Raw genomic sequence first — 70,667 nt, 5'->3', positions numbered from 1 at the left:
AATCTGGAGCCTCTTAACCTGAGACTTTCCCCCCGGGTTCAGGTCTTTATTACCCACTCATCCTTCTCATCCTTCAGCCTGACCTATTGGTCCAAGAATACAGTCTCCCAACCCAAGCTCTTCTGTGCCCTGGGATTTTGACTCTGAGATTCCAGGTGTCTGGACCTAAGACCCTATGCTAGCAGGGGCCTCAGGGGACAGACCATGAGCTCCTGCAAGGGGACCTGTCCTGTTTCCTGTCCTTCCTGAAATGTGCAGGTTTGGGGGCTTCTTTCCATTCTCTTACCTGCTCCGGTTCCCTCCAGTGGGCTCTCTTCTGTGCTCACTTAGTCATACTTGGTGTCTGTTGCTCAGAACCACATGGATCTCACCTGAGACAGGGGTTACCATGAAATGGGAGCCTGTTTGGTGCTCACATGCTCCACATGGAAACACAGAGAGTTGGTGCCCTATGGAGCAGGCCCATGGGGGTGAGAGCAACACCCAGATGCTCCCTTTTCCTCCCTGGAGTGGATAAGCCTGAGGTCGTTCCATGAAGTTTCCTCAAAAGGTCATGGCAGGTGCAATCCCAGATGGGTGACCGGGTCAGAACATGGCCTTGAACGGACCTTCCCTCCTTCCTGCCCACTTTCCCCAGCCCCTCAGTCCTGCCTCCATGGATGGAGTGAGCCTGGCGTCCACCTCTGCCTTCAAGGGACCTGAAGCTCCAGCAGAATACTTTGGGCTGCCTGTTTTACTGAATGCAAGTCCATGTTCCCAACACACAGTGAGGCCAAACAATACCAAAATGTTGGAGTTTGGAACCAAAGAAGGTTCATCGCAGGGCCATACAAAGAGACGGGTGACTCATGCCTTAAAAATCCCAAACTCCCCAAAGCTCTCAGCAAAGCCTGAGAAAGGTAAGCAAGGGGCCTGGTTCGTTGTTGCAACCTTCTTGGTGTCAGAACCTTTTTTCTTGATGTCAGGTCATGATATTCCTGTGAACCTCCAGCAAACAAATTATTCTCTTTTATGATAAGAAAGAGCAAGGTCCGAAAGCTCAACCTTCACCCTGTGAGGTCCAAGCTCTGGCCAAGCTTCTGCAGGAGTCCTGGTGAAACATGAAGGCAGCCTGGATGAGGGATGTGCTGTCTCCCTCTGCCCCTCTGTTTACGGCTGGCCCTCTGTCACACCTGCACACAAGCCCTCTGCTCTCAATCACCCTTGGATGCCCTGTGTCCATCCTGGTCCCCGGGGCTGGAGGAGGAGTATCCCCGTGTTCAGCCCAAGTCAGATGACACGGGCTCCCCAGGGTGTCCCATGGGGCCCGGGGTCTCCAGGGTCTGAGGGAAACGACTGGATGGGAGCCCAGTGGGCAGGAAGGAGGAGCCATGGAGGACGTGCTCCCTGAGATCCTGGGAGACAGGCTCATGGGGAAGGAGGTCAGGCATCCGGAGCCCAGTTGAACCAATCAATCAATGCAAGGAAGCCTCAGTGAATCAGCTCATATTTATTGAACCAGAGTCTGGAGAACAAAAGGTGGGGAGAGACAAAGGAACCTGAGTGTCTTGTCCAGCGCCCCCCATCACTGAAGTGGAAACCAAGGGTCTGAGAGGCGGAATTTCCTCACCGCAGTCTGGTGATCTCCTTGACACACCACACAGTTCCTTGGTCAGCTGTTGCCTTCTGGTGTCATTTCTTCCTTCTTTTGTGATTTTTTTTTTTTTTTTGAAATCAACCTCTGTTTCACACAGTATTTGGAATTTCATAGGATCTTCATTAGTCACTCAGTGATCCTGGTCCCAAATATCACCTGCATCTCGACAAATGTTCTACCCACTAAGTAGTCATCACTGCCACCACCACCATCATCATCAAGAAGTCGCTGCCTAATTAAGGTAAACCTGCTGGGATCAAAGGTGAGCTGATGCTGGAGAAGGAGGGCTGGAGACCATCATCAGGGGGAGACTCTTCTTGCTGGGACAGCAAACCCTGGGGAGTGCGATAGAGGAGCGCGGGCTGCTTCTCTTGGATCCCAGCTATCGCTCCTCTTTGACTTTCTCCCATTTTAAATGGTTTCATATTCCTGGCCTCTTCTTGCTAGTTCCCCTGCCTCTCTGTTTTGACCCCAGTGTGTTCTTTAGTCCAAAATAACTGGTTTCTCCCCTCCCCTCACTCTCTAGTCCCCCTCCTCCTTTAGTCCAGGCTCCAGGCCCTTCCTTCTCTCTCCCAATCTTCCACCTGCATGCATTCCTCCCCTGCTGTGCTCAGCTACTGAAATGCCAGATTCCTAACACGCAGCCCCATCAGTGTTGTCTCCCCCTCCTTTCCCCTCCAACAAGGTGTTCTGATCCTTGGTCTCACATGTGTCCCTGGTTCCTGCACTGCTCTGGGGGTGGGGGAGTCAGGCCTTCCTTCAGCCTCTCATAGGTCTGTATGACCTGCTTCAACTTCTTCTCCAGCTCCCTGGTCTGCTGCCTCAGCTTCTCAGCCAACTCTGTCTTTGCCCCCTCACGCAAGTGCATTGACTCTTTACCAGGAAGCCCACACCTGCTAGAAGGGAGATTCCTACAAAGCCTCCAGCAATGATCCGGGCCTTTTTGGTCATTGCCAGAGTGGTGCCTTTGAAAGCTTTATTCACCTCCTTGCTGGTTTGGACAGAGACTTGCCCAGTGCTCGTGAAGCTTTTAGCATGGGCTGCTAACTGAGAGTTGTCTTTCACCAGCTTTGCAGCATGGACAGTTTTCCTAACCCCTTGCATGGATTTGTAGACTTTCGCTGTAGAAAAAGCCATCCCAAGTGTACACAGACATTGAGCTCCCACAGACACCTTTTCCTTGATGCTAGTTGACAAGAGGCCACTGGCTTCCGTTTTTGCTGATGATCTACTAAAGTGTTCCACGATGCTGGTGGACATAGTGGTCACAGCAGCTGCTGCTCCCAGCCCTAACCCAGTGGTCCAGACCACCAAACTGGCCCCTGCTGTCACAGGTGCCAGAGCCAGGCCAAGGATGTTCAGAACACAAGACAGAGTGCCGGTAGAGTTGGCCACCACCCTGAAGAGGGTACAGTCCCTGTGCAACTTGTCAACCCTGTCTGCAAGTGCATAGAGCTTTCTTATGCTCTCTTCTGGTTCTTTTTTCACCTGAGGAAACTCCTTTAAAAACCTCTCCGTGTCTAGCAGGTCCTGTTGGAATCTCTCTTGGTCTTCCATAGCCAAGTCTGTCTTCAACTCATTCAGAAATTCACGTAATGCCTCCACTTCTTTCCTGTAATAAGGAACATCAAGGGATTAAGAAAGACAATTTGCTTGTCCGTAAAATAAGCTCAATGGATTTATTCTGCATAAGCCACAGAGATTTTATTATAAATCACAAGGGAAGAGTTTTGCAAATGTAAATTATTTTCAACATTAAACACATGTTTGTACCTCATGGATACTCCATTATTCAATCATGAAATAAATAAGCAAAAGCCATTTTAAGATAGTCTTAAGAGAGGTATTTGATAAAGATGCCTCCGAGGCAGGTCAACACCATCACTTCCAAAGGACTGGTAGGGTGGAAAGTCCACAGAGAAACTAACAGAAGTGGGATTTGGGAAGAAAACCTTCATTCAAGGGCTTTAGTTTGTAGTGAGGAGTCAACCTGCTCTTTGCCCTTGGCAACTGGGAAGTGGTCCCTAAGCTTTTGGAATATTCTGGCTGATAGGAGTGTTCTTGTCTGCCTGGGCCTTTGGCCACTGGACAGTCTGACAAAGTGACACATGATGGTGCCTTTGGGTCAAGTAATATCTGCACTGACCTCCAGAGGAGCTGGACACTAGGGCATTAGTCTGACCTCTGGGAGTAGTCAGAGAAAACAGGTCAGGGTATTAATAATTTGTTTTTAATTTTTTAGCTTGGAAATAATAATAGTAATAGAGAAATAAAACATCACCATAATAAATAAAAGATTGAAGCCTGGTCCTATTCTCATTCAACCTCACAAAAGTGTTTTTGTTGTCATGCATTTAAAATTCTTTAACACCGAGTTAACTTGCTGGCAACTAACAAAAAAGAAAGACTATCACAATACAAAGAGAGACACAAATTGAGGACTGTAGACATTACACAAATAAGCAAAATACATAGTAAACATATCCAGAGATTTCTAGAAATCTCATCCTATGATAACTCACCAATTTATTTGATGTTATATTTCAGGCAAAATGAACATTTTAAAAAACATTATAATTTGTTTTTAAGCAGGGTGAACATCCCTGGGGGCCGGGCTCTGTGTGTCCTGCCACACACTGAATCCAGGACAGTAAGTCATCCTGAGGACAATGGAAGCTTCGCGTGTGAAACCTGCCCAGACTGTCCTGGAGCTGCTGGGAACCTGAAGTCCGCTCTGCAATAAACTGTAACTGGAATCCTGACATCTTTCAGTGCCCAGCATCCCTGACCTCTCGGGGGTCACCAGCCTAACTCACAACTTACCTGGCGACAGCTTCACATACCTGCACCCTAAGGCCATATGAAACTTTATGGAACCTCTAAAGATTCAAGAGAGTTGAGGAAACACCCATCTGAACGGCTGAGCCTGAAGAGACTGGCACTTGCACAGCTGGTGGAGGAAGCGTTTTCCTCTTGGGTGGGGATGCACAAGGCTCCTCAGAATCCCTCAAATGACACATAATCACAGCCACTCATTGTGACCCTGGAAGGCCCCCTGAGCCACATGGCCTTCCACTGTCAGGGCGGCTCCATGCAGACCAGAAGAGGGTGTCAGATGGAGGGAGAGGCCAGGTCCCAGGCAGGTTGTGGAGGACACGGTCACCCAGGCCTGCCTAGCACAGCTTGAGGGGATCCCATCAGGGAGGGAAGAAATGTCCCCCCTCCCACTCAGGGGACCTCTGCTAGGGTCACAGACCCTTTAGTTCTGTGTCCTTAAGGCCCACTCTCCTCACTCTAGTCCTGGTCCTGCTGCCCAAATCTGCCTTCTAGTCCTCCAGCCTGGACCCTCTGCTCCACCCTGACCCCTGGAGGAGGCCTGCCAGGAGGAAGTTAGCCTGAGGTGTGGGGATGTGGGTAACATTCCCGATGCACTGGTGTAGGTTACCTGGACAAACCACCCTCAGTCACAAAATTCTCCCGGGTTTTGCCTTCAGTGAGCAGGTTTTGCCTTCAGTGAGGAGGTTTTGCAGCTATTGGTTGCTTACTCTCTTCTGGATATACTCAATGATATCCTCAAAAAAAGTTTTTACCCTAGATGGATAAAAGACTAAGATGAGAAGAAATTATGATAAATGGTAAATGATAATGAGTATGAACTGGTTAAAGTTAATCTTCCTGAGCAGCAGTCATCTGGAGGTACTGTTGATGGATTCACCTGGGGTTATGGGTGGACTGTGTCCCAATCATATGTTGAAGCCATAGCCTCACCCCCACCTCACTGAGTCTATTTGAAGATAGAGCCTTTAAGGTGGAAATTACAGTGAAATGAGGTCATAAGTGTGGGGCCCTAATCCAAGTAGATTTGTGTCCTTATTTGAAGAGGAAGAGATACCAGCTCACTCGCTCTCTGTCTATCCTGCAGCATGAAGGGTTGTTAATTTTGTTTCTTTTTCCTGTTTTAGTAAGAGTGAAAGGAACCCAGGTCTCATATGGAGGGAACCCAGAGCACTAAATCTGTGTATTTATTGATTGGGGTGTGGGTGGGTGGGGGAAATAACAGAGCACTTGGGTGTCTGCAGTGGTGTTTGAGATCACTAGAGGCAGTACCTGCTTGAGGTATCAGACATGGTAAGCACATGCTTATATATGAGATCCCTGGGCAGGTATGGTAACACAGTATGGAGGCAGAGCTGATTCTCGGGGGAGCGGGAGTTTTCCACCTGGATCTAACACATTCTAGGTAGAGGGGACAGCACCATACTTGGCAGGACCTGCTGTGTGGCCCAGGCCACAGAGCACATTACATTTCATCCTCATAACAATACAGGGAAGTATTCTTCTCATTTTATAGGTGACCTGTGCTCCAGGTCACACAAGGGGGTGGTGACAAAGGCCAGACTGGGGTTCAGTTCAGGGTCTGCTGTTCTTTGCAGAGCAGCTGGGCAGGCGGCAGGACGAGATTTGGAGGAAACAGCCTCTGTGATGATGCCCCAGGGTTTGGCAGCAGGAGGATGCTTGGACAAGAGAGAGTGCAGGAGAAGCTTCAGGGATGCTGAGGGATCTCCTCTCCCTGCCCTGTCTGATCTTGGGGACTCCCTCTGCTGTCCCCTCTGTCCTTGGGCTATTCTGGCCTCACTCCTGAGTCATCAGCTAGGATCTGGGGGACCGGGAGGGAGAAACTGACCACCTTGGCCATGGCTTCCAGAGAAGAGGGCCAAAAAGGAGGGGATGGGGACAGACCGCAGGGTAGGGGAAGTCCCCTTGGACTCCATGGGACTCGAGGATGCTTATCTATTCCCTTCTTGACTCTTCTCTAGGTTAATTCAGATAGTTGGCAGCATCTCAGTTCTGGGTCACAAGTAGGAACCATCCAAACAAGAGACAGCTGACTACCTGAGCAGTCCCAGAGGTCCTTGGGTTCATGGCAGCAGCACGATTTCAGAGATCTCCTTTCAGCTCCTTATCTGCATCAGGTTGGAAGGAGGTGTGGCTTCACCCTTGGGAAGGAAAAACAGACTGTGGGCTCCATCATGAGTGAGCAGTGACTACAGGAAGTAGTGAGGGGTTTGGTCTCCAGGGGTTTCCACTAGGATGGCCACCAGTGCCACCATGGACTTAATCCAGCATGATTCTCTGTCCCCTGGGCTCTGCTGGCCACTAGTTAAGGAAAGTCACTCATCCTCCCACTGCTCTCTGCACCCTGAATTAGAGTCCTGCTCTCCTTTTTGGGCCCAAGGAGAAGGTAATCAGACAGGAGGCAGCCATCTTTGAAGTTATAGGAGCAATAAAACCAGAGACAGAAGAACAGATAGGAAGGATACTCTGGAAATTACGTGAGGGAATACTTGTGTGTACTAATTGGTAATAACTAATATTGATTCATTGTCTATGACATGCAGACTCCTGAAACTCACTTAAAATTAGGTCAGCCCAAGTTTTCATGCTGGTGCCAGAGCCTGGTCTTTTCAATCTACATCCCAAATTTGTGATGACTATGCCCTATGCTTTTTTTAATATAAAAATATTGGTTCATAGATATGTTTATTAACAAACGAGTGTTTTCGTTCTGAAATGATGTCTTGCTCCCTGTGCTCCAGTCTCTGCTTTGATAAATTTCCTGATGATGTAGCTCCTACAGCCCACAGCCCCCTAGCTTCCTTTATCCCACAAGGGCCTGAAGTCCCTCCGACCCCGCCCAATCCCTGAAGCTCTGCCCTGGGTGGCTGAGGACCACTGATGGTGCCCAGTTCTCTCTGCTGTTGTCCCCTGAATGTTGAACTTTTAGGCTGTTTCTAATTATTTATGTAAATAATAGTGCAAAGAACAGCTTCCTTGAAGAAATATTTGCCTTCATTTGATAATATTTCTTTAAGCTATTTCTGGAAGTAGAATGACTGGGTCTGAGGGTATCAACACCTTAAAATTTTTTATACCTAGAGCCACACTGTTATCCAAAGAAACTACCAATTTATATTCATCCTCATGAAATAGGAGAGTGCCATCTTTCAATCTTGTCAGCTCTCAGTTGTGTGTTTTTTTTTTTTTGTGTGTGTGTGTGTGTATGTGTGTGTGTTTTTTTTTAAGGAGATCTTTACATTGAGAGGTTTTCTTTTGATTCTGGATGTGACTATCATGTGCTGGGAGGTAAAGAAAGAAAGCAAATGTTGATTATGTTTAACCCCGTTTTAGAAGGCAAAAGAGCATTTATCAACTACCCCTCTTGAGATCTGACTGAAATGATAGTAAAGATCCTTATTGATATAGCAACAGCTATTGATGAGAGCCTCAAGTGTTTCTGATTTTGCTCTACACTTCAGTTGCTGTAAGATTTTATAAATTATAATGTATATTATTCCAATAACCCTGAGGTGTGTACTATTGTATTCCTGTTTGAAGATAAGGAAACTGAAGCATAGATGTTATGTGATTTACCCAAGGTCAGAAATCTTGTTCATGGTAGACTGGGTTCCAGTTCACTCTATGGGCTCAAGATCCCATACCTGGCCTCTCCTCAGTTCAGTTCAGTCCTTCAGTCCTGTCTGACTCTTTGCAACCCCATGGACTGCAGCATTCCAGGCTTCCCTGTTCATCACTAACTTCCAGAGCTTGCTCAAACTCATGTCCATCGAGTTGGTGATACCACCAACCAGCTCATCCTCTGTTGTCCCCTTCACCTCCTGCCTTCAATCTTTCCTAGCATCAGGGTCTTTTCCAATGAGTCAGTTCTTTGCATCAGGTGGTCAAAGTGTTAGAGCTTCAGCTTCAGCATAAGTCCTTCCAATAAATATTCAGGACTGATTACCTTTAGGATTGACTGGTGTGAACTCCTTGCAGTCCCAGGGATTCTCAAGAGTCTTTTCCAGCACCATAGTTTGAAAGAATCAATTCTTCAGTGCTCAGCCTGCTGTATGGTCCAAGTCTCACATTCATTTATCACTACTGGAAAAACCATAGCTTTGACTTGACGGACATTTGTTGATGAAGTAATTTCTCTGTCTTTTAATATGCTGTCTATGTTGGTAATAGCTTTTCTTCCAAGGAGCAAATGCCTTTTAATTTCATGGCTGCAGTCACCATCTGCAGTGATTTTGGAGCCCAGGAAAATAAAGTCTGTCACCATTTCCATTGTTTCCCCATCTATTTACCATGAAGTGATGAAACCGGTTGCCACGATTTTAGTTTTTTGAACGTTGAGTTTTAAGCCAGCTTTTTCACTCTCCTCTTTCACTTTCATCAAGAGGTTCTTTAGTTCTTCGCTTTCTACCACAGGGTGGAGTTATCTGCATATTTAAGGTTGTTGATATTTCTCCCGGCAATCTTGATTCCATCTTTTGCTTCATCCAGTCCAGCATTTCTCAAGATGTACTCTGCATACAAGTTAAATAAGCAGGATGACAATATACAGCCTTGATGTACTCCTTTCCAAATTTGGAGGCAGTCTGTTGTTCCACATCCAGATCTAGCTGTTGCTTCCTTACCTGCATACAGATTTCTCAGGAGGCAGGTCAGGTGGTCTGGTATTCCCATCTCTTTTTAACTTTTTTTCCACTGAGTTTTATTAGTTGGAGGGTAATTACAATATTGTAGTGGTGTTTGCCATACATTGATATGAATCAGCCATGGATTTACATGTGTTCCCCTTCCTGAACCTTGCTCCCACCTCCCTCCCCATCCCATCCCTCTGGGTCATCCCAGTGCCCCAGCCCTGAGCACTTGTCTCAATGAATCCAACCTGGACTGGCAATCTGTTTCACACTTGATAATATACATGTTTCAATGCTGTTCTCTCAGATCATCCCACCCTCGCCTTCTCCCATAGAGTTCAAAAGTCTGTTCTATACATCTGTGTCTCTTTTTCTGTCTTGCATATAGGGTTTTCATTACCATCTTTCTAAATTCCATATATATGCATTAGTATACTATACTGGTGTTTTTCTTTCTGGCTTACTTCACTCTGTATAATGGGTTCCAGTTTTATGCATCTCATTAGAACTGATTCAAATGTATTCTTTTTAATGGTTGAATAATATTCCATTGTGTATATGTACCACAGCTTTCTTATCCATTCGTCTGCTGATGGGCATCTAGATTGTTTCCATGTCCTGGCTATTATAAACAGTGTTGTGATGAACACTGGGGTACACGTGTCCCTTTCAGATCTGGTTTCCTCGGTGTGTATGCCCAGGAGTGGGATTGCTGGGTCATATGGCAGTTCTATTTCCAGTTTTTTTAAGGAATCTCCATACTGTCCTCCATAGTGGCTGTACTAGTTTGCATTCCCACCAAGAGTGTAAGAGGGTTCCCTTTTCTCCACACTCTCTCCAGCATTTATTGGTTGTAGACTTTTGGATAGCAGCCATCCTGATTGGCGTGAAATGGTACCTCGTTGTGGTTTTGATTTGCATTTCTCTGATAATGAGGGATGTTGAGCATCTTTTCATGTGTTTGTTAGCCATCTGTATGTCTTCTTTGGAGAAATGTGTGTTTAGATCTTTGCCCATTTTTTGATTGGGTCATTTAATTTTCCAGAATTGAGGTGCAGGATTTGCTTGTGTATGTTTGAGATTAATCCTTTGTCTGTTTCTTCATTTGATATTATTTTCTCCCATTCTGAAGGCTGTCTTTTCACCTTGCTTATAGTTTCCTTTGTTGTGCAAAAGCTTTTAGCTTTAATTAGGTCCCATTTGTTTGGTTTTGCTTTTATTTCCAATATTCTGGGAGGTGGGTCATAGAGGATCTTGCTGTGATTTATGTCAGAGAGTGTTTTGCCTATGTTCTCCTCTAGGAGTTTTATAGTTTCCAGTCTTACATTTAGATCTTTAATCCATTTTGAATTTATTTTTGTGTATGGTGTTAGAAAGTGTTCTCGTTTCATTCTTTTACAAGTGGTTGACCAGTTTTCCCAGCACCACTTGTTAAACAGGTTGTCTTTTTTCCATTGTATAATCTTGTCTCCTTTGTCAAAGATAAGATGTCCATAGGTAGGTGGATTAATCTCTGGGCTTTATATTTTGTTCCATTGATGTATATTTCTGTCTTTGTGCCAGTCCCATACTATCGTGATGACTGTGGCTTTGTAGTAGAGTGTGAAGTCAGGCAGGTTGATTCCTCCAGTTCCATTCTTCTTTCTCAAGCTTGCTTTGGTTATTCGAGGTTTTTTGTATTTCCATACAAATTGTGAAATTATTTGTTCTAGTCCTGTGAAAAATACCGTTGATAGCTTGATAGGGATTGCATTGAATCTATAGTTTGCTTTGGGTAGTATACTCATTTTCACAGTATTGATTCTTCCATTCCATGAACCTGGTATATTTCTCTATCTACTTGTGTCCTCTTTGATTTCCTTCATCAGTGTTTTATGGTTTTCTATGTATAGGTCTTCTGTTTCTTTAGGTAAATATACTCCTAAACATTATATTCTTTTTGTTGCAATAGTGAATAGTATTGTTTCCTTAATTTCTCTTTCTGTTTTCTCATTGTCAGTGTATAGGAATGCAAGGGATTTCTGTGTGTTAATTTTATATCCTGCACCTTTACTATATTCATTGATTAGATCTAGTAATTTGCTGGAAGAGTCTTTAGGGTTTTCTCTGTAGAGGATCATGTCATCTGCAAACAGAGAGAGTTTCACTTCTTCTTTTCCTATCTGGATTCCTTTTATTTCTTTTTCTGCTCTGATTGCTGTGGCCAAAACTTACAAAACTATGTTGCATAGTAGTGGTGAGAGTGGGCACCCTTCTCTTGTTCCTGATTTTAGGGGAAATGCTTTCAATTTTTCGCCATTGAGGATGATGTTTGCTGTGGGTTTGTCATATATAGCTTTTACTATGTTGAAGTATGTTCCTTCTATTCTTGCTTTCTGGAGAGTTTTTTTTTTTTTTTTTTTTTTTTTTTTACCATAAATGGATGTTGAATTTTGTCAAAGGCATTTTCTGCATTTATTGAGATAATCTTATGGTTTTTATCTTTCAATTTGTTAATGTGGTGTATTACATTGATTGATTTGTGGATATTAAACAATCCTTGCATTCCTGGGATAAAGCCCACTTGGTCATATTGCTATTAAAAGCCCACTTTTAAATATATTGCTGGATTCTGTTTGCTAGAATTTTGTTAAGGATTTTTGCGTCTATGTTCATCAGTGATATTGGCCTGTAGTTTTCTTTTTCGTGGCATCTTTGTCTGGTTTTGGATTTAGGGTGATGGTGACCTCATAGAATGAGTTTGGAAGTTTACCTTCTTCTGCAATTTTCTGGAAGAGTTTGAGTAAGATAGGTTTTAACTCTTCTCTAAACTTTTGGTAGAATTCAGCTGTGAAGCCATCTGGTCCTGGGCTTTTGTTTGCTGGAAGATTTCTGATTACAGTTTCGATTTCCTTGCTTGTGATGGGTCTGTTAAGATCTTCTGTTTCTTTCTGGTTCAGTTTTGGCAAGTTATACTTTTCTAAGAATTTTCCCATTACTTCCATATTGTCAATTTTATTGTCATAGAGCTGCTGGTAGTAGTCTCTTATGATCCTTTGTATTTCAGTGTTGTCTGTTGTGATCTCTCCATTTTCATTTCTAATTTTGTTGATTTGGTTCTTCTCCCTTTGTTTCTTAATGAGTCTTGCTAACAGTTTGTCAATTTTGTTTATCTTTTCAAAAAACCAGCCTTTAGCTATGTTGATTTTTGCTATGGTCTCTTTTGTTTCTTTTGCATTTATTTCTGCCCTAATTTGTAAGATTTCTTTCCTTCTACTAACCCTGGGGTTCTTCATTTCTGCCTTCTCTAGTTGCTTTAGGTGTAGAGTTAGGTTATTTATTTGACTTTTTTTCTTGTTTCTTGAGTTAAGCCTGTAATCCTATGAACCTTCCTCTTAGCACTGCTTTTACAGTGTCCCATAGGTTTTGGGTTGTTGTGTTTTCATTTTCATTCATTTCTATGCATATTTTGATTTCTTTGTTGATTTCTTCTATGATTTGTAGGTTATTCAGAAGCATGTTATTTAGCCTCCATATTTTGGAATTTTTCATAGTTTTTTTTTTTTTTTTTCCTGTAATTGAGATCTAATCTTACTGCATTGTGGTCAGAAAAGATGACTGGAATGATTTCAATTTTTTTTGAAATTACCAAGGCTAGATTTATGGCCTAGGATGTGGTCTATTCTGGAGAAGGTTCCGTGTGCACTTGAGAAAAAGGTGAAATTGATTGTTTGGGGGCAAAATGTCCTATAGATATCAATTAGGTCTAGCTGGTCCATTGTGTCATTTAAGGTTTGTGTTTCCTTGTTAATTTTCTGTTTAGTTGATCTAACCATAGGTGTGAGTGGGGTATTAAGTCTCCCACTATTATTGTGTTATTGTTAATTTCCCCTTTCATACTCGTTAGCATTTGCCTTACATATTGCAGTGCTCCTATGTTGGGTGCATATAAATTTATAATTGTTATATATTCTTCTTGGATTGATCCTTTGATCATTATGTAGTGTCCTTCTTTGTCTCTTTTCAAAGCCTTTATTTTAAAGTCTATTTTGTCTGATATGAGTATTGCATCTCCTGCTTTCTTTTGGTCTCCGTTTGTGTGAAATACATTTTTCCAGCCCTTCACTTTCAGTCTGTATGTGTCCCTTGTTTTGAGGTGGGTCTCTTGTAGACAGCATATATAGGGGTCTTGTTTTTGTATCCATTCAGCTAGTCTTTGTCTTTTGGTTGGGGCATTCAACCCATTTACATTTAAAGTAATTTTTGATAGGTATGGTCCCATTGCCATTTAGTTTGTGTTTTTTGGGGTTCACGTTCATACAACCTTTCTGTGTTTCCTGTCTAGAGAAGATCCTTTAGCATTTGTTGAAGAGCTGGTTTGGTGGTGCTGAATTCTCTCAGCTTTTGTTTGTCTGCAAAGCTTTTGAATTCTCCTTCACATCTTAATGGGATCCTTGCTGTGTACAGTAATCTAGGTTGTAGGTTATTCTCTTTCATTACTTTAAGTATGTCCTGCCATTCCCTTCTGGCCTGAGGAGTTTCTATTGATAGATCAGCTGTTATCCTTATGGGAATCCCTTTGTATGTTATTTGTTGTTTCTCCCTTGCTGCTTTTAATATTTGTTTCTTGTGTTTGATCTTTGTTAACTTGATTAATATGTGTCTTGGGGCGTTTTGCCTTGGGTTTATCCTGTTTGGGACTCTCTGGGTTTCTTGGACCTGTGTGATTGTTTCCTTCCCCATTTTAGGGAAGCTTTCAGCTATTATCTCCTTGAGTATTTTCTCATGGCCTTTGTTTTTGTCTTCTTCTTCTGGGACTCCTATGATTCAAATGTTGGGGCGTTTCACATTGTCCCTGGGGTTGTCCTCATTTCTTTTGATTCTTTTTTCTTTTTTCCTCTCTGCTTCATTTATTTCAACCATTTTATCTTCTACCTCACTTATCCTATCTATCTGCACTTATCCTAACAGTTATTCTACTGTTGGCTCCCTCCAGAGTGTTTTTTATCTCATTTATTGCATTTTTCATTTATAATTGACTCTTTTTTATTTCTTCTAGGTCCTTGTTAAACATTTCTTGCATCTTCTCAATCCTTATCTCCAGGCTATTTATCTGTAACTCCATTTTGTTTTCAAGATTTTGGATCACTTTTATTATCATTATTCTAAATTCTTTCTCAGGTAGATTCCCTATCTCCTCCTCTTTTGTTTGGCGTGGTGGGCATTTTTCATGTTCCTCTACTGTTGGGTTTTTCTCTGCCTTTTCATCTTGTTTAGATTGCTGTGTTTGGAGTGGGCTTTCTGTATTCTGGTGGCCCGTGGTTCCTTTTTATTGTGGAGGTTTCTCCCAGTGGGTGGGGTTGGACGATTGGCTTTTCAAGGTTTTTTGGTTAGGGAAGCTTGCATCGGTGTTCTGGTGCATGGAACTGGATTTCTTCTCTCTGGAGTGCAATGGAGTGTCCAGTAGTGAGTTTTGAGATGGGTCTATGTGTTAGGTGTGACCTTGGGCAGCTGTATGTTGACACTCAGGGCTATGTTCCTGCATTGCTGGAGAATTTGCATGGTATGTCTCGCTCTGGAACGTATTGGCTCTTGGGTGTTGGTTGGTTTCAGTGTAGGTATGGAGGCTTTTGGATGATCTCTTATTACTTAATGTTCCCTCTAGTCAGGAGTTCTCTTGTATTCTCAGGTTTGGGGCTTAAGTCTCCTGCCTCTGGACTTCAGTCTTATTCTTCCAGTAGCCTCAAGGCTTCTCCAACAATACAGAACTGATAATAAAACTTCTAGGTTATTGGTAAAAGATTCTCCACAGTGAGGGACACCCAGAGAGGTTCACAGACTTACATGAAGAAGAGGAGAGGGAGGAAGGAGATAGAGATAAGCAGCAGGAGAAAAGGGGGCACTCAAGAGGATAGAGACAGATCTACGTAGTACTCTGTTCCCTAAATGTTCTCCATAGCCCAGAACACCCACAGAGATTCACAGAATTGGATTGAGAAGAGAAGGGAGAGGGAGGAAATAGAGGTGACCTGGGGGAGGAAAAGGAGAGTCAAAAGGGGGAGAGAGTAATCATCACACTCCTGAGTAAAAATGGGTACTGAATATTGGATTCTTAAATGTCTAAATTTGATATCAAATACTGAAAAACAAATATTAAAAATCTAGAGTAGAGGTTAGACTCTTAAAAATACAATATTGAAACCAAAAACAATGAACATTGGGGTACACGTGTCCCTTTCAGATCTGGTTTCCTCGGTGTGTATGCCCAGGAGTGGGATTGCTGGGTCATATGGCAATTCTGTTTCCAGTTTTTTAAGGAATCTCCATACTGTCCTCCATAGTGGCTGTACTAGTTTGCATTCCCACCAACAGTGTAAGAGGGTTCCCTTTTCTCCACACTCTCTCCAGCATTTATTGCTTGTAGATTTTAGATAGTAGGCATTCCTCTCTCAGAGAATATTCTTTTTTCAAAAACAAAACAAAACAAAAACACAAAAAATTTAAGAAATATATATGAAGTTCGCTATAAAAATAAAGTCTTATTTTTTGCAAGATTATAGTGAAATGAAAATGAAAATTAAGGAGTAATAGAGGAGTAATGGAGGACTTTAAAAGAAAATAAAAGAAAAAATTTTAAAAAGAAAACATTTTTTAATTAAAAAATAGTAAAAATATATGAGAAAGAAAATTAAGGAGTAATAGAGGAGTAATAGTGAATTTTAAAAGAAAATAAATGAAAAAAAATTAAAGAAAAAACTTTTTTTCTAAAAATATATCTAGGAATTTCTCTGGAGCTGTTGCGGGCAGTTTGGCTTCAGTTCAGTTTCAGATAGCTCCTTGTTCCAGCTTACACTTCTCCATATCTATAGGCCCCTTCTGGTGTAGTCAGTGTTAACTACAGGTATTTTAATCTATTTTCCCTGTCATTTATGAAGCGGTTCCATTTGTTTATTTGGCTTCTGTTTGTGGTCTCTTCAGTGTCTAATTTCCACCCTGACACAAGCAGGTGGAGGTGGTCTCTTGCTTAGGTTCGCCTGTTCAGTCGTGCTGTGGGGAGGGAGGGGCGCTGCAGACAAATGTCACTGGCGTGTGTGGGGAGCACTCCAGTGTTCCGGCCACACTGGGTTTGCCCCTGCTTGCAACATGTGTGCTTTCCCTGTCTACACTGCTCAGGCTCCAGGCTGCTCTACAGGGAGCGGGCCCTGAGTTGTGTACGGTTCCAGTTTTTGGGTATTCCACAAAAGTGCAGACTCGGTTGGGACTGCGTTTTGTGCCTTCCCCACCCGAGCAGCTCAGGCAGCCAGGAGCTTGACGAGCGCACTCTCCCCAGGTGCGGTGCGCCTTCTCCCCTCCGCGGTCCCAGCCTCAGTTTCCGCGCGCAGGTCGAGTGCACCTTGTGTCTGTTCTGGGGAGCTGGCCTCTAGCTGTGACCCTCCCGGTGGATGTCAACCATCCAGAATCTCAGGAAGTCTTTGGTTAGAAACTGGGAGCCTGTTTACAGTTTGGTAGGGGGTGCCGTCTCTGGGGCCACATTTGCCCCTTTCCCCTCCCCCCTGCCTCCTGCCTCCGGTGGGGGAAGGGCTGGTCTGCAGCTGGCTAGCTCTTCTCTGGAATTGCTCAATCCTTCCTTTGTTCTGTGAATGGCCAGCAGTGTGTTTGGGCCAGTTAATTTTCTCTCTCTCTCTTGCTATCCCACAGTTTAAGTTGCTATCTCAGGTTAGCTCCCTCTGATTGCCCTCAGGGCATTCAGGCCCGGTCCTTACACTAAGCAATGCCGCCCGCTCCTCTCCGTTCCGCCCCCACTTGCTGGTGGTGGATGCGGGCATCTGGGGTACTTTTCTGCTGGGAGTTGCTTCTAGGCATGTAATCTGTGGGTTTTATTTATTTCTCCTCCCAGTTAGGTTGCCCTCCGAGATTCAAAAACTTCCCCCAGACCCGCCAGTGAGAGGGTTTCCTGGTGTTTGGAAACTTCCTCTATTATGACTCCCTTCCCAGGATGGGTCTCCATCCCTAACTCTTTTGTCTCTCTTTTTATCTTTTATATTTTGTCCTACCTCCTTTCAAAGACAATGGACTGCTTTTCTGGGCACCTGATGTCCTCTGCTAGTGATCAGAAATTGTTTTGTGCAGTTTGCTCAGTGTTCAAATGTTCTTTCGATGAAATTGTAGGGGAGAAAGTGGTCTCTCTGTCCTATTCTTCCACCATCTTAGCTCCTCCCTCATATTCCCATCTCTTGAAGAATTTTCCAGTTTGTTGTGATCCACACAGTCAGTCTTTAGTGTAGTCAATGAAGCAGGTGTAGATGTTTTCTGGAATTCTCTTGCTTTTTCTATGATCTAATGAATGTTGTCAATTTGATCTCTGGTTCATCTGCTTTTTCTAAACCCAGCTTGAACATCTGGAATTTCTCTGTTCACATACTGTTGAAGCCTAGACTGGAGAATTTTGAGCGTTACCTTGCTAGTGTGTGAGATGAGTGTAATTGTGTTGTAGTTGGAACATTCTTTGACATTGCCTTTCTTTCAGATTGGAATGAAAACTGACCTTTTCCAGTCCTGTGGCCACTGCTGAACTTTCCAAATTTGCTGGTGTATTGAGTGCAGCACTTTGACCACATCATCTTTTACGATTTGAAATAGCTCAGCTGGAATTCCATCACCTCCACTAGCTTTGTTTCTAGTGATGCCTCCTAAGGCCCACTTGACTTCACACTCCAAGATGTCTGGCTCTAGGTGAGTGACCACACCATCGTGGTCATCTGGGTCATTAAGACCTTTTTTGTGTAGTTCTTCTGTGTGTTCTAGGCCAAAGGACTGAAGCCCCGCCCAAATCTGCTTCCTTCTCGGGTCTCCAGTCACATCTCAGGGGTCCACATCCTGAGCTGAGCCCACTGGAACGGGTGCCGCCCTCCCTCTGCTCTGTTCAGGGGCCTAGGTGGCGGGAGGAAGCCCTCAGACACACCTGCCCCCACATCCAGGCTCTGCCCCTGCTTCACCTGCTGCTGCGGCCATGAGCTCACCTCTCTGAGCTTCCATTTCCTTCTTCTGTCAGTTAGTGACAACCATCCTTTTCTCAGACATTCATCCTGAGGACGGGGAGTTAGGCGGAGTCTTAAACCCCTGCTTACCCAGGAGACTTCCTCTGCCCAAGTATGAACAAGATCCAGTTGTTCTCAGCTCTGCAGATGCAGACACCAGCTGTGCATCTCTTCAATAAACCACACACACCCTCTGGGCCCAGATATACACCGGGAAGGAAAAGGGTAGGTGAAAGCCCTCCTGTCTGAGTCACACAGGCCTGGCCACCCACCGGGCCCCACCCTGGGCTATTGCCTCCTCCCTGTTGACCACTTAGAGAAACAAGCTCAGCTCTGACATGCCAGGGCCTTCTTGGCTTAGCACATCCTATCTGGGATCTGTGAAGGAAGACCTGCCACCAACAAACTGTGAGGCCCTTGGCAAATCACTCTCCCACCGCATGGGCTTCTTCCCAGCCCCTCCCTCTCTCCCCCTTTCCCAGTTGATACCCGCCTGCCTTGCTGATGTTGCTCTGGCCAATGGGGTAAAGGCTGCTGTCCAGGTCTTTGATCTAGAAGAGGAGAGCTGGATGCTCATCCCATATTGCACCCCACTCCCCACACCAGCCCCCACCCCTGCTCTCTGGAGCAAGGCCAAGGCTGGGCGAGGAGCCTGAGCCAGGGTCAGTCCTGCTGCCCTGTGAGCAGGCTTTTCCAGATACAGGGGAAGCAGGAGCTGGGGGTCTAGTGGAGAAGGGGTTGGGAAGTGGACAAGTTGGGGTCAGCAAAGGGGAAATCATGAGTTAGACTTGCAGACAAACACAAAACCTCTATCTTGAAGGAATCTCACATCTGGATGTCTCTGCCCACGTACACTTCTACGAAAGGTCTCAGTGGCCATTGGGGTTTGGGCAGCTTTACCTTGGGTAAATAGAGAAAAAGCTTTTTTAATTTTTTATGTTTAACAGGTAATGTAAAGTCAAGAGTGGGTTTAGCAGCCTTAGGAGACAGAGGAGCTAAGCAGCAGAGCTGAGCATGGTGCAACCACAGGCAGGAGAGCCGGCTAGGACTACACGTGGTTTGGAAGCAGGGCTGTGACAGAACAAGTCTCTTATCACTGATTGTCATTGATAGGGAGACCAGGGCCAGCTCATCACTCATCTGTGTGTAAACTCTTGGTAGATATTCTGTGCACGCGACAAAACTTGCTGAAAAGAAGCAGCTTCAGTGTAAATACTGTCCGCTGCAGACTTAGCACAACACTGCTCAGTTAGGTTTAAGCCCCAGGAACAAGTCAACAGGAGATTGTGTGCAGCTGGTGTGAAAGCTCCTCTGAATTGCAAGGTACCTTTGAGACGTGGGAGCAACAGCTTAAAACCACCCAGTGCCGGGGCCTGCAGAGAAACTAGAAACCACCACCAGAGGCCCTGCTGGGAGGCACTCAGGTCCTGGGTGGTCGGCACATGCATGCAGCACAGACCCCTGCCTGTCTCTCCTCACATGGGACAGGACAGCAGGTGATGACAGACAGCCGCGTGACCTGGGCTCCAAGAAGGCAGGTACACTGCTCTGGACCCAGGACATTTGTGTTACAGTTATGCCACGTGCTTGCTTCACTTCCTTCTGGCACAGGACACCCTGTGTCCTCCCGAGCAGTCAGTTCAACCTGGATGCAGGAAAGAGGCTGGAAACACACAGAGGCCCCATCCAGGACAGTCCTTCCCAGGCAGGGGCCGGGGCCACATTCCTGGACCCTGGCCCCATCTTCCTCCTGTTCTCCATGGGGGTGATACCACCTGCTCTCAGAGGAGCAGTGAGGATCTGATGAGGACCCACGTGACGGTGCTGACACAGCGATGGCCCAGCCCAGCCTCAGCAGGTGTGAATTTCCCTGCAGGAAAGAGGAACAGGGAGTGGGGTCCCAGTGAAGACTGGTGTCAGGGGAGCAATGTTCCTGGAGGTCAGGGTCCACTGCACGTCCCTGTTGCCTGTACATATGTAACACACATGCAGAACACAGAGAAAGGGGCTCAACAGAGCAGGAGAGGCACTGGCATCACCTGGGGCCTTTCACCCCTGACATCACTGCAAGATGCAGCAGGTGGAGGTGATGCGTGTTTGTCTCTAGCTGGGGAAGTCAGCGGTGCCCTTGCTGTCATGTGTGGGGTGCTTGGACCCAGAACAGGGTGAGGAGAGTCATTTCTGTTGGTCTGAGAAGAGGGCACATGTGCATCTAGGAAGCACTCAATCTGGAGCCTCCTGACCCGAGATTTTACCCCCAGGGTTCAGGGTCCCTGTTACCCATTCATCTTCCTCATCCTTCAGCCTGACCTACTGGTCCAAAAATATAGACCCCGGACCCCAGATATTCTGTGTCCTGAGAATTTTACACTGGGACTCCTGGTGCCGGGACCTAAGCCCCCTGCTGTCTGGGGCCTCAGGGGACAGACCATGAGCTCCTGCAGGGGGACCTGTCCCGCTTCCTGTCCTTCCTGACCTGCGCGAGTTTCGGGCCTTCTTTCCTTTCTCTGACCTGCCCTGCTTCCCCTAGCACCTCTTCTGTGTCACTTAGTCAGACTCAGTCTCTCTTGCTCAGAATCACAGGGCTCTCACGTGACCTAGGGGTCACCGTGGAATTGCATCAACCACACACTGAGCTAAGTGGGGTCCAGCTCTGAGGGTTCAGGGAGACATGGGGGTGGACACTGAATGGCTCTGTACCCAGCACCTGAATCCCTGCCCAGAAGTCTGTGCACGATGGGAATTCTCCAGGAACTGATGAAGAACTGATGAAGGAATGAACTCCTATTTCTGAAGTCAGGCAGGCGACGGCCATGACTGCTGATGGTTCGATCCCTGAGTTGATCCTTCTCCAGATCCCCTGGAGAAGGAACTGGCAACCCACTCCAGTATTGTTGACTGGAAAATCCCATGGATGGGAGAGGCCAGCAGGCTACAATCCATAGGGTCACAAAGAATCAGACATGACTGAGCAACTTCACTTTGCTTTTTTTTTTCTCTCACATCTTCAGGAAGGAAGGGAAGGGCCAGTTGAAGTCTCAGGGAACACTGGCTGAGAGGGAGTCAGAGTCAGAGTCTGAGGCACTGAGGAAAGTCTTTCGAGGGAGGTTTGGACAAAAGTGTGGAGAAGGCTCTGCAGCACGTGGGGAGGGACTTAGGAGACATCCTGGGATCATTTCCAGGTCCCAGGTCTCTGGCTTCCTGCCCTGGGCTCCAGGTGTGGGAGCCTGTTAGGTGCTCACATGCTTCACAGATGGAAACACAGAGAGTTGGTGTCCTGTCGAGCAGGCCCGTGGGCCTTTGAGCAACACCCAGATGCTCCCCTTTCCTCCCTGGAGAGGAGGAGCCTGAGGCATCCCATGAAGGATCCTCAGAAGGTCCAGGCAGGTGCAATTGCAGATGGGTGACCAGGTCAGAACATGGCCTTGGATGGACTTTCTCTCCATCCCTGCTCCCATCCCCCAGCCTCTCAGTCCTGTTCCTGGGAATCGAGTGAGCCTGGCCTTTAGCTCTGCCCTCAGGGGACCCCAGGCTCCTGAATGCTGCCTTGGTCTGCAATTAGGCTTTGGCATCTGTGCTCAGAGTCACGGGTAGCCGTGAAGGAGGTGAAAGCAGTTGCCGCTAAGGGCGATGTTCTTCTGGGTCATTCTAGGCAGTGCGGGAAATAGACGGGTGGGGCAGGGCAGTGCCCCAAGGTAAACACAGGCAGACTGGTCTGGAAGCTCCTGCAGGAGTCCTGGTGTGAGGCAACCTGGGTGAGGTGTGTGCTGTCTTTCTCCACCCCTCTGTTTATGGCTGACCCCCACTCACACCTGCACACAAGCCCTCTGCTCTCAGTCACCCTTGGGTGTCCACCCTGGTCCCCAGGTCTGGAGGAGGAGTATCCCCGTGCTCAGCCCAAGTCAGATGACACGGGCTCGCCCGGGCGTCCCACGGGCCCTGCAGGGCTCCAGGGTCTGAGGGAAATGATTGGATGGGAGCCCAGCAGGAGGTGCTATGGAGGACGCGCTCCCTGAGAACCTTGGAGACAGGCTCACGGGGAAGGAAGTCAGGCATCCGGAGCCCAGGTGAACCCATCAGTCAACGCAAGGAGGCCACAGTAAATCAGCTCATATTTACTGAACCAGATTCTAGACAACACAAAGTGAAGAGAAGCAGAGCAACCTGAAATATCTTATTCAGCCTCACCCCCAGCTGGAGAAGAAAGCGAGGGTCAGAGAGTCGTGTCTGTTGGCCCCAGGCTGTTTCATCTCCTCACACACCGCAAAGTTCCTTGGCCTGTTTCTGCCTCCTTGTTTCATCCTTCTTTCTTCTTTCTTTCTTTTGATTCAACCTCTGTTCCTACTCTACACTTGGACTTTCATGGAGACGTCCCTGATCTCTCAGTCACTCTGGACCCAAGAGCACCTGGCAACGTGTCACCTGTTCCCCCCACTGTGCTGTCACCAGTGCTGTCACCAACGTCAGCATCATCCTTGTCATCAGAGTCACTGCCTGAGGATCCACACGGACAATGCTCCATGCAGACACACGGATGGCCACAGGGACATGGAACATTCCCAACATCACTAATCATTAGAGAAACGTAAGTCACCCTACAGTAAGTTATCCCCCTACAGCATCAGAGGGGCCATCATCTATATCTACAATGCTCTGAGGCCGTGGAGAAAAGGGAACCCTCCTCCACTGTTGGTGGGAATGTAAATTGGTGCAGCCACCATAGAAGACTACATGGAGTTTTCTTAAACAACTAAAAATAGAGCTACCGTATGATTTAGCAATCCCGCTTCTGGGCATATATCTAGAAAAAATTAAAGCTCTAATTTGAAAAGATATATGTACCCTGATGTTCACAGCAGTACTATTCATAACGGCCAAGACATTATATTAACCTAAATGTCTGTTGACAGATTAATGAGTAAAGCAAATGTGGTACATGTAGACATACCATGGAATACTACTCAGCCTTAAAGAATAATGAAATAATATTATCTGTAACAATATGTATAGATCTAGAGATTACTATTCTGAGTGAAGTAAGTCAGACAAAAACAAATATGTGATATGAACTTATATGTGGAATCCAGAAAATAATACAAGTGAACAAATGAATAGAAACAGACTCATAGACACAGAAAAAGGAAATTTTTACCAAAGCTTTGGGGGGACAGATAAATTAGGAGATGGGATTAACAGATACACACCAGATAAACAAGGGCTTGCCTACTGTAATAGCATAGGAACAGTATTCAATATCTTGTAATGAACTATAATAAGCTATAATGGAAATGAATAAAAAAAAAATATAGATATACACATGCTCAGATGTTCTGTCATGTCTGACTCTTTGCAACCTCATGGACTGTAGCAGGCCAGGCTCCACTGTCTATGGGATTTCCCAGACAAGAATATTGAAGTGGGGTGTCATTTCCTCCTCCAGGGAATCTTCCCTACCCAGGAATGAAACCTGTGTCTCCTGCTTAGCAGACACATTCTTTACCACCTGCAAAGCCCAGATAAATACATAGATACCTGTATGATTGAATCACTTTGCTGTATACCTGAAATTAATAGAATACTGTAAATCAATTATCCTTCAATACAACAAACAAACAAAAGAAGTCACTGCCTTATTAAGATACATCAGCTAGGGCCACAGGTGAGTTGATGTGGAGGAGATGTCCAGAGACCACCAGCAGGGGAAGACTCTTCTTGCTGGGACATCACAGCCTGGGGATGGTGATAGAGGAGCCCCTATTCCTTCTGGATCCCAACAATCCTAACTCTCTGACTTTATCCCATTTTCACCCCGTTTGTATACCGGGCCTTTTATTGCTAGTTCACCTGACTCTCCCTTTATTCTGCCTCCAGGGTCATCTTTAGTCCAAAGGAAGTGGTTTCTGATGGGAGGGGAGTTTGGGGGAAAATGGATGCATGTGTGTGTATGGCTGAGTCGCTTTGCAGTTCACCTGAAACTATCACGACATTGTTAATCGGCTATACTCTAACACAAAGTAAAATGTTCTTAGTATGAAAAAAAAGTCGCTTCTCCCCGCCTCTCATTCTCTGGTGCCCCCTCCTCCCTTAATCCAGGCTCCAGGCCCCTTCCTTCCCTCTCCTCATCCATCACCTACATCCATCCCTGCACTGCTGTGCTCAACCACAGAAATGCCAAATTCCTAACACCCGGCTTCATTAATGTGGTCTCCCTCTCTTTCCCTCTAACAAAGTACCTCTGCATGTTAGCCCCTCACATGTCCCTGGACCCTGCACTGCTCTGGGGATGGCTAAATCAGGTCCTCCTGCAGATTCTCATAGATCTGGGTGAGCTCCTCCAACTTCCTCTCCAACTCCCACGCCCGCTGCCTCAGGCTATCAGCTGCTACTGTCTTGGCACCATAGTGCAAGTGCTTTGACTCCTTCACCAGGAAGCCCACATCCACCAGAAGGAAGACCCCTGCAGTGGCCAAGCCCGCAATCCGGGCTCCTTTGGTTATTGTTAAAGCTGTGGCTTTGAAACCCCCCTCTATGTGCTGGATGGCTGGGACTGAGATCCTCGCAGGGCTCATGTAGATGTTTGCACTGGGTGCAGACTCAGGGTTGACATTGCCTGTCTCCATGGCATGGATGTTCATTTCAATGCATTGCACAGCTTTTGTGACTTTCTCTCTTGTGTCAACAATGTGGGGGTTGCCCTTGAGTACCTCTAGGAGAACCTTCCATTTCTTGACGACACTTGACATCATGTGACTGGCTTCGGTTTCTGCTGATGACCTCTTCACATGTTCGATGATAGTGGTGGACACACTGGTCACAGCCGCTGCTGCTCCAAACCCTATCCCAGTGGCCAAGAGCACCACACTGGCCCCCGCTGTCACGGGTGCCAGAGCCAGGCCAACAATGGTCAGAATACTAGACACAGCACCGGTGCTGTGGGCCACCACGTTGGAGATGGTACATCCCTTATGCACCTTGTCAACCTTGTCTGCGAGCTCGTGGAACTTGCCTATGAACTCCTCCAGCTGCCGTTTCACCCGAGGAAACTTAATCAGAAACCTCCTCCTGTCCAGCTGCTCTTTGGTGAGTCTTTCCTGGTCCTCCTCAACCAAGGCTCTGTTCAATTCCTTCAGATATTTGTGTAGTTCCTTGGCATCTTTCCTGTAATAATGAAGGTCAAGGGATTAGAAAGGCAGTTTGCTTGTCTGTAAAATTGGCTCCATAATATCTATTCCGCATAAATACAGATATGTTACAATCAATTAGAAAAGAATTTTATAAATGTAAATTTTTCTCTTTCAATATTAAACACGTTTCATACTTTATAGATGCTCCATCATGACATAGCTAAACTTGGAATAGGTAAACAAAAGTCACCTTAGGATACTGGCAACTTAAGAGAGGTATTTGAGAGAAATCCCAGGTGGTCCAGAGGTTACAACTCTGAACTCCCACTGCTGGGCTTGACTCAATCCCTGGTTGGGGAATGAGGATCCCACAGGTCATATGGCTTAGCCAGAGAAAAGGTATGTGGTAAAGACATCTCACAGGTGGGTCAACAGCATCACTTTGAAATAGTCTTTGGAGTGGGAACTCCACAGATACACAAAGACACATAGCACTGGAGGAGAAAACCTTCATTCAAGGGCCTTGGTGTGTAGTGAGAAGTCTCCCTGTTCTTTGCCCTTGGCAACTGGGAAGTGATCCCTAAGCCCCTAGAATTCCAGCTGATAGGCATGTCCTTGCCTGCCTGGGCCTTTGGCCACCGGTCAGTTGGACAAGGTGACGAGTGGCCCAAGGCCTGTGGGTCTCATGGTGTCAGTTCTGCCATCTGGTAGAGCTGGACACCAGGGCACGAGTCTGACCTCCAGGAGGGGCTGGAGATGACAGGTCAGGGTAATCTGGCTTTTAAGCAAGGTGAGTGTCCCTAATGGGCAGTACTCTGTGCATCTTGTCACACACCGAATCCAGGTCAGTACGTGTCCTGAGGACAATGGAATCTTCGTCTGTGAAATCTGCCCAGATTCTGCCCTCTGACTGGTGGGCACTTTTCTCCTTCTCTGTAGTAAACTGTAGCTGGGATCATGAAGCTTTCAGTGATTCCTGTCCACTCTATAGGGAATTCTTGAACCTGAGAGTTGTTTTGGGGATCCCCTAAATTTGCCACTGAAGTCAAAGTAAGGCCAGTCCTGGGCACTGTGCCCTTACGCTTTGCAGATTGGCTGTCTCTATGACTTAGAATTTTTTAAACCCCAAAAGTCAGAGCTAGAAGGCAGCTTATAATCATTTGGTCTGCCATCTGCTGTCTCCTAAGCATTGTGCCCTTGACCTTCTCGGTAGAAGGTCACAGGGGTCTACCCACTGCCCCAGCTGACAAGGGAAACAGGAGATGTGCTATGAGCCCTGGTTTCCCTTGGACTCTCCAGCTCACCTCACTGACTCCTGACCCATGACCCAGCACCCTCAACCACTCAGGGGTCCCCAGCTTAACTCACAGTTTACCTGGCGACAACTTCACCTGCCTGCAGCCCAAGGCCGTGTGCAACTTTGTGGAACCTCTAAAGATACAATGGACTTGAGGAAATATCCTTCCGAATGCCTGAGCCTGAGGAGACCGGCACTTGCACAGCTGGTGGAGGAAGCATTTCCTCTTGTTTGGGGATGTGTGAGGCTCCTCAGAATCCCTCAAATGACACACAGTCGCAGCCACTCATTGTGACTCTGGAGGGCTCACTGAGCCACTCGGGCTCCCCACTATCAGGGGGACTCCACGTAGATTAGAAGAGGATCCCAGATTGAGTGATAACCAAGTCCAAGGCAGGGTGTGCAGACACGGTCACCCAGGGCCCTCTAGCCCAGCATGAGGGGATCCCATCAGAGAGGGAAGAAATGTTACCCCCTCTACTAAGAGGACCTCCGCGAGGGTCACAGCCACTTTGGTTCTGTGTTCTTAAGGCCCACTCTCCTCACTCTAGTCCCGGTCCTGCTGCCCAAGCCTACCTCATAGTCCTCCAACCTGGACCCTCTGCTTCACCCTGATCCCTGGGTCTGACCCTGGTCCAGGCCTCCCTGGTCCTTTGGACAAGATGATTACTCTTGGTTTCCCACCTCTGACCCTGCAGTTCCCTCTGAGGCCATCACTATAATCCATCAGACTGAATTGCTATTCCCATTGGACACAGGACAGATCTGATATTCAAAGTCTTAAGCCCTGTAAGTCTCAGTAGTTGGGCCGGGCTAGATGCAGGATACCACCAGCTCCTCCAGCTCCTCTCTAGCCTCTCTGCCTTATGGGCAAGCAGGACCCTGCAGAGTTGGTACAGTTCCTAACATGGGGAACAGAAAGACTGTAGGCAGAAGCCAGGGATACAGATGACAGTGTCAGGGTTTTCTAACTTGTCCCAAAGGACATTCTGCTTGGTTCTCATCACCAGAAAGAAGATCCTTGGGCCCTGTCTCTTTCCAATAAGTTTTTCAAGTGTTAAAATTGACTGATTCCTTACTGTGTCATTATGGGAAGCACTTTACATGCATGATCTCAGTGTCCTCACAATAAAAATGAAAAGATGAAGAAACTAAAGCAGACAGTAGTTCAGTAACTTGTCCAAGGTCACATAACCTGCGCCTTCCTTGCAGGTTTCAGCTCTTCTCAACCCAAGATCATTCACTGTCAGCAAATGACATGGAGGAAACATTCCTGATGGGATCTTGAGAAGGAACATCCTAGACCCCAACAATCGGGTCCTCCCTGGAGGAGGTGTGCCTGCCAGGAGAAGCTAGCCTGGTGCCGGGGACATGGGTGACCATCCTGGTGCACCTGGGCAGGTTACCTGGACAAAGTGGCCTCAGTCTTAATTCTCTCCAGGAATTCATTCAGCAGGTGGAGCAGTTCCTTTCTGCCCAGTATGTCCCAGAGACATTCAACGACCTCCTCAAAAAAGATCTCAATATCTAGATGAAAGAAAAGGGAATCAGATTAGAAGAATTTGTGGTGGAACATAAACATTATGAGTATAAAGTAGTTAAAATTCATCTTGCTAAGCAGCAGTCACCTGTGGTGCTCTTGGTGAGGTCACCTAGGGATATGGATGGACTGTCCCCCCACCCCCCAGTTTGTATTGAAGAGTTAATCCCCGGGTGACCTTTTTGAAATAAGGCTTGTAAGGAGGTTAGGTGAAATGAGGTCCTATGTGGGATTCCCAGGTAAACTGATGTCATAGGTGTATTCCCAGGGTGTTCTAGTGGGAAAGTACCTGCCCACCAATGCGGGAGATATAAGAGATGCAGGTTTGATCCCTGAGCCAGGAAGATCCCTTGAAAGAGGGCATGACAAGCCACTCCAATATTCTTGTTTGGAGAATCCCATGGATAGAGAGGCTGCCAGGCTGCCGTCCATGTGGTTGCAAAGAGTTGGACATGACTGAACAACTGAACAGACACACACAAAGAGAAGAAAGAGCAAGTGTGATCTGTTAGTTACCACTTCCAGAATAGACTGGCAGCACCCTATAAATGAATGCTTTCATGTTTGGGCAGTGAAGCAATTGAATACTCATGTAAAATGGGGTAAAGAATGTAATGATTATAAATAGCCGGAGATCATTGCAGGGTAAGACTACTCCCCAATGAATTATCAAAATCCTTGTGTGATTTCAGAGATCTGGAGGTTATGAAATTGCAGCTAAGATATTGGTGGCCAGGCTATATATGTGTGTGGGCTGGGACTTGATATAAAATGTGTTTCTTGGTAAACCCACAGAAAGAGGCATTCTTCTTATTTCACAGAAGAGGAACATGAAACTCAGACAGGAGTATGGACAGCCGAAGGCCACAGAGCCGAAAGCTCTGAGGTTGAAGCCAAGGTCAAGTGTCAGACATTTCTTGGACATGACTTTGAATCCTCCTTACATTGAAAACTCCTGTGATTTGTTCATTCTACTCTATAGCACACAATGTGGGTTCTTTGCAACTCAGTTTTGGTGATGAGCATGCAGTAGCGTATATAGAAGTAGAAATATAATGTTGTAGACACAAAACTTAGAAAACATTACAAACTCATGTTACCTAATTTTAAAAAAGACTTTTGGACCACACGCCATTGAGTATAACTACTATGTGAGAGGATTCCTGCTTCTGACCACAGACTCTAGGATGGGCAGGGGAGGGGATCAAACAGGTGGAGGAGGGGTGGAGCCAGATGTGATCCCTACCACCCCTCCCCTGCAAGTAGGAAGCAGCAAAGTCCAGACTAGGATTCAGTGCAGGGCCCACTGACCCTTGCAGAGCAGCTGGGCAGGTGGCTGGGCAAGAGCCAGAGGAAACAGCTTCTGTGGTGACGCCCCAGGGTCTAGGAGTAGCAGGAGGTTTAAGCCAAGGCAGAGAGCAAGAGAACCTCCAGTGATGCTGGAGGCCCTTCTCTCCCAGGCCTGCCTGGCCTCGGGGCCTCCCGTCTGCTGTCCATGCTCCACATGTGCTCTCCTGGCTTCTGTTCTGAATCACTTGCTGGGTGCTGGGAGAGGCAGGAAATCAGCACCTTGGTCATGGATCCTGAGCAGAGGGCCGGGAAGGAGTCTGTGGGGGGGCTCCGGGATGAGGGGAATCTCCTGGTCTCTCTTGGAAGCTCAAGGATGCTTATCCATCCTCTTCATGATTCTTGATTCCTCTGGACTTTAACTCAGCCTGGAAACACCACCCTCAATTCTGGGTCACAGGTAGGAACCTTCCAGATAAGAGGCAGCTGACTACCTGAGCAGTGTCCGAAGTTTTCTGAGCTCATGTTGGCAGCAGGGGCTCTCAGAGACCTCCCATCAGCTCCTTGTCTGCGTCAGGCTGGAAGGAAGTGTGACCTCACCCCTGGGGAAGAGAAATAGACTGTGAGCTCCATTGTGAGGGTGCAGTGGCTTCAGGGAGCAGTGAGGGCCAAGTTCTCTGGTGGGTGCTGCCCAGTCAGCCACCAGATCCTCCAGGGACTTAGCCCAGTGTGGTTCTCTGTCTCCTGTGCTGTGCTGGATGACAGTTCAGCAAAGTCATTCACCTCTTACAGCCCCTTCCAAGCCAAGTCAGAGTCCTGCTCTCCTGTTGGGGCAAAAGGAGAAGATACTCAGACAGGAGACAGCCATCTGTGAAGTTATAGGAACAATCAAACCAGAGGCTAGAAGAACAGATAGGAGGTGATACTCTGGAAATGATGTGAGGTTGGGACACCTGTGTTTTCAAATGGGTAATGACTAATATTAATGATAATATTGATCCAGTGTCTTTGACATGCTGGCTCCTGAAAGTCATGTAAACTTAGCTCAGTCCAAGTTTTCACGCTGGTGCCAGAGTTTGGACTGGAACCCGGGTCTTACTGATGCAAATCACACATTTGTGATGACTATGCTCTACTGCCTATAATATACAAAAATATTTATTTGTGGATATATGTTAATTGGTAAATGACTCTTTTCATTCCAAAATGATGAGCTCCCTGTGCTCAAGTCTCTCCTTGATAAAGTTCCTGGTGATACAGCTCCCACAGCCCAGGTCCTCCTTGCTTCTGCAAGAGCCTTTTTTCCCAAAAGGGCCTGGAGTCCCACCAGCCCTGCCCCAATTCCTGTCTCCCTGCTCTGAGTGGCTGAGAACACCTGCAGGTTTTCTTTCCTCCTTGCTTTCCCCTTCTGAATATTGGACTTGATGTAGTTTCTAATCCTTTATGTAAATAATAGTGCAAAGAATATTCACCTTGTATAAAACTTCAACTACATCTGAGACTGTATCCTTAAGCTATATCTAGAAGCAGAATTAAGATCAGATGGCATCTGCACCTAACAAATTTCCATACCTAGAGCCAAATGCTATGCAAAGAACCTGTAGCAATTTATGTTCACACTTATAATATATGAGGGTGTTCATCCTTTCAGATATACGCATTCTTAGTGGTCTTTCTTCTAAAAAAAGATCATATCTTTATCATTAAATAATTTATTTTGGTTCTGCATGTGATTAACTTGCAATGGGAGATGAGGAAGGAAAGCAAGTGTTGATGATGTGTAGCTACGATTTTTAAGAAAGCAAAAGAGCATCTGTCAACTATTCCTCCTGAGACTTGACTGAAATGATGGTAAAGGTATATATTGGTATAGTGCCATCTACTGATAAGAGTGTGTGGTTTCTGTAGTGTAGTGGTTACCATCTTCACCTAACACTCAAAAGGTCTCTGGTTCAAAATCGAGTGGAAACAGCCTCACTTGGGCTTTCCGTGTGGCTCAGTGGGTAAAGAATCCACCTGTAATTCAGGAGATGTGGGTTTGATCCCTGGGTTGGGAAGATTCCCTGGAGAAGGGAACAGCTACCCACTCCAGTATTCTGGACTGGAGAGTTCCATGTACTATGTAATTCAAGGGATCACAAAGAGTCAGACATGACTGAGCAACTTTCACTTTCACTGATAAGAGCAACTTGTGTTTGTAATTGTTGCTCTGTATTGGTATCGGCTCTGAAACTTTACCAATGGTACCTCATATATTTTTCCATTAGCTTTTGAGATGTGTACCATTGTATCCTCATTTACAAATAAGGAAGCTGACACATAGATGTTACCTGACTTACCTAAGTTCAGAAGTCTTGCCCTTGGTACCCTGGTTCCACCCCACTCACTGGGTCAAGAACCCATAGCCTGCCTCTCCTCCCTCTGCTGTTAATAAAAACAAGCATGGGAGCAATAGGAGACCAGAGTCTTTAACAAATATTTGAAGACTCACTGGATGGAGAAGTGATAGCTGAATAAAGAGGAGTTCAGTAGAGGGAGAGAAACAGGGAGCATGTTCACAGGAGAGAAGAATGGTCTGCTGGGCAGAGCCCCAGAGAGGGAGCAAGATGAGTGGGAGGCCAAGGGAAAAGCAGGGGACAAGCTCACAACCCCACATCCCATCCCATATTCACAGCAGCCTTCACTCTTCACCAGACATTTAGAAGGTTACTTGAGAATGAGATGCAGGAAAAAACATAGATTACGTGTTTGTTTAACTATGGAGGAAGGTAAAGGATACCCATGAGAGAGATAGACGTGGGATCCAGGAATCAGGAACATCAACCCAGTGGGAAGGGAATCCAAGGATCCCAGCTGGGTGTGCAGCAGACCTAGAGAGAAACCAGTCCAGAATGGGGTAAGAAGTCCAGAGTCTGTGGGGACAGGGGACTCGGTATCACATGATGCACAGTTGGAAAGAAATGGAGGAAATGTTGAAGAGAAACAGTGCAAGGGGTCAAGATGAAGCCAGTTAGAAACATCAGGAAAAACTAAAGCACAGGGGGAGAAGGGGATGACAGAGGATGAGATGGTTGGATGGCATCACCAACTCAATGGATATGAGTTTGGGTAGGCTCCGGGAGTTGGTGATGGACAGGGATTCCTGGTGTGCTGCAGTTCATGGGGTCGCAAAGAGTCGGACACGACTGAGTGACTAATCAGAACTGAATGGAACAGCTGAGAAGCATGTGCAGCTATGTGGTACAAGTTAGCTCTTAAAAAATGTATTAAATGCTCACTTTGGCAGCACATATACTAAAATTGGAATGATACAGAGAAGATTAGCATGGCCCCTGCACAAGGATGACATGCAAATTCATGAAGTATTCCATATTTTTATACCAATACAGTATACTAACGCATATATATGGACCTTAGAAAGATGATAACGACAACCCTATATGCAAGACAGAAAAAGAGACACAGATGTACAGAACAGACTTTTGAACTGTGTCGGAGAAGGCGACGGTGGGATGATCTGAGAGAATAGCATTGAAACATGTACATAATCAAGCGTGAAACAGATCACCAGGCCAGGTTGGATGCATGAGACAAGTGCTCAGGGCTGGTGCACTGGGATGAGCCAGAGGGTTGGGATAGGGAGGGAGGTGGGAGGGGGCTCAGGATGGGGACACATGTAAATCCATGGCTGATTCATATCAATGTATGGCAAAAACCACTACAATATTGTAAAGTAATTAGCCCCCAACTAATAAAAATAAATGAAAAAAAAAGTATTAAATTATCACAAAAAATGTAAACGCCTTTGTTTGATTTTTTAAAAAATCTAAAGTAAAAATATCTATGTCCGAGTCCTTTGGAGACTGTTTTAAAACTGAAGTTATATTAATATATATAATATGATATAACTTACAGATATATAATATAGTGATTCCAAAATCTTAGTTTTATTTTATTTATAGTCATTATAAAATAACCTTTATCTTTTAAAATGAAACAGAGTATTTAAATATGTGAAATAAATGTACTTGTTAATTTAAAAATCAAAATACATGCCTAGAACTTGGGAGCCGAAACACTGAAGGGAGGAGGAGGATTAATATCTCAGTTTACAAAGCTGGGAATCAAGAAATAGTAGGTCCAGTGGAGAGCATAGGAAACAAAGATGTAAATAAAGTGCTTACAATACAAAGCTTCCTAACAGAGGATATGCAATTAGTGGAATAACAATATAAGGAGAAGAAGGGGACAGGTATAATAGAAAGTTTAAAAATAAATGAAAGCTTTATTTTTTCCTAATAAGAAGTAAATAAATACTATCAAATTTAAGTCAAGAACAAGCAAAATACAACACCTACTACTTATTAGTGATTGTGGTTGATGACTTCCCACTTTGCACCAGGCACCTTCCCAGTTGCTTGGTATGAATTCATTTCCTTTTAGTTCTCACAATGATCCTATAAGAAAGGAAACTGATGCTCTGAGAGATTAAGTAACTTGCTGAAGACACACAGCTAGTCAAGAGCCAGAATCCAAATCCAGGTTCCTGTCTCCTGTGCACACATTCTCACACTATTCCACCTCCCAATGTAGTAAAATCATTTAAAGAGATCAATTAGCTATCTAAAGAAGAAGCTTTTCCTTGGGAAGGAATGAGCAGAACCCTGTGTACAAATTGATCTATTTAACCATATGCACTTAGGACTGGATTGTTTTAACTCTAAGACAGCAGAAGTCACTTTATTGTAGTCAGTAACCCACAAGAATGGGGAGGTTTCTAGTGACACCACCTTGAAGATGATGGAGGCAGTTGAATTAAATGCCAAGAAGAAATGTGTGACTCCTGCTGTGACAATTGTCAGTGTAGGAGACATGTTTGTATTGGGGAAACCTAGTTCTCTAGAAAAGTAGGCATGAAAACAGAGCTAAACCAGAATAATGAGAGTGAACTGTGACCTTCAACAGATATTGTCCAGTAGCATCTTGCCTACCCACATGTGCGCCCTTGGGCTTCCGTCCCCTCAAAGGAAGGAAGACCCCTTTCAAGGGAGATGAATTCCATAGACTGGCATCTCTGCTCCTGCAAAGACAAGGATGCTCTTGAAGATGATTGGAGAAGTAGTCATAAGGGGGCATCCACATATAATAATAATAATAATAATAAAAGATAATGATTGCTATGAATATGTTTCATTGAGACAGGCTGAGTCTGTGGAAGGTCATGAGTTCATAATAAAATTCAAATGAGAGGACTTTAGAAAAGTGTGGCCCAAAAGAGAGACATAAAGGTTAAAAAGAATGCTAGTGATTATGCAGGGGACGCAAGATGAAAGAGATATAGGATCGATCTCTGGGCAGGGAGGATCCCATGGAGGAAGAAACGGTTGCCCACTCCAGGACTCTTGCTGGGAAACCCATGGAGAGAGGACCTGGGAGGGCTGCATCCATGAGGCTGTGAAGAGCTGGTCACATCTGAGCGGGTGCCTTTCTTTTGTTTCTATGGTGCAAAGAAGAGTGAATGTGATGGAAATATTCTGTGTTAATTGAATTTAATAATAAGAGGAATCTTGAAGTCTATGGGTATATTCGTCTCTGTTTATTTACACGAATGTTTATAAAGGATTGAGAAAGAAAGAACCCCTGACGTCCCGAGGCTGGCCTGGTGTCACAACAGGGCGATGCTCTTCTCCTGTTGGATGTAAAGGCTCTCACAGAACTCCAGCCTCACACAGGGTCACCCTGAGAGCAGGAGTGAGGAGACAGCAGACACCCATCACTGCGCCCTCACCCACACCTCGCCCCCTCCCTTGGCTGAAAAGCATGACTGCTCCTTCTTTACCCATTACAGCTTTATCCTCGCTCTGGTCTCCCCTCTCCATTGATGGAGTTACTGAGACCCCATGGTAATGCTGCCCCATATTCTCTGCAGCACCCAATCTAGAGCAACCCCATTTCCTTAGAGCTCCCCCCAAACCCCCTTACCTAAGCTCCACTCCTAGAATCTTTCCTTCTACACCCTCCTCTGCGATGCCCACAGCTCCCCCTCAGGAAGAGTGACCACCAGCTTGTGTTTAGGGGATGTGCCTGGTGGTGAAGGCTGGAGGCAGTGTCATGTGGATGGGAGAGAATTCACAAGGGCAGGCCCTCCTTCAAGAGGATGGGAGAGGAGAGCTGGCTGGCCCCCTGCCTCCTTCTCTGCCCTGAAGCTGCAGGACCCCAGGAGCCAGGCCAGCCTATTGAAATCATGAAACATGAGAAGAGAGTCAAGTCAGAAAGAGGAGGCAGGCTCGGGCAGAAGGGCCGGCTCCTGGATGACGACAGACAATTGTAAATGCATTGAACACTGGACTCATCTTCTGTCCTTCTCTCCCATTCCTGGCCTGGTCCTGATCCTTGTCTGGGGCCTCACATGGGTGTAGATGCTGATAGTGCTTCCTCTGCTAGATTCCTGTCCAGGGCGTCCTCCTCTGTTAGTTCTGATCGGTCCCTTTCTGGAAAGGCTGTTGGTGGGAGAGGGGAGGACCCCGGAGAAGCCTGTCCCTGCCCAGCTGCATGGCCAGTCATGCATCCCTCCCCTCTTCATGGGCAAACAGATTCTCCCCAACCATCTCCCTCATGTGCCTGCAGCCATGCTCCCTGGGAAGGGAAAGGGGCGTTAAGAAAGTCCCTAGCCTAGCACCCAGACCCTCCTGACTACCCCAGCTCCTGTCTTCCTCACACTCTCTGTCTCCACAGGGCCTACTGCAGGAGACTAATGCCTCACTTGGCACAGGCTGCCCCTCCCCATGAAATGTGTTTCCCCACTGGCCTCACTATGTGACGGGTTACTTTTCCCTGGAGGCCCAGTTCCTAGCCTCCCTCTGCCAGCTCCAGTTCCTCTCCAGATCCTCTTGAAGGTCACTCTTTCCTGGTCATGTTTCCTTTTTGCTCAGTTCCTCCAGGTCTGAGAACCCTACCCACATCATCAGGGGCCCTGTCTGTTCTCTGCTGCTCCTCCTGTCCAGGACCTCTGGGCACCCTCCACCCGCCTGGGCACAGCCTGGCCAAAATATGAGGGGTGGACCCCTTCTGGGGACAGGAAACCAGCAGCTTCTTGATGACACAGCACAACCCCACTTCCCCTGTTAAAGTTAGAAAGGGGAAGGAGGGTAGAAGGGGGACAAAGAGGAAGAGAATGGAGAAGAAACTAAAGATCTTAAGCAATCGATCATTCAAAAAGATCCAAATGTAAACCAGAGAGAAAAAACTGAAAGTACTGAAACTCAGGAGTGGCCACAGGACTGGAAAAGGTCAGTTTTCATCCAATCAGGCAGAAAGGCAATGCCAAAGAATGCTCAAACTACTGCACAGTTGCACTCATCTCACATGCTAGCAAAGTAATGTTCAAAATTCTCTAAGCCAGGCTTCAACAGTACGTGAACCATGAACCCCCAGATGTTCAAGCTTGATTTAGAAAAGGCTGTTATACTGATGTCTGCAGAGTTTGCCTTTTTATCTTAATATTGCCACACCGGGATTACATGTGGACCTTGTGCAATGAGCCCTTTTCACTTCTTCCAGCAGGGCCATCTTCCCCACACAGGACCACCCATCACCGACATCCTGAACAGAGGGCTCTTCAAACACAGGAAGCCAACACCCTTCGACTCCCCACTTGGTGTCCTGTCCCTCTCCAGGCCGCAGTGTCCCCCGGCACCTGGCAGTGAGCTTGGCATTCAAAGGCACGTTTTTTTCAACAAACCTTGATTCCTTGTATCTGAAAAAAATCCCCTTTTTCCCATCAGCCCCAGCCTAGCTCCCTGGGGAAAGCATCAAGGTGACCAGGTTATAGGAGGGGAAGCTCTGACTCCCTTGTCCTCCTCCACCCTGTCTACTTCCTTTAATTTCCTAAATGGCTGAGTACCCGGAACATACACCTTCCTTCTGGGGGTTGCTGCTCATGTCTCAGGGGTCCACGTCCTGAGCTGAGCCCACCTGAATGGGTGCCGCCCTCCCTCTGCTCTCTTTAGGGGCCCTCGGCTGGGAGGAAGCCCTCAGACACGCCTGCCCCACATCCAGGCTCTGCCCCTGCTTCACCTGCCTCCTCGGCCATGACCTCACCTCTCTGAGCTTCCATTTTCTTCTTCTGTCAGTTAGTGACAACCATCCTTTTCTCAGACAATCGTCCTGAGGATAGGAAGATGAAATGGGCGGGGTCTTACCCACCTGCTTACTCAGGAACCTTCCTCTCTCCGAGTGTGAACAAGATCCAGTTGTTCACATCTGTGCAGATGCAGCCGCCAGCTCTGCGTCTCTGCAATGACCACATACATCCTCTGAGCCCAGATATACTCTGGGAAGCAAAAGTGAAAGCAAAACCCTTATTTCTGAGTGACTCAAGTCAAACAAACACCCTGCCCACCAGGCCCCACCCTGGGCTATTCCCACCCAACTGCTCACCCTAGAGAAACAAGTCCAGTCTTGACATTCCACTTCCGTCTTGACACAGTCCACCCTGCCTCAGGCTCCTTGAAGGAAGACCTGCCACCAATACACCATAGTCCCTTGGCAAATCACTCCTCCATATTTCCATCTTCTCCCCCACCCAACCCCACACTCACCAGCCTGCCTGCCTCATTCACCTTCGTGCCACCAGCATGTGGTACAGTCCCAGAACACACCAGTTGGTCAGTGCCTACTGGTCATACTCTGCTGCTGAGGGCTGTGCTCATGTGGCTTCTAAGATTCTCTCACACACATTCTTCTGCCAGGGACACCTGCTGCATCCAACCAGGAGAAATGCTTTCTGCAAAGTCCAAATCTGGCATCGCTTCCTCTGAGAAGCCTTCCGTGACCTCGCCTGTAGAATCCACTCTTTCCTGTTCTGCTCCCATGGTACCTGGAAGTGGGGCCTAAGGCACCCCTCAGCCACTCTGTCCATGTCCTTCCCCCCATCCCTTTTGATCAGATCCCTCTAGACTTAGCCCTGCTGGCAGGGACGGAACTAGTGCCTTTAGTCCACATGAGGAGGGCCGGCCTTGGTGGTCACTGCCATTCGGTGGATGCAGAAGTTCGTGGGAAGTGCTGAAAGCACGCTGCCCTTTTCTACCTACCTTGGCTTATCTCCACCTGACAATAGATTTTTTTCTCTCCAAATGGAAGACTTTTATCAGAAAACCAGTGTCCTGGCAACTCAGAGACGTCTACAAGAGAGAGCTGGCCCTGTCCCCTGTTTGGTTCCTGAGCAAAGAGCCTCTGAGGACAGAGAGGTCAGTGTGTGCCAGGCGCTGTGCTCACACCATTCACGCCTTTCTTGTTGAACTCTCACACCAGCTCTAGGAGTCCTGGTTCTGTTTCACAGATGAAGAAATGGAGAATCAAGTTCCCACAGTCTGAGAGTCCTGCAGCTGGACTGCTGGTGAACTTCTCGGGTTGCCTCAGGCAGAAGTGACTGCAGTGGACCTGGATGGCCCATGGAGGCCTGCCTGCCCTTCCCCCAGGGTTGCTTCACCCCAGGAAGTGTCCCTGGGCCATTATGGTCCCCACCATCCAGGACTGAGGGAGGGACAGAAGATTATTCCATGAGGACAGCCAACCATAATTTGGTCTTAAAGCCAACTGTTATGTATCTCTTGTGTTTTGTAGGTAAGGGAGCTGAGAGGAGGGGAGATGTGGCTTCTTTGTTCCAGCGACTCAGGGACGTGTGTTTGGTGGTAGAGTGTCAGCAGCTCACATCGTGCCAACGTTCACTTGACACCCTGTTCCCAGGGCTCAGGGCCCAGGCCAGGACAGACGCCCCAGAGCCCAGACACAGAGTCTTGGTCCTTTATTGGACTGGAACCTGGTGGTCTGGAGTTGACGATGAGAAAGTGAAAGAAGGAAAGAGGCTTATATTCCCTGGGTTATGCAGTCGGTTTTCACATTCCAGGGAATCAGCCAGAAATAAATAAATAAATAAATAAATAAATAAATAAATAAATAAATAAATAAATAAATAAATAAATAAATATATATATATATATATATATATATAGAGAGAGAGAGAGAGAGAGAGAGAAACAAAGACAGACATGGGGATCCAAGCTTTGATGGAGCAAAGGTGTTTTAATCAACAGGTGTGGGCATATATACTGTCCTATAAGGTAGTTATTCTCAGCAAAGATAAAGATTAAAATTCCAGACTTACAAAACATAAGGCAATCAATATTAAAGAGAGAGAGTTGTAAACAATCACTTTTACCATATGGTTCATAAGGAGGAAGAGGATACTTATCACCATGTTGAAAAACTAACAAAGGAGATGCTTGGATTCCTCAGTCCCAGGAAAGGCTTGCCTTTCCTCTTAACTCCTGAATATTCAGGAATTAGTAAGGAACAGAGGATTCCTGACAGATCCAAAACAGCACACAGGAAGCCTCCTGTTAAATGCTTCCTGACAATTCCCCTTATTTTATTATATTTGTAAAAAAAAAAATAAATGTCCTGACCAATTGAGTGTGGTAGGCACCCCACTACAACACTCTTGCCTGGAAAATCCCATGGATAGAGGAGCCTGGTAGACTGCAGTCCATGGGGTCCTGAAGAGTCGGACATGACTGAGCGACTTCACATTCACTTTTCACTTTCATGCATTGGAGAAGGAAATGGCAACCCACTCCAGTGTTCTTACCTGGAGAATCCCAGAGATGGCAGAACCTGGTGGGCTGTTGTCTATGGGGTCGCACAGAGTTGGACACAACAGAAGCGACTTAGCAGCAGCAGCAGCAGCAGTATTAAGCAACCTTATAGAAAGGCGACAATAAACAACAAATGTAATTATCAACACAATCACCAAAGTTACAGTTCCAGACCTGATGCTGTGGGTAATACTTTAAAACCATCTTCGTGGGTCTAGCCCGGATAATTTGTTCAGCTAAAGTTTCCAAAGTAGTGGAAGAGGCAGACATTTAGAAAAACTTTTAAAGATTTTCTTTTGCACTAATTGTACATTCAGAGAGGCATTATCATGTAAATGAAATTTGATTTGTTCCCAGTTGTAGGCACTATGATTGAATTGAACAGGAGGAACACAAAATTGACAATTAATACAAGATACAGAACGTAAAGTCTTATTAAATTGTAAATTTTTTATGGCTGTAACAAAAGGAAGCGGGACACAGGCCTGTATAAAATACAACTGATTATAGCAAAATAAATAGTTACTATGACTATGACTGGTCCCTGCAAAATGTCCGGTCTAAGTTCCAAGTTTTTCGGTGCTGGTAGCAAGTTTCCACATGTCCCATTGTTCAGGCCCAATTTGTTTATCGAGGACGATTCAAGGAGGAGGAGTGGATGCTATTCCACCCTCAAGCCAGCCAAGAAGTCCTTTGTCATGGTAATGTTTCATTAGTAACCTTTTACGTAATGTTTTTTGTTTTTTCCCTAACTCTTTCCCTAAAGTTTCCGTAGTGTAAACATGGTTCACAGACAAAGGGCAGCAATGTCTGAAAGTCTTTTTTTGGAGGAAAGACGAAAGCCCAAGTTTGTCAGCTAACGTTTATGCATAATTTTGCTGGGCCCATGCACAGTGGAAGGACTTCATAGCCTAAAGAAATGTTAATTACTTTTCCCTCCTCCCCAGGGTGTGAGGATTCCAGGGAGGGGGCATATGGGTGGAGTCATTGGTTGATATGATCGGTCTTTTCTCCATCCATTTTATGACCTATAATAAAGGGGGATTGGGTAAGTAAGCCCAGTTAAGTTTGGAAGGCACAGGCTAGCGGGCTGAGCATTGCCAGGAAAATGTATTCAGGACTCAAGGCATTTCCTGTTGAGAGACCAAATTTTTAGCTTGATTAGTAAGGGTTTTTATCTCTCCCCAAGAGGGGAGGTCATAGGGTTGATGCCGCCAAGGGCGGCGCTTTTTGGAGATCTTTACAGTCGCCATGGCCCATATTGGAATTTTTTTCCTCCTGGGATTCTTCCAGTTTTGTCTCCATTTTGAACGTCAGGGGCCCACTTGGCTCAAATCTTTTGAGAGGAAGCCATGTGAGTTCGTTGCATCCATCTGGGGAAATACAAGCATATCCTTTTTTCCTGTAAGATTAGTTTCTCAGATTTCCATTGTTTCATTAACCCATCTTGGTACCAAATGGGCAGAGGAAGAGAAGTGTCCTTCAGTTCCTCGAAATGCATTTCTGTTCTTGTCAAGATATCTCCTTGTGGCAAGTTTAAAAAATTTAAAACAAATAAAGCTGTATTAACAGTAGTTATAGGTTCAGAAAATATCTTATTTTGGAATCTAGTAAAGTCTGCTCTAGATAAGGAAGACAGTCGTGTTCCTGTGTATTCCCCCTTTTTAAATTTTTTACTTGTAACTTTAGTGTGTGATGTGCTCATTCGACTATGCCTTGTGCCTGTGGATTATAAGGAATACCTGTAATATGTTTAATAGAAAAAGATTGTATGTGTAACATAAATGGGAGAAGTGTGGTTTTTAATAACAGATTGTAGTTTGAAAAAGAGTTGTTGAATAATAGGTTGATTGGAGTTTATGGTGGAAGTTTTTATATTTTTTAATATAAAAACTGAATATGTAGAGTCAGAGACTATATTAATGGTGTGAGGATGTAGGCATATAACTTGAATAAGAGAATATAATTCATTTTGTTGAGCAGAATGGAATTTAGTGTAAAAGACTTTATATTCTTTAAGAGACCAGAATGAAGCTCTGGTGTTTTTAGTCCCATCTATATGAAAGAAATGCAAGAAATAATAAATTTAGTGTTTTTGAAGAAATTTCACAGCTTACCAGAAGGATAATGAAATGAAATTTCTCCAAAGTATTCTAGAAAAGCTAATTGGAAATCGGTAGAAGTTTGTAATGTGTTTTCAAATTGAGATTTATTTGTAATAGTTTTATTAAAGTATAAAGGAGATAGAGAAAGCTTCTGACATAGGCATCAGAAGGGGGCAGAAAGAGTATTTTCCTGCTAGTTTTCAGCTGGATATTATATAGTCATTAGCAGTCTGTTAATGAAAAGAAAGGAATGTCTTAAAATTTAGAATGGCACCAGGCCCCTCATTCATAAGATGTATTTTGGGATAATCTTGGTACCAGATGACTTGTCCCAGGCCATAAAAAGATTGACATGAATCTTGAAGAAAGGCAGATTACCATACAAATAGTTTTGTTTACATAGATTAGGGGAACAGTATCTAAGTATAACATACTGGTTTGTCAAGTAGGTTCTGAGCCATTACACGGAACTGACTTAAAGACAGAGTCTGGGGTAAATGTATAGCATATTAACATAACTTAAGACAAACATTTCCATAAGAAAAATGTACTGGTTAACTCAGGGTTTAAGAATAGTTAACTTTAAGTGAAACCAGGTGTCATTATGGCAACACAGTATTTTAAGAGAAACCTCCTTTTAAATTTGTATAGAGAAGGAAAAAAAAATATCAGTTTGTTTCCTCCTGCCGCTTAAGAGAGATAAAAATGTCTGACACTTGCAGCCTATTTTTTCCATTTGGAGACACCTGGCCTTCCTGCCTGTTAAGTCAAACTAGATCCTCCAAGTGAAAGACCGAAGGTTTGTGGGGGCAGGGGCCCAAAAAGTCCGGTAGGTATTTTAGAGGGGACTGCTTGAGAGTAAAGGAGAAAGTCATTTAGGGCTGTTATATCGACGGCAGCACTGTTGGATGTTGAGGGTTTGAGGGAAAAGATGGAATTTGTCCCTGGTTTTTGTTGAAGAGGACCTGGGGGGGGGTCTCCTGATTGGAATTTTCCAGAATAGGTTTTCCTTTAATGTCAAACTTAGGTTTACACTCTTTGGCCCAATGCATTTCTCTACAGCAGCAAGGGCAGATTTTTGGAAGTTTTTCTTCTTCTTCTTCTTCTTCTTTTTTTTTTTTTTTAGCTTTCTTAGGGCAGTTCCTTTTTAAATGCTTCTTATCTCCACATGTAAAGCATCCTTTATTTTCCTTTTCCTAAGGCAGCAACCATTGTTTCAGCTAGCATTTGCATTTTTGAATCTCTGATCCTATATTGTGAGAAGCCTTCAAATAATCAGAAATCGTCTCAGTCTCATGAATTGGGGCTACAGCCTTTTGACATTTCTGATTTGTATTTTCATAAAGAAGTAATTTTTCTAGTTGCCTTTTAGGTTTGTTTGTTTTTTTTTTCTCCCCGCATAATTATTCAGTAGGTCTTAAGTAACGTAGAAATAGTGAGGGGGCTTTGAGCCAATTGACCCTTGTCTTGGTACTTAACGGCCTCAATAGGCCCTCTGGGATCACTCCGTCCAAATCTGCCACGTGTACTAGAGTCCCTGTTTGGGCACCACTTATTGGTCCTCCATTGGACGGGAACCTGGGAGTCTGGAGTCGACGATGAGAAAGTGAAAGAAGGATAATATTCTCTGGGTTAAGCAGCCGGCTTCCACGTTCTAGGGAGTCAGACAGAAAAAAAAAAAAAAAAAAAAAAAAAATATATATATATATATATATATATATATATATATATAGAGAGAGAGAGAGAGAGAGAGAGAGAGAGAGAGTAAGAAAGACACAGGGACCCAAGCTCTGACGGAGCAAAGGTGTTTTAATCAACATGGTGTGAGCATATACACTGTCTTACAAGGTAGTTATTCTCAGCAAAGATAAAGATTAAAATTCCAGACTTATAAAACATAAGGTTATCCATATTAAAGAGAAAGAGTTGTAAACAATCACTTTTACCATATGGTTCATAAGAAAGAAGAGGGGACTTATCATCGTGTTGAAAAACTAACAAAAGAGATGCATGGATTCCTCAGCCCTGGGAAAGGCTTGCCTTTCCCCTTAACTCCTGAATATTCAGGAATTAGTAAGGAACAGAGGATTCCTGACAGATCCCAAACAGCACACAGGAAGCCTCCTGTTAGATGCTTCCTGACAACAGCGGAGTCAAGGGGCACACGGGCAGCTGCCCTGCCCCGTGACCAGCACAAGTCCGCTCCTGACCTTACTGGAGCTGCCGGGACTCAAGGATGCCTCTTTTCCAGAGCTTGGGGTCTTCTGGGGACAGCCGGCTCTGGGTGTCACCCCTAGAGAAGGGACACAGGGAGGAACAGTGGGAGGCAGGAGCTTTCCTGGAGGGAAAATCCAAGCCCAGTCATCCCTGCTGCCTGCTTACTTTAAACCTCAGGCAGAAACTCAGGGGCAGGGAAAGCCATGTGGGCCTCCCCGGGGGGAATCTGACAGCATGAGGGTGCTCAGGCCCAGCTTCCTAACTGCCCTCCACCACAGGATAGCTGCGGACCCCGAGCGAAGATCAGGCTGGGTGGGGTGGGTGTCCCGGGACTCACCTCCTGGCCAGGTAGCCCCAGCAGCAGGCCTGGAAGCCGATGATGATGTCCGTGATCCTCAGGTCCTGCTCCTCCTCCAGGTGGGCCAGCATGCTGGCCCCGGAAGAAGACCTTATTCTGGCTGATGCGGTACAGGTTGCTGTCGAGCTCCAGGGCTTCCGTCCAGAAGAGGAGAGCCGGCTGCTGACCATGTACCACCCCCGCCACCACAGAGCCCCGGAGCAAGGCCAAGGCCAGGGGAGGGGCCTGGAGCCGGGGCTGGCCCTGCTGCTGTGTGGGCAGCCTCCTCCTGGTGCAGGGAGAGTGGGGCTGAGGGGACGCAGGAGGGGGCAGGTGGGGGTTAGCACGGGACAGGTAACAAGTGAAAGCCACAGAGAAATACAGAACCTCGGCCCTGTAGGGACCTTACCTGCTGGAGTCTCTGCCCACATGCATTTCTAACAAAGGTGGCAGTAGATAGTGGGGCTTAGGAGGCATTACCTTAGGGAAGCATTAGGCATTCACTAGGGAAACAGTGTCCTTGTTTGTTTATTTGACTGCCCTGGGTCTTCATTGCTGGGAGCAGGGGGTGCTTTCTCCAGTTGCAGCGAGTGTGCTATTCTTCATTGAGTACATGGGCTTCTCATCACAGTGGCTTCTCTTTTTGCAGAGCACGGGTCTAGGGTGCGGGCTCAGAAGTTGCGGTGCACGGGCTTAGTTGCTCTGCAGCATGTAGGATCTTCCCGGACCAGGGATCAAACCCGTGCCCCCTGCATTGGCAGGCAGATTCTTTACCACTGGACCACCAGGGAAGTCCCAAAAAGTTTCTTTTGAAAAGGTACTTTAAAGTCAAGACTGGCTTCAATGTCCTTCAGAAGCAGACGGAGCTAAGCAGGGGAGGCTGAGCAGTGTGGGGCCATGTGCAGGGTGATGGGCAACAGCACAGGTGGCTTGAGAGCCTCACTGGTCAGTACAAGGTGCTCTTCACCAATTGTCCTTGTCCGAGAGGCTGGGTCCAGACCAGCTCCTCAGGCATCTGAGTGTAACCAGGTGCTAGATATTCAGTGTCAGCAGTGCATCTTCCTGAGAAAACTGGTGTATTCTAAGTATGGACCTCTGCAGACGCAAGACACCCCTGTGCTCTGAGGTCTAAGCCCTGGGAACAAGCCAGCTGGAGGCTGTGTGCCAGTTGGTATGAAGGCAGCTCTGTGAACTTCAAGGCGTTTGTTAGAACTAGGAGCAGCAGCTTAAAACCACCAAACTCAGGGTCAAGCGAGGAGCTAAGAACCTCCAATACAGGCCCTGCCAGAAGGGACTCAGGTCCTGGGTGCAGGGCATACCTGTGCTCATCTCTCCCCACATTGGAAAGGACAGCAGGTGGCAACAGACAGCCCCATGGCCTGGGCTCCAAGGAGGTGGGTCCACCACCCTGGGCCCAGGATGAGTTGTGTTACAGAAACAACATGCTTGCTTCACTTCCTCCTGAAACAGGATACCCCGTGTTCTCCTGACCAATCAACTCAACATGGATCAGGGAGGAGGCTCAAGGCACCCGGAGGCTACACCCAGGATGGCCCTTCCCAGGTGGGGGCTGTGGCCACTCTCCTGGACCCTGGGCCCAGCTTCCTCCTGTTCTCCATGGGGGTGATACCACCTGCTCTCAGATGGGGCAGTGAGGACCTGATGAGGACCCAGGTGATGGTGCTGACACAGCGATGGCCCAGCCCAGGTTCCGCAGGTGTGAATTTCCCCAAAGGAAAGAGGAATAGGGAGTGGAATCCCAGTGAAGACTTGTATCAGGGGAGTAATGCTCCTGGAGGTCCTGGTCTCTACTGCACCTCCTTGCCGCCTGCACATATATAAGATGCATGCAGAACACTGAGAAAGGAGCCCAACAGAGCAGGAGAAGCACTAGCATTGAACCGGGACCCTTTACACCTGACACCCCTGCAACACGTAGCAGGTGGAGATGATTCGTGTTTGTCTCCAGCTGGGGAAGTGGGCGGTGTACTTACTGTCGTGTGTGGGATGGTTGGACCCAGGATAGGGTGAGGAGAATCATTTCCATTGGTCTGAGAAGAGGGCACGTTGTGCACCCAGGAAGCACTAAATCTGGAGTCTCTCTTCCCGAGACTCTCCCCTCAGGGTTCAGGTCCCTGTTAACCATTCAACTTCCTCATCCTTCAGCCTAACCTATTGGTCCCAGAATATAGTCCTCAGACCTAAGTTCTTCTGTCTCCTGGGAACCTGACACTGAGATTCCAGGTGCTTGAACCTAAGCTCCCAGCTGGAAGGGGCCTCTGGGGACAGACTGTGAGCTCCTGAAGGGGGACCTGCCCTACTTTCTGTACTTGGTGAACTGTGCAGGTTTGGGGCTTCTTTCCATTCTCTGACCTGGCCTGCATCCCTCCAGTGCATGCTCTTCTGTGCTCACTTAGCCAGACTCAGTCTCTGTTGCTCAGAAGCACAGGGATCTCACCTGAGACATGGGTCACTGTGGAATTGCATCATCTGCTCATTGAGCTGGATGGGGTCCAGCTCTAAGGGTTTGGGGGCACATGGGAATGGACACTGAATGGTTCTGTATCCAGGCACTGGGTCCAGAACCCTCCCCAGGAGAAGTCTGTGCAGGATTTGAATTCCCCAGGAACTTACGAAGAATGAAAGAAGGAATGAAACTCATGATTCGGGGATCAGACAGATGATGGCCATAACTGCTGACATCTTCAGGAAGGAATGGAAGGGCCGACTGAAGTCTCAGGGAAACACTGGCTGAGAGGGAGTTAGAGGCACTGAGGAAAGTCTACTGAGGGAGGTTTGGACAGAAGTGTGGAGAAGGCTCTGCAGCACGTGGGGAGGGACTTAGGAAACGTCCTGCGATCATATCTAGGTCTCGGGTTTCTGGCTTCCTGCCCTGAGCTCCAGGCGAGGGAGACGGTTAGGTGGTCACAAGCTCCACACGTGGAAACACAGAAAGTCAGTGCCCTGTGGAGCAGCCCATGGGGTGAGAACAACACCCAGATGCCCCCCCTCTCCTCCCTGGAGAGGAGGAGGCTGAGGTGTCCCATGAAGGCTCCTCAGAAGGTCCAGGTAGGTGCAAGCCCAGGTGTGTGACCAGGTCAGAACATGGCCTTGGATGGACTTTCCCACCATCCCTGCTCCCATCGCCCAGCCCCTCAGTCCTGCTCCTGGGGATCGAGTGAGCCTGGTGTCCTGCTCTGCCCTTGGGGGACCCCAGGCTCCTGCACATTGCTTTGGTCTGCAATTAGGCTTCAGCTTCTGTGCTCAGAGTCATGGGTAGCCGTTGTGGAGGCGAAAGCAGTTGCTGCTAAGGTTGATATTCTTTTTTTTTTTTTAATTTATTTTTATTAGTTGGAGGCTAATTACTTTACAAAATTGTAGTGGTTTTTGCCATACATTGACATGAATTAGCCATGGATTTACATGTATTCCCCATCCCGATCCCCACTCCCACCTCCCTCCCCATCCCATCCCTCTGGGTCTTCCCAGTGCACCAGCCCTGAGCACTTGTCTCATGCATCCAACCTGGCCTGGTGATCTGTTTCACCCTAGATAATATACATGTTTCGATGCTGTTCTCTCAGAACATCCCACCCTCGCCTTTCCCACAGAGTCCAAAAGTCTGTTCTGTACATCTGTGTCTCTTTTTCTGTTTTGCATATAGGGTTATCATTACCAGCTTTTTAAATTCCATATATATGCATTAGTATACTGTATTGGTTTTTATCTTTATGGCTTACTTCACTCTGTATAATGGGCTCCAGTTTCATCCATCTCATTAGAACTGATTCAAATGAATTCTTTTTAATGGCTGAGTAATATTCCATTGTGTGTATGTACCATAGCTTCCTTATAATTGGCAGGACATGGAAGCAACCTAGATGCCCATCAGCAGAAGAATGGATAAGGAAGCTAAGGTTGATATTCTTATGGGTCATTCTAGCCCGTGTGGGGAATAGATGAGTGGGGCAGGGCAGTGCCCCAAGGTAAACACAGGAAGACAGTTCTGGCAGCTCCTGCAGGAGTCCTGGTGAAACATGAAGGCAACCTGCGTGAGATGTGTTGTCTCTCTGCCCCTCTGTTTATGGTTGACCCCCCTCACACCTGCACACAAGTCCTCTGCTCTCAATCAGCCTTGAGTGCCCCGTGTCCATCCTGGTCCCCGGGGCGGGAGGAGGAGTATCCCCGTGCTCAGCCCAAGTCAGACAACACCGGCTCCCCCAGCTGTCCCATGGGGCCTGTGGGGCTCCAGGGTCTGAGGGAAACGACTGAATGGGAGCCCAGCGGGCAGGCAGGAGGAGCCATGGAGGATGCGCTCCCTGAGATCCTGGGAGACAGGCTCATGGGGAAGGAGCTCAGGCATCTGGACTCAGGTGAGCCCTGTCAGTCAACACAAGGAAACCTCAGTGAATCAGTCCTATTTATTGAAATAAAGTCTGGAGAATACAAGGTGAGGAGATCCAGTGTTAGTCGTTAGTCATGTCTGGCTCTTAGTGACCTCATGGATGGCCAGACTCCTTTGTCCATGGAATATTTCCAGGACATTTCCATGGAATGTTTCCAAAAATACTGGAGTGGATTGCCATTTCCTTCTCCAGGGGATCTTCCCAACCCAGGAATCAAACACACGTCTCCTGTATTGACAGGCGGATTCTTTACCACTGAGTCACTTGGGAAGCCCATGGAAAAGCATGGAGTCTCCTTAAAAAACTAAATGTAGAGTTATTGTATGAGTCAGCACTTCTGGAAAAGACAAAAGCTCTAATTCAAAAAGTAACATGCAGTCCAGTGTTCAGAGCAGCACTATTTATAATAGCATGGAAGCAACCTAAGTGTCCATCAATAGATGAAAAAAGATGTGAAATAGCTGGAATAGTACCCAAAAGAATAAAATAATGCTGTTTTTAGATGCTTGGATTGACATAGAGATTATTGTAAATGAAGTAAGTCTGTCAGAGAAAGACAAATATTGTATGATCTCAATTGTATGTGGAATCTAAAAAGTAGTACAAATGAACTTATTTACAAAACAGAAACAGACTCACAGACAAAGAAAACAAACTGATGGTACAAAATAGGAAAGGGGAGGAAGGGTAAATGGGAGTATGTGATGAACAGGTGCACATTATCATACATAAAATAGATAAGCAATCAAGATTTACTGTACAGCACACAAAACTACATGTATAATCAATACATTTGGCTGCACACCAGAAACCCACACAATACCGCAAGTCACCTACACTTCAATAAAAACAAACAAACAAACAAAAGAATCACTGCCTAATTAATAACAACCTGCTGGAATCGAAGGTGAGGTGATGCTGGAGACATGGGGCTAGAGAACACCACCAGGGGGAGACTCTTCTTGCTGGGACGTCACGCCCTGAGGAGGGCAATAGAGGAGCCCCGGCTACTTCTCCTGGATCCCAACAGTCCTCACCCTTTGACTTTCTCTCATTTTCAACTCTTTCATATTCCTGGCCTTCCACAGCTAGTTCCACCTGCCTTTCTCTTTATTGTACCCCCAGTGTGTTCTTCAGTCCAAAAGAAGTGGTTTCTCCCCTCCCCTCACTCTTTAGCCCCCCTCCTCCCTTAGTCCAGGCTCCAGGCTCTTGCTTTGTCATCATCTGCCACCTGCATCCATCCCTCCCTTGCTCAGCTCCAGAAATGCCAAATTCCTAACACCCAGGACCATCAATGTTGTCTCCCCTCCTTTTCTCCTCTAACAAGCTGCCTCTGAGACACCCAGCACATGTCCCTGGTCCCTGCACTCCTCTGGGGGTGGGGGAACTGAGCCCTTCTGCAGATTCTCATGGATCTCAGTGAGTAACTCCAATATGCTTTCCAACTCCTGGGCCTGCTGCCTCAGCTTTTCAGCTGACTCTGCCTTTGCTCCACGGTGTAAATGTATTGACTCTTTCACCAGGAAGCCCACATCTATCACAATGCCGATACCTGACAGGACTATGCCAGTGATACGGGCTTCTTTTGTCATTGCTAAAGCCATGCTGCCAAAAGTTTTCCGCACCTGAACACTGTCATGAATGATGTTTTTCCCTTTGGTTATAAAGATCTTGACTTTGGCTGCTAAGGCAGGGCTGACTTTGATCACCTTGATGAATTGGACTTTCTTCTCAGTGTATTGTAGGGCAGTGATGAGTGAATTCACTGCAGAAATAATCTGAGGTTTCCTTTTAAGGAGTACATCCTTGATTACCTTCCATCTCTTCCTGTCATGGGACAGCAGTTGAGTGGTTTTGATTTCCATTGATGACGTGTTTACTTGTTCCACGATGCTGGTGGACACATTGGTCACAGCAGCCGCTATGCCCAGCGCTAACCCAGTGGCCATGAGAGGCAGAGTGGCCCCCATTGTCAGAGGTGCCAGAGCCAGGCCAAGGACACTGAGGATGCCAGACACAGTACCAGTGGAGTGGGCCACCACCTTGGAAATCGTGCAGTCCTTGTGTAACTTGTCAACTTTGTTCGCAAAAGCATGGATTTTTTCTGTGTCTTCCTCCAGGTCCTGTTTCATCACAGGAAACTCCTCCAAAAACTTCTTTCTGTCCAGCTGGTCTTCTTTGAGTGTCTCTGGGTCCTTTCCACTCAAGTTTGTTTTCAGCCTGTTCAGATATTCATGTAATGCCTCTGCCTCCTCCCTGTAATAATGATGATCAAGGAATTAAGACAATTTGTTTGTCTGTAAAAATAGGCTGGACAGGATCTATTCTGCATAAATTACAGAAATTGTTTAATTAAATGTTTATAAGTGTTTCTTTTTACATTAAGCACATATTCAGACATTGTAGATGCTCCATATAGTTATTCAATGGTGGAAAAAATAAGCCAAAATCATATTAGGATACAGTTAAGGTAGGTATTTGGTTTAGAACTCAGGGGCAGGTGAAAACCATCACTTGCCAGGAGTTGGTAGGGTGGGAATTCCACAGAGAAACAAAGAAAAGTTTGATTTGAGCAGAAAACCCTTCATTCATGGACCTTAGTGTGTAGCAAAGAGTCAATCTGCTCTTAGCCATTGATTCTGGGAAGTGGTCCCTAAGCCCCTAGAACATTCTCGCTGATAGGAGTGTCTTCATCTGCTCGGGCCTTTGGCCACTGGACAAACAGAAAAGGTGACATTCACGATGGGGGCCTCTGAGTCATGTGGTATCAGTTCTGACCTCTGGACAAGCTGGACTCTAGGGCATTAGTCTGACCGCCGGGAGGAGCTAGAGACCACAGGTTAGGATAATTTGTTTTGCATGAGATTCCCTGGAAGACAGTTCTCTGTGTATCCTGCTGCACACTGATTCCAAGGCTGGAAAGCATCCTGGGGACAACGGAAGCTTTGTGTGTGAAACCCGCCCAGACTTTGCCCTGTGGCTGAAACTGCATCCTTTCCTGTAATAAACCATAACTGGGATGACGATATCTTCAGTGAGTTCTGAGAATGCTTCTAAGGAATTCTCAACCTGAGGGTGATTATGGGAACCCCCAAACTTGCTACTGGTGTTAAATGTAAGGACAGTCCTGGGAACTGTGCCCTCAGATTTTGCAGATTGGCTAACTCTGCATACTTAGGAAAAAAAAAAAAAAACCACCAAAAGTCAGAGGAAGAAGGCACCTTTAAGATCATTTTGCCTGGCATCTGCTGTCTTCCAAGGCTTGTGCCCTTGATCTTTCCATTGAAAAGTCACTGGGTCCATCCACTTCCCCAGCTGACAGGGAAGCAGGAGATGTGCTGTGAGCCCTGGTTCCCTTGGACTCTCCAGCTCACCTCACTGACTCCTGACCCATCACCCAGCATCCTTGACCTCTCATATGTTACATGTTAGCTGGTAAATGGGCCTGCACCCCAAGGCCATGTGCAACTTTATACACCCTCTCCAAGACTCAAGAAACTTGAGGGAACATCCATCTGAATTGTTAATCCTGAAGAGACCGGCACTTGCACAGCTGGTGGAGGAAGTGTTTTCCTCTTGGGTGGGGATGCGTGAGGTTCCTCAGAATCCCTCAAATGACACACAATCGCAGCCACTCACTGTGGGCCTGGAGGTCTCACTGAGCCACACTGCTCTCCCACTGTCAGGGCCGCCCCACGTAGAATAGAAGATGGTCCCAGATGGAGTGAGAACCCAGGTCCCAGGCAGGGTGTGGAGGACATGATCACCCAGGGCCCTTCTAGCTCAGCGTGAAGGGATCCCATCAGGGAAGAAATAAATATCCTCCCTCCCACTCCTGGAACCTCTGTTAGCATCACAGCCCCTTAAGTCCTGTGTCCTCAGGGCCCACTCTCCTCACTCTAGTGCTGGTCCTGCTGCCCAAGCCTGTCTACTCGTCCTCCAACCTGGACCCTCTGCTCCACCCTGACCCTTGGGTCTGACCCTGGTCCAGGCCTCCCTAAGCCTTTGGATGAGATGGTTGCATTTGCTTCCCCACCTCTGACCTGCATTTCACTCTGAGGCCATCACCATAGTCCATCAGATTGGATTGCTATTCCTACTGGACACAGGACAGATCTGAGACTCCAAGATATAATCCCAGAGCCCCAGAGCTGGCAAGACTAGTGCCAGGACCCCACCAGCTCCACCCAGTTCCTCTCCAGCCTCTCTGGTGTATGGGCCTGTTGGATCTTCCACGGTTGTTACAGTTCCTACGATGGGGAAGGAAAGGGCTCTAGTCAGAATCCACAGGAACACAAAAGGATGTTGGTGGGATTTACCGACTTGTTTGAAAGTGAGCTCTGCTTTGTCCTCATCTCTAGGAAAAAGATCCTTGGCCCCTATCTCTTCCCAAGAAGTTTTTTCAAAGTTAATATTAATTGAGCACTACTCTGTGTCAGCCATCATGCAAAGCACTTTGCATGCATGCTCTCAGTGTCTTCACAATAAAACTGAACAGATGAAGAAACTAAGGCTGAGAGTAGTTCAGTAACATGTCCAAGGTCACATAACCTGACCCTGTAGCAGGTTTCACCTCTTCTCACCCCGAGGCCATTCACTGCCAGCAAATGACATGAAGGAAGCACTGCTATTGGGACCTTGAGAAGGAACACGCTTGACTCCTACTATAGGATGCTGCCTGGAGGAGGTATGCCTGCCAGGAGGAAACTAGCCAGGGGCAGAGGAATCTGAGTGACATTCCTGGTGCACCCATGCATGTTACCTGGGTAAATTGGCCTTAGCCACAAATCTCTCCCAGTTTTGGGTTAGGAGCTTCAGTTTATTTTCTGTGTCCTGGGAAGGCTCAGCGACAACTTGATAAACATTTTCACTCTCTAGATGGAAAAAGAAAAGAATAAAATTAGAAAAAAACTGTGGTGGAATGCAAACGGCATTGAATAGCTTACTCTTTGGAAGAAAAGTTATGACCAACCTAGACAGCATATTAAAAAGCAGAGACATTACTTTGCCAACAAAGATCTGTCTAGTCAAAGCTATGGTTTTTCCAGTAGTCATGTATGGATGTGAGAGTTTTATATAAAGAAAGCTGAGCACCGAAGAATTGATGCTTTTGAACTGTGATATTGGAGAAGACTCTTGAGAGTCCCTTGGACAGCAAGGAGATCCAACCAGTCCATCCTAAAGGAAATCAGTCCTGTGTGTTCTTGGAAGGTCTGATGTTGCAGCTGAAACTCCAATACTTTCACCACGTGATGCAAAGAACTGACTCATTTGAAAAGACCCTAATGCTGGGAAAGACTCAAGGTGGGAGGAGAAGGGGAAAACAAGATGAGATGGTGGGACGGCATCACTGACTCAATGGACATGAGTTTGAGTAAACTCTGTGAGTTGGTGATGGACATGGAGGCCTGGCCTGCTGCAGTCCATGGGCTGCAAAGAGTTGGACACGACTGAGTGACTGAACTGAACTGAACTGAAAATGTGTTGAAGGTCCGTCTTCCTGACCAAAGGTCCCTGGTGTTATGGGTGGGGACATATGTGTCCCCTCTTCCCCAATTCATATGTTGAAGCTCTGACCACCCCTCCCTGAGGACTGAGGTGGCACAGTCAAGACCTGAGTTCAGTTCAGAGTCCCCTGACCCTTGCAGAGTGGCTGAGGAGGAGGGGGTTGCAGGGCAAGAACTGGAGGAAACAGCCTCTTGGTGACACCCCAGGGTCTGGGAGCAGAAGGAGGCTTGGAGCAAGGGAGAGGGCAGGAGAAGCTCCAGGGATGTTGGGGGACCTCCTCTCCCTCTCCCGCCTGACCTTGGGGATCCCCATCAGCTGTCCCCCTCACCATGGGCTGTCTTGGCCTCACTTCTGAGTCCCTTGCTGGATGGCAGTGGGCGAGGAAGTAGGTGCCTTGCTGCGGTGCCCTGAGGACAGGGTTGGGATTGAGGCTGTATGGATAGGATCCCAAATGTGGGGGGCTCCCCTGGCCTCTCTGGAGGGTTCCAGAATGCTCAGCCACCCCCTTCTTGGTTTTTGATTCCTTTGTGGGTTGTCTCAGCCTGGAGGCACCACCCCCAATTCTGGATCACAAGCGGAAACCAGCCAGACAAGTGATAGCTGACTACCTGAGCAGTACAAGAGGTCTATTAAGCTCATGGTGGCAGCAGCAGTGTCTCGGAGATGTTGCTTCGGCTCACCCGTCCAAGTCAGGCTGGAAGGAGGTGTGGCTTCACCCTTGGGGGAGAGAAAACAGACTGTGGGCTAGATCACGCGTGAGCAGGGGCTGCAGGGAGCAGCGATGGGGGAGGTCTCTGGTGGTTTCCCCTGGGATGGCCACCAGTGCCACCGGGGACTTAACCCTCTGTGTTTCTCTGTCCCCTGGGCTCTGCTGCCTGTTAGTTAAGAAAAGTCACTCACCTCCTACAGCTCCTTCCAAGCTGAGTCAGAGTCCTGCTCTCCTGTTGGGGCCCAGGGAGAAGGTAATCAGACAGGAGACAGCCATCTGTGAAGTTATAGGAGCAATAAAACCAGAGACAGAAGAACACAGAAAGGAACATAGAAAGGAAACTATGGAAATTATGGGAGGTGGGAACAGCTGTGCCACTAATTGGTAATAACTAATATTGATTCAGTGTCTATGATGTGCAGGCTCCTGAAACTCACCTAAACATAGGTCAGCCCAAGATTTCATGCTGGTGCCAGAGTCTGGACTTGAATCCAAGTCTTTCTGATTCAAATAGCATGTTAATGATAACTATATAATTATATACAATATACAAAATATACAATATACAGAAATACTTACCTGGGGATATATGTTAATTGGTAAATGACTCTTTTTATTCCAAAATGATGTCTTGCTCCCTGTGCTTGAGTCTCTGCCTCTATAAAGTTTCTGGAGCTGCAGCTCCCACAGCCCACATCCTCCTTGCTTCTGCAGGAGGCTTTATCCCGCAAGCCCTATCCCTGCAGCCCTGCCCTGGGCTGCTGAGGACCTGATTGTTGCCCAGTCCTCTCTGCTGTCCTCCCCTGACTGTTGTACTTTAGGTTGTTTCTAATTATTTGTGTAAATAATAGTGTCAAGAACACTCTTCCTGTATGAAACTTTGCCTGTACTTGAGACCGTGTCCTTAAGCTGGTTCTGGAAGTTGAATGATTTGGTAAGGGCTCTAAATATTTCAAATGTTTTCATACCTAGAGTCGCTCTCTTGTGCCAAAAAAATGCACCAATTTATTACAGTTATATCCATATATGAGACTGTCAATTCTTTTAATCTTGCTAATTCTCAGAAGTCTCCACTTTAAAACAAATCTTTATAGGGAAATAATTTTTTAATTCTGTCTGGGATTACGTTGCCTTGGTAGGTGATGAAAGAAAGCAAACGTTGATTACCTTCACCAGTATTTTAAGAAGACAAAAGTGCGTTTATCAACTACTCCTCCTGAGACCTGACTGAAATGATAGTAAACATGCTTACAGGTATAATAACAGCTACTGATAGGAGGAGTCTTTGTGCTTGTGGTCTTTGCTCTAGATAGCTGATCTAAGACTTTACCATTTATAATTTGGATTATTGCAGTAACCCTTGAGATATGTACCCCTGCTCCGAGAGGAGGTACTCCACGTTCAAGGTCAGGAGGGGTGGCCGTGAGAAGATACCCCTCATCCAAGGTAAGAAGCAGCAGCTGTGCTTTGCTGGAGCAGCTGTGAAGAGATACCCCACGTCTGAGGTAAGAGAAACCCAAGTAAGACGGTAGTTGTTGCTAGAGGGCATCAGAGGGCAGACACACTAAAACCATAATCACAGAAAACTAGCCAATCTGATCACAGGACCACAGTTGTGTCTAACTCAGTGAAACTAAGCCATGCCATGTGGGGCCACCCAAGATGGTTGGGTCATGGTGGAGAGGTCTGACAGAATGTGGTCCACTGGATATGGGAATGGCAAACCATTTCAGGATTCTTGCCTTGAGAACCCCATGAACAGTATGAGAAGGCAAAATGATAGGATACTGAAAGAGACCACCGACCACCCCAGGTCGGTAGGTGGCCAATATGCTACTGGAGATCAGTGGAGAAATAACTCCAGAAAGGATGAAGGGATGGAGCCAAAGCAAAAACAATACCCAGTTGTGGATGGGACTGGTGATAGAAGCAAGGTCCGATGCTATAAAGAGCAATATTGCATAGTGCCGGGAGCCAGCTCACGAGATCCTGCCCATGACAAGGTCATGAGGAGAAAACCTGACAGGCAAGGTGGATCAGGTTTTCAGGGATTCTGAAAAGCTGCCCCCGGTGCTCACCTTAAAGATGATATCTGTCTTTCTGATGCTTGCTTCAATAGACTACTCCCTAATTTCTGTGACATAGGCAGAAGATCTTCCCCGATCTCTTTCCAAATAAGAGTCAATTTAGAACTTTTATCAGTAAGTTTCCCAGGTGGCGGTATCTTATGAGATTATCCAGGATGAAAGGAGTGTTTCAATTTAAACTCCTTTGCTGGCATTCTAGTTTGTTTAGCAAATGCGTTTATGCCCTTGGTACTAATATGCATGACTGCTCATAATACCCTAATCATAAAATAGCATAAAGAACCTGATCATATAAAGGCCCTAGTAGACATAGAGCCCTTTGGGGAGTGAGGAAGCCCTATTAGAAAACACAAGAAAAATTATACTAAAAGTGGTTATTGGGTTAACACTTGCTTGCTGTGTTTTCACTCTTAATGTGCTAAGGTTGTGCAGTGGAAACCATTAGTTAATATAATTATAGATCTAGAAAAATAAGAGCTTAGCCCTAGTGTGGTCACAATGAGATGGTTGTTAATTGTCAGCCAGGAGTGCTAGGTAGAGCCTGCCTCACTGAAGCTTCAGAGTCTGTGTGGAGTAAACCTCTTAGATAAATTCAACTGACAACTTCTGCAGAAGAATTGACCTTTATGTTAACAAGGTTATATTTCTACTATGTTGTGACATGCTGTACTGTTGCCCTATGAGACTGTAACTTTTCTGTTAAGATCACCACAGAAACAGAAAATAGGTTTACATTCATCTGACTTGCATAAAATGTTAATAGGCCCCAAGGCCAGAAAATAATGTACAAGACCCTCATAAACAAAGAAGTATGCAGAAAACACCCTGGTTTCATGAAGGACAAGCTGATGTGATGTTAAACTATCTTCCCCTTAGAAATGTACTAATTTAGGGTCTAAAAGCCACGGTAAAAAAAAAAGCATCGCCAGACCCTGCTTCACACCCCCAGTCTGGTCACTCACTCACTCTCTCTCTCTCTCTTTTTCTCTCTCTCTCTTTCTCAAGCAAATTGGAAGTGGTCAAACAGGAGATGGCAAGAGTGAATGTTGTCATTCTAGGAATCAGCAAACTAAAATGGACTGGAATGGGTGAATTTAACTCAGATGACCATTTTATCTACTACTGTGGAGAGAAATCCCTTGGAAGAAATGGAGTAGCCATCATGGTCAACAAAAGAGTCTGAAATGCAGTACTTGGATGCAATCTCACAAACGACAGAATGATCTCTGTTCATTTCCAAGGCAAACCGTTCAATATCACGGTAATCCAAGCCTATGCCCCAACCAGTAATTCTGAAGAAGCTGAAGTTGAACGGTTCTATGAAGACCTACAAGACCTTTTAGAACTAACACCAAAAAAAGATGTCCTTTTCATTATAGAGGACTGGAATGCAAAAGCAGGAAGTCAAAAGATACCTGGAGTAACAGGCAAGGTTGCCCTTGGAGTACGGAATGAAGCAGGGCAAAGGCTAATAGAATTTTGCCAAGAGAATGCACTGGTCATAGCAAACACCCTCTTCCAACAACAGAAGAGAAAACTCTACACATGGACATCACCAGATGGCCAACACCGAAATCAGATGGATTATATTCTTTGCAGCCAAAGATGGAGCAGCTCTATATAGTCAGCAAAACAAGACCTGGAGCTGATTGTGGCTCAGATCATGAACTCCTTATTGCCAATTTCAGACTTAAACTGAAGAAGGTAGGGATAACCACTAGACCATTCAGGTATGACCTAAATCAAATCCCTTATGAATATTCAGTGGAAGTGAGAAATAGATTTAAGGGATGAGATCTGATAGACAGAGAGCATGATGAACTATGGACGGAGGTTCGTGACATTGTACAGGAGACAGGCATCAAGACCATCCCCATGGAAAAGAAATGCAAAAAAGCAAAATGGTTGTCTGAGGAGGCCTTACAAATAGCTGTGAAAAGAAGAGAAGCAAAAAGGAAAGGAGAAAAGGAAAGATATTCCCATTTGAATGCAGAGTTCCAAAGAGTAGCCAGGAGAGATAAGAAAGCCTTCCTCAGTGATCAATGCAAAAAAAATAGGGGAAAACAACAGAATGGGAAATACTAGAGATCTCTTCAAGAAAGTTAGAGATACCAAGGGAACATTTCATGCAAAAATGGGCTCAATAAAGGACAGAAATGGTATGAACCTAACAGAAGCAGAAGATATTAAGAAGAGGTGGCAAGAATATACAGAAGAACTATACAAAAAATATCTTCATGACCCAGATAATCACAATGGACTGATCACTCACCTAGAGTCAGACATCCTGGAATGAGAAGTCAAGTGGGCCTTAGAAAACATCACTATGAACAAAGCTAGTGGATGTGATGGAATTCCAGTTGAGCTATTTCAAATCCTGAAAGATGATGCTGTGAAAGTGCTGCACTCAATATGCCAGCAAATTTGGAAAACTCAGCAGTGGCCACAGGACTGGAAAAGGTCAGTTTTCATTCCAATCCACAAGAAAGGCAATCCCAAAGAATGCTCAAACTACCACACACACTAGTAAAGTAATGCTCAAAATTCTCCAAGCCAGGCTTCAGCAATACATGAACCGAGAACTTCCAGATGTTCAAGCTGGTTTTAGAAAAGGCAGAAGAACCAGAGATCAAATTGCCAATATCCACTGGATCATCAAAAAAGCAAGAGAATTCCAGAAAAACATCTATTTCTGCTTTATTGACTATGCTAAAGCCTTTGACTGTGTGGATCACAATAAACTGTGGAAAATTCTGAAAGAGATGGGCATACCAGACCACCTGACCTGCCTCTTGAGAAACCTATATGCAGGTCAGGAAGCAACAGTTAGAACTGGACATGGAACAACAGACTGGTTCCAAATAGAAAAGGAGTACATCAAGGCTGTATATTGTTACCCTGCTTACTTAACTTATATGCAGAGTACATCATGAGAAACGCTGGGCTGGAAGAAGCACAGCTGGAATTAAGATTGCCGGGAGAAATACCAATAACCTCAGATATGCAGATGACACCATCCTTATGGCAGAAAGTGAAGAGGAACTAAAAAGCCTCTTGATGAAAGTGAAAGAGGAGAGTGAAAATGTTGGCTTAAAGCTCAACATTCAGAAAACTAAGATTATGGCATCTGGTCCCATCACCTCATGGGAAATAGATGGGGAGATAGTGGAAACAGTGTCAGACTTTATTTTTTGGGGCTCCAAAATCACTGCAAATGGTGACTGCAGCCATGAAATTAAAAGACACTTACTCCTTGGAAGGAAAGTTATGACCAATCTAGATAGCATATTAAAAAGCAGAGACATTACTTTGCCAACAAATGTCCATCTAGTCAAGGCTATGGTTTTTCCAGTGGTCAGGTATGGATGTGAGAGTTGGACTGTGAAGAAAGCTGAGTGCCAAAGAATTGATGCTTTTGAACTGTGGTATTGGAGAAGACTCTTGAGAGTCCCTTGAACTGCAAGGAGATCCAACCAGTCCATCCTAAAGGAGATCAGTCCTGGGTGTTCCTTGGAAGGACTGATGCTGAAGCTGAAACTACAATACTTTGGCCACCTCATTAGAAGAGTTGACTCACTGGAAAAGACCCTGATGCTGGGAGGAATTGGGGGCAGGAGGAGAAGGGGATGACAGAGTATGAGACGGTTGGATGGCATCACCAACTCGATGGGCATGAGTTTGAGTAAACTCCAGGAGTTCGTGATGGACAGGGAGGCCTGGCTTGCTGCAATTCATGGGGTCACAAAGAGTCGGACATGACAGAGTGAGTGAGCTGAACTGAAGTGAACTCCCTTACTTTTTTCATAGATGTTATGTGACTTGCCCAAGGTCAGAAATCTTGTCCATGACACACTAGGTTTCAACCCACTTACTGGGCTCAAGAGCCCACAGCTCACCTCTCGGTACTCGGCTGCTAATATAAAGCCAGGAATGTGGCCAACAGGAGTCCAGAGTCTTCAGCTGGACTGGATGAAGATGTGACTGCTGAGTAAAGAGGAGTGGAGGGAAGAGACGGGGAGAAGGTGTACAGGCAAGAAGGATGCTTGCTTAGAGCAACATGAGAGTGATACAGAAGGATAGAGCAGGGGACAGTCTCAGCAATCTGCATCCTATCACATATTCACGCAAATTCACACCAGAGGGAGGAAAACCTGGATTCAGAGACTCCGAAAAAAAACATCTCTGTATTATGGAATTTAGGGGTCCTCAGGCAAACACTCTAGAGTGAAGCTTACCAGTCAACTTTACTCCTTCTTAAATATGAATGGGTCATCCAGGGTCAGATACATGGAAATGATGACAGTGTGGGAAAGGGTGACTAAGATAAACAGATGAGAAAAGACACCAGAAGAGATGGATAGACAACTTTGAAGGAAGAAAATAAGTTTAAAACTTGAATCCAGGTCGTTAATTAGATTAGAAAGGATTTTTATTCATAAAATGAGAAGATGCACTGAGATTTGGGGAAAAATGAAACAGACAAATAAATCTTGGGACTTAATAAGTGTTTACAAAATAAGTCTGAAGAAAGATTGGAAAAGAAGGTCAAAAAAAGCTTCCAGAAATTTTTTCTTAAATTACAAAAGAAATGGAGCCAAATGGAGAACAGAAAAGTTGCTATTCACAATCATTCCTTAGAAAGTTACTTGAGAGTGAGGTGCAGAGGGAAAGAAAAGATGTGTGTGTTGGGGGAGGGGCGGGCGGATGATGTGAAGGATAAGCAAGAGAAAGAAAGATTCCTGAATGTGACCCAGGAATCAGGAACATCAATCCAGAGAGAAGGGAATCCAAGGATCACAGCTGGGTACACAGCAGATCTAGAGAGAAACCAGTTCAGAATGGGGTGAAAAGTCCAGAGTCTGTGGGGATAGGGGACTCGGTATCATATGAGGCACAGGTGCAAAGAAATGGAGGAAATTTGAAGATAGACAGTGCAAGGGGTGAAAACAAAGGCAATTCAAAACATCAGGAAAAACTAAAGCTATGCCAAAATGTATGTGCAAACGCAGAGTATTAATACAAGTTACTCCAGAGAAAATATTTAAAACATCACAAAAATGGAAATTGTCTTCTTTGACTTTTAATTTTAGAACAAAGCATTTAAATATGAGAACTAAACTTATTTGCTGTCAATCAATATAAATATTAAGTCACACTTCTAGAAGTTGGGAACTGAAGCATTGGAGGGTGAAAGAGAAATAGTCTCATTTTACAAAGTGGGGAATCAAGAAACACCAGTTGAACCTGAGGGCCTAAGAAAGAATGGCACAAATAAAGTGCATATAACCACAAAGTTTTCTAATAGAAGATGTAAGATGAGTGATATAATGATATTAGGAGAAGACAGGGGAGGATATAAGAAAAGGTGCAAAAATAACTGAAATCATTATTTTCCCTGGTAAGAAGTAAGTTAATAGTATCCAACTTTTTAAATTAGGAAAATAAAAATATGATACTTAATATTTATTAGCTATTGTGGTTGGCGACTCCCCACTTTGCACTAGGCAGCATTCTAAGTGCTTCTCAAGCATTCACTTATTTTTAGTTCTCTCAATGACCCTGTAAGCAAGGAAATTATCTAAGGATATTGCTTAATTACCTAAAGAAAAAGCAAACAACTAAAAGTGCTTTTTACTGCGAAGGGATTTCGAGAACCCTCTGTATAAACTGATTTGTTTTAAACATATGCATTTAATATTTTGGATTTTTTTAATTTTATAAAAGCAGAAGTCACTTCATAGTAGTTAGTAACCCATAAGACTGGGTTGATTTCAGGCGCTACCACATAAAACTGGTGGAAGCAATTGGATTAAGAGACAATAAGAAATAAGCCTGACACCTGATGTGACAACTGTCAGTTTAGGAGGTATGTTTGTGATGATGAAGCCAATTCCTCTAGGAAAAGGAGGGATGATAATACACGTAACCCAGGATAATCACAGTGAACTGTGGCCTTAAACAGATACATCATCTAGCAGCACCTTGCCCACAAACATGTGCACCCATGGGCTTCTGCCCATGCAAAGGAAGCAAGACTCCTTGAAGGGGAGGTCAGTTCCACAGGTCGGCATCTATATCCACAGGTCAGCATCTATACACCCCCAAAGGCAAAGATTCTCTTGGAAATGTTCACAGCAGCATTTAGAAGGGGCACCCACATAAAATGAGCTTCCCTGGTAGCTCAGATGGTAAAGAATATGCTTGCAATGTGAGAGACCTGGGTTCAAGCTCTGGGACGATCCTCTGGAGAAGGAATGGCTCCCCACTCCAGTATTCTGGTCTAGAGAATTCCCTGGACAGAGGAGCCAGGCTCCTGACAGTCCATGAGATCACAGAGTCGGACCCGACTGAGCAACTTACAATAATGCTGCTGACGATGGAAAGTGAATTCTATGATCATGTTTCATTGGGCCAAGTTGAGTCTGAGAAAGGCCATGAGTTCATAATAATTCAATGAGAAGAGTTTATATCAAGTGTGGCTAAGAAGGGAGACACAAAGCTTACAAAATGTAGCTATGCTGCAAAGAGAAGTAAGTGTAGTGGGAAATAGTTCATTGTTAATTGAATTTAATAATAAGAGGAGTCTTAAAATCTATGCACATAATCCCTTCTGTCTATTTATGTGACCATTAAAAAGGACTGAGAAGGAAAGAATACCCCTGACATCCCAAGGCTGGCCTGATGTCACAACAGGGCGATGCTCTTCTCCTGTTAGATGTAAAGGCTCTCACAGAACTCCAGCCTCACACAGGGTCACCCTGACAGCAGGAGCAAAGGAGACAGCAAACACCCATCACTGCGCCCTCACTCACACCTCGCCCCCTCCCTTGGGTGAGAAGCATGACTGCTCCTTCGTTACCAGTTACACCTTAATGCTCACTCTGGTCTCCCCCCTCCGTAGGTGAGTTACTGAGACCCCCACTGATAGGAGGGCCCCTCATTTTCCATGTCACCTGATCTAGAGTGGACCCATTTCCTTAGTGAGTGAGTGAAAGTCTCTCAGTCATGTCCAACTCTTTGTGACCCCGTGGACTATAGAGTCCATGGAATTCTCTAGGCCAGGATACTGCAGTGGGTAGCCTTTATCTACTCCAGGAGATCTTTCCAACCCAGGAATCAAACTGGGGTCTCCTGCATTGCAGGCAGATTCTTTACCAACTGAGCTATCAGGGAAGCCCCCATTACCTTAGAGCCTCCCCCAAATCCCCTCCCCTGAGCCCCCATCTGAGAATCGTTCTATTACCTTCTCTCTGTGATGCCTGGGGCTGTCCCGCAGGAAGAGTAACCACCAGCTTGTTCACTAGGGAGTGTCCCTGGTGGTGGGGCTGGAGGCACTGAGTGTGTGGATGGGAGAGAACGCGTGCAGGCAGGTCTACCTTGAAGCGGGTGCAAGAGGATAGCTGGCTGGTCCCGAGCCGCCCGCCCTGCCTGGAAGCTGCATGACCCGAGAGCCTGGGCAGCCGAGTAACATCATGAAACACGGGAACCAAGAGCCAAGGCAGAGAGAAGAGGAGGGTTTGGGCAGAAAGGGCTGGATCCTGGATGATGCCAAAACTTTGTAATCGCATCTGAACCCTCGACCTCATCCTTCTGTCCTTCCCTGACGTTCTTGGCCTGGTCCTGACCCTTGTCTGGGGCCTCAGCTGGGTGTGGATATGGGCAGTGCTTCCTCTGCTTGATTCCTGTCCAGGGCGTCCTCCTCTGTTAGTTCTGATTGGTCCTTTTCTGTAAAGACTGTTGGTGGGAGAGGGGAGGACTCTGGAGAAGCCTGTCCCTGCCCAGCTGCATGGCCAGTCATGCATCCCTCCCCTCCTCATGGGCAGACAGATTCTCCCCAACCATCTCCCTCAGGTGCCTGCAGCCATGCTCCCTGGGAAGGGAAAGGGGAGTTAAGAAAGTCCCTAGCCCAGCACCCATACCCTCCCGACTGCCCCAGCTCCTGTCTTGCTCACACTGTCTGTCTCCACAGGGCCTGCTACAGGAGACTGACTCCTCACTTGGCACAGGCTGCCCCTCCCCATGAAATGTGTTTCCCCACTGGCCTCACTATGTGATGGGTTACTTGTCCCTGGAGGCCCAGCTCCAAGCCTCCCTCTGCCACCTTCCTCCAGTTCCTCTCCAGCTCCTCTTGAGCGTCACACTTTCCTGGTCATGTTCCCTTTTTGCTCAGTTCCTCCAGGTCTGAGAACCCTACCCACATCATTAGGGGCCCTGTCTGTTCTCTGCTGCTCCTCCTGTCCAGGACCTCTGGGCACCCTATGCCCTCCTGGGCACAGCCTGGCCAAAATATGAGAGGTGGGACCCCTTCTGGGGACATGAAACCAGCAGCTTCTCGATGACACAGCACAACCCCAGTTCCCCCTGTGAAAGTTAGAAAGGGAGGGAGGGTAGAAGGGGGACAAAGAGGAAGAGAATGGAGAAGAAACTAAAGATCCTAATCAATATATCATTCAAAAGTATCCAATGTAAATCAGAGAGAAAAAACTGAAGGGACTGAAGGAAGCATTAAAAATAACATTGATTTGAGAAACCCTTTCTAAATACACACATTCCACAAGATATAAATTCTGACCTACTGGACTCTTAGAAATTAAAATTGCCATGCATCCCGTAAACCAGGTCAGAAAAAACATCTGCACCCACAGGGAAAATGGAAATCAGCTTTTAAAAACTTAGTAAGAGAATAGAACAACCCATTCCCCAGGAGGTAGCTTGCCCAGGGTCACACGGCTCTCTGTGGGCAGAGAGGAGGCCAAGACCAGGCCTTTGGACATGGGTGTGAGGGAGGGGTGGGAACATGGTTTTAATAACCCAAAGTTTATAGGGTTGTCTCTTCTGGTGAAAAACATAGATCTAAGCTCATGCCCCTCCTGTTATACTGATGTTTGTAGAGTCTGGCTTTTTATCTTAATACTGCCACACCGGGATTGCATGTGGACCTTGTGCAGTGAGCCCTTCTCACTTCTTCCAGCAGGGCCATCTTCCCCACACAGGACCTCCCATCACCCACAATCTGAGCAGAGGGCTCAGTGAACACAGGAAGCCAACGCCCTTCGACTCCCCGCTTGGTTTTCTGTCTCTCTCCAGGCCGCAGTGTCCCCCAGGTCCTGGCATTGAGCCTGGCACTCAAAGGCAGGATTTTTTCACAAACCCTGATCCCTTGTAACTGAAAAAACTCCCCTTTCCCCCATCAGCACCAGCCTAGCACCCTGGGGGCAGCTTCAAGGTGGCCAGGCCATAGGATGGGAGGCTCTGACTCCCCTGTCCTCCTCCACCCGCTCTGCTTCCTCCAGTTTCCCAAAGTACTGATAACACCCAATGCCCACCTTCCCCCTGGGCTCACTGCTCATGTCTCAGGGGTCCACATGCTGAGCTGAGCCCACCGGGATGGGTGCTGCCCTCCCTCTGCTCTGTTCAGGGGCCCTCGGCTGGGAGGAAGCCCTCAGACACACCTGCCTCCACATCCAGGCTCTGCCCTTGCTTCATCTGCTGCCTTGGCCAGGACCTCACCTCTCTGAGCATCCAGTTCCCTTCTGTCAACTAGTGACATCATCCTTTCTCAGACATTCATCCTGAGGATGGGGAGATGGGCAGGGTCCCACTTCCCTGCTTACCCAGGAGTCCTCCTCTGGCTGAGTGTGAACAAGATCCAGATGTTTTCAGTTGTGCAGATGCAGCACCAGCTGTGCGTCTCTGCAATGACCACACACACCCTCTGTTCCCAGATACACTCTGGGAAGCAGAACTGAAAGCAAAGCCCTCACTTCTGAGTGGTTCAAGTCAAACAAACACCCTGCTCACCAGGCCCCGCCCTGGGACTATTTCCACCTCCAGCTGACTCCGTTAGAGAAAGAAGCCTAGTCCTGACATTCCACAACCTTCTTGACACAGTGCACTCCGTCTCAGGCCCCATGAAGGAAGACCTGCCACCAACACACCATGAGTCCCTCGGCAAATCACTGCCCACCCATTTCCATCTTTTCACCCCTCCAACCCCACACTCGCCAGCCTGCCTGCCTCATTCACCTTCGTGCCTCCAGCATGATGTACAGTCTTAGAATAGACCAGTTGCTCAGTGCATAGTAGTCATACTCTGCTGCTGAGGATCACGTCCAGGTGGCTTCTAGGATTCGCTCACGCTTCTAGGTCTTTTTACCAGGAACACCTGCTGCATCCAATCAGGAGAAATGCTTTCTGCAAAGCCCACATCTGGCATCACCTCCTGGGAGAAGCCGTCCGAGACCTCACCTGTAGACTCACTGTTTCCTGTTCTGCTCCCATGGTACCTGGAAGAGGGGCCTAAGGTCATCCCTCAGCAACTCTGCCTCAGCCCCACCTCCACGCCTTATGATCAGATCTTTCTAGAATTAGCCCTGCTGTCAGGGATGGAACTAGTGCCTTTATTTCCAGTGACTCACATGAGGAGGCCCAGCCTTGGTGGTCACTGCTGTTAGATGGATGCAGAAGTTTGTGGGAAGGGCTGAGAGCACGCTGCCCTTTTCTTCCTCAGCTTATCTCCACCTGAAAACAGATTTTTTCTCTCTAAATGGAGGACTTTTATCAGAAAACCAGTGTCCTGGCAACTCAGAGAAGTATACAATGGAGAGCTGGCCCTGTCCCCTGTTTGGCTCCTGAGCAAAGAGCCTCTGTGGACAGAGAGGTCAGCGTGTGCCCGGCGCTGTCCTCGCACCATCCACACCTTTCCTGTTGAATTCTCACACCAGCTCTAGGAGTGTTGGCTCTGTTTCACGGATGAAGAAATGGAGAATCAAGTTCCCACAGTCTGGAATCCTGAGCTGGACTGCTGGTGAACTTCTCGGGTTGCCTCAGGCAGAAGTGACTGCAGTGGACCTGGATGCCCCATGGAGGCCTGCCTGCCCTTCCCTCAGGGCTGCTTCACCCCAGTTAATGTCCCTGGGCCATTATGGTCCCCACCATCCAGGATTGAGGGAGGGACAGAAGGTTATTCCATGAGGAGAGCCAACCATAGTTTGGTCTTAAAGCCAACTGTTACGTATCTCTTGTGTTTTGCAGGTAAGGGCGCTGAGAGGAGGGGAGAGGTGGGCGCTTTGTTCCAGCAACTCAGGGACTTGTGTTTGGTGGGAGAGTGTCAGCAGCTCACGTCCTGCAAACATTCATTTGACACCCTCTTCCCAGGGCTCAGGGCTCAGGCCAGGACAGACGCCCCAGAGCCCAAGCACAGAGGAGTCAGGGGCTCACGGGCAGCCGCCCCGCCCAGTGACCTGCGCAAGTCCGCCCCTCCCCCACAGGAGCCTCCGGGACACCAGGGCGCCTCCGCCCCGGAACTCGGGGTGCTCTGGGGACACCCGGCTCTGGGTGTCACCCCTACAGAAGGGACACAGGGAGGGACAGCGGGAGGCAGGGGTTTTTCCTGCAGGGAAGATCTGAGCAGTCACCCCTCCCGCCTGCTCACTTTAAACCTCAGGCAGAAACCCAGGAAGCAGGGGGGCGGGAAAGTCACGTGGCCTCCCCGGGGGACACCTGCCTACATGAGGGCGCCCAGGCCCCGCTTCCTCAATGCCTCCACCACAGGACCGCTGGGGGCCCTGAGGCGCTGGTGGGCGTCCCGGGACTCACTTCCCGGGCGGGTAGCACCTGCATCAGGCCTGGAAGCCAATGATGGCGTCTGTGATCTTCGTGTTCCCGCTCCTCATCCAGGTGGGCCAGCACGACTGCCCAAAGAAGACCTTGCTCTGGCCCATACGGTACAGATGCTCTCAAGCTCCAGGGCCTTGATCTAGAAGAGGAGAGCTGGCCGCTGACCACATGCCACCCCAGCCACCACGGAGTCCTGGAGAAAAGCCAAGGCCCTGGATTGGTCTTATGCTCTGCGGAGGGACTTCTCCTGGTGCAGGGAAAGTAGGGGGCAGGAGGGGGCCAGCACGGGCCAGGTAAGGAGTCAGACTTTCAGAGAAACACAGAACCTGGGCCCTGAAGGGATCTTACCTGCTGGCATCTCTGTCCCCATGCATTTCTAACAAAAAGCAGTGGACATGCGGACTCCGGTACATTACTCTAGGTAATTAGAGAAAGTGTATTTATTTAAACAGGTAGTTTAAAGTAGGAGGGGCTTTGACATACTTAGGAAAGTAAGGAGTGAAGCAGGGGAAGTCAAGAAAGCGGGGCCAGGTACAGGATGGCACACAAGGGCCACTAGTGGCTTGGGAGCACCGCTGTGACAGGACGAGTCTCTCATCAACAACTGTCATTGCTGAGGAGGCTGGGCCCAGACTGGGTGTAACCCAGCATCCGAGTGTAACCAGTTGTTAGACACTCTGTGCAAGCAACACCGTTTGCTGAGAAGAATCAGCTTTCTTCTAAGCCAGGACCTCCACAGGCTCAGGACACTCCTGTTCAATTAGGTCCAAGCCCTGGGATCCAGTCACTGGAGGCTGTGTGCCAGGTCGTATGCAGTCAGCTCTGCCACTTGCTGCCCATAACTTTGGCAGTAACAAAGCCAACAATGCCTACAGGTGTGGCCCTCACCCAGGGGGCTGTGCCACACTCCCTACAATTCCCCAACCCTCACCCAGCAGATATCCAGGGATGTCTGGAAAAGGCAGCCCCAGAGGCTTGGGAGGAGGGAAGGGGCTCGAGAGAGAGAAGCTCATATCAAAGATCTTGAAGCCAGCGATGTCCAGGATCCCGATGAACAAGACATCCTGCCTCTTGGTCTTTTCCAGAGCCTTGTTGATGTGCAGGACCAGCCAGTGGAACATGCGCTGATAGGTGGCCTTGGCCAAGGCCTTGGTGGCAAAATCAGCCTGCAGGGACACCCGGGGTGGGTGGCGGTGGGGGGCGGATGTGTCAAACACAGGGAGCCTTGAAGTGTTCATTCCCTTTACCCCAACAATGTCATCTGCAGGGCCCAGCCCCAGAAAAACAGCCTCAAAGATGAGGAGAAAACTTCATACACAAATATGTTCACTGCAGTGTTATTTAAAATGAAGGAAGTTGCAAGAGCCTAAATTTCAATAATATGGGCAGAGTGAACTTACACATTTTCAAAGTGTTAGTCATTCAGTTGTGTTCAAGTCCTTGTGAAGCCACGGACTATAGCTGGCCAGACTCCTCTGTCCATGAAGTTCTCCAGGCAAGAATACTGGAGTGGGTTGCCATTCCCTTCTCCAGGAAGTCTTCCCGACCAAGGGATATGAACTCGGGTCTCCTGCATTGTGGGCAGATTCTTTAGGGTCTGGCCACCAAGAAAAGACCTTTTTAAAATATAGGGATAAAC

At 46.7% G+C, this 70,667-nt stretch overlaps 2 protein-coding genes, 1 non-coding gene and 1 pseudogene across 7 annotated transcripts; 1 reads left to right on the top strand and 3 right to left on the bottom strand.

Moving 5' to 3' along the window:
- Positions 1-2,339: 2,339 nt before the first annotated feature.
- LOC133043118 (apolipoprotein L3-like) lies at positions 2,340-5,561 on the bottom strand (annotated as a pseudogene).
- A 16,676-nt stretch (positions 5,562-22,237) lies between these two features.
- On the bottom strand, positions 22,238-37,706 carry LOC133043929 (apolipoprotein L3-like). 5 transcript variants are annotated; one of them, XM_061125365.1, is made up of 6 exons: positions 37,591-37,706; positions 34,342-34,465; positions 33,744-33,842; positions 29,880-29,987; positions 27,965-28,085; positions 22,238-25,295 (listed from the first exon to the last, which is right to left on the bottom strand). In XM_061125365.1, exons 4-6 carry the CDS (start codon positions 29,908-29,910, stop codon positions 24,425-24,427), a joined length of 1,023 nt encoding a protein of 340 aa, XP_060981348.1. In that variant the 5' UTR covers positions 29,911-29,987; positions 33,744-33,842; positions 34,342-34,465; positions 37,591-37,706; the 3' UTR covers positions 22,238-24,424. The 5 variants fall into 5 exon arrangements, with proteins under 5 accessions (XP_060981348.1, XP_060981349.1, XP_060981350.1 ...); XM_061125366.1 differs by having other exon boundaries at positions 34,377-34,465; XM_061125367.1 differs by having other exon boundaries at positions 34,381-34,465.
- LOC133044133 (U6 spliceosomal RNA) lies at positions 32,656-32,762 on the top strand. Its single transcript, XR_009689876.1, has one exon. It is a non-coding gene; the product is annotated as a U6 spliceosomal RNA (small nuclear RNA).
- Positions 37,707-49,102: 11,396 nt separating the features above from the next.
- On the bottom strand, positions 49,103-67,149 carry LOC133043932 (apolipoprotein L3-like). Its single transcript, XM_061125384.1, has 4 exons — positions 67,024-67,149; positions 55,222-55,330; positions 53,868-53,979; positions 49,103-51,361 (listed from the first exon to the last, which is right to left on the bottom strand). Exons 2-4 carry the CDS (start codon positions 55,250-55,252, stop codon positions 50,425-50,427), a joined length of 1,080 nt encoding a protein of 359 aa, XP_060981367.1. The 5' UTR covers positions 55,253-55,330; positions 67,024-67,149; the 3' UTR covers positions 49,103-50,424.
- Positions 67,150-70,667: the final 3,518 nt, after the last annotated feature.

The sequence above is a fragment of the Dama dama genome, chromosome 22 (assembly GCF_033118175.1).
Source record: "Dama dama isolate Ldn47 chromosome 22, ASM3311817v1, whole genome shotgun sequence".
Taxonomy (NCBI): domain Eukaryota; kingdom Metazoa; phylum Chordata; class Mammalia; order Artiodactyla; family Cervidae; genus Dama; species Dama dama.
This window is presented reverse-complemented; position numbering and strand designations above follow the sequence as displayed.

Coding starts and splice junctions, on each gene's coding strand:
- LOC133043929 (XM_061125365.1), bottom strand. CDS start 29,910: ATGAGCTCAGAAAACTTCGGACACTGCTCAG. Junction 28,086..29,879: donor AAACTTCGGACACTGCTCAG/GTAGTCAGCTGC, acceptor TCTTTCATCTAG/ATATTGAGATCTTTTTTGAG. Junction 25,296..27,964: donor ACTGAGGCCACTTTGTCCAG/GTAACCTGCCCA, acceptor TCATTATTACAG/GAAAGATGCCAAGGAACTAC.
- LOC133043932 (XM_061125384.1), bottom strand. CDS start 55,252: ATGAGCTTAATAGACCTCTTGTACTGCTCAG. Junction 53,980..55,221: donor AGACCTCTTGTACTGCTCAG/GTAGTCAGCTAT, acceptor TTTTCCATCTAG/AGAGTGAAAATGTTTATCAA. Junction 51,362..53,867: donor GCTAAGGCCAATTTACCCAG/GTAACATGCATG, acceptor TCATTATTACAG/GGAGGAGGCAGAGGCATTAC.